The sequence below is a fragment of the Podarcis vaucheri genome (genome assembly GCF_965113315.1).
Source record: "Podarcis vaucheri genome assembly, chromosome: 1".
Taxonomy (NCBI): Eukaryota; Metazoa; Chordata; class Lepidosauria; order Squamata; family Lacertidae; genus Podarcis; species Podarcis vaucheri.
Genome location: NC_138759.1, coordinates 84,671,745 through 84,741,740, shown reverse-complemented (window position 1 = coordinate 84,741,740; position 69,996 = coordinate 84,671,745). Strand labels below are relative to the sequence as shown.

Genomic DNA, 69,996 nt, shown 5'->3' with positions numbered 1-69,996 from the left:
CTGTCTTGTGCATCTCATTCCCCTGGCTGCCTTGTCTTGCTCTCTTTTAGCTTATATGTTAGTTTCTTTCCTTTATAGCAGCCTTCACTGCTCCAGATGTTTTGGACTACAATTCCCATCAGCCCCAGCCAGCACCCCAATTCTGTGTAGGTCTATTGCACCTCTTTGTCTTTAAGGTTCCATGAGACCTTTTGCATTTCCATTAACACATTACTCCCAATAGTTAGCTAGTAGCTTTATATGCTGCCTTTAACCCCATATTGGAACTCAAGGTGGTGTCCATGGGATTTCTGGCTGGTCCCCCACCCCGGCAGTGGCCGGACACAAAAGCAAAGCAGGCCATGCAACTGCCAGGGGGCTGGACCAGCCGTCTGAGACAGAAAGAAAAACAGAAGACGAACGAGACTGATTTTAGGAGGAATTTATGCACATACAATTGTGTCAGCCACTCGTTTCTGTCTCCATGTGTAAGTGGCTCCTTTGCAAAGCTAAGGCACCAGGTTTCAAAATAGTTTCTGGGAAACACTGAGGATGCAGGAAGGAACATAGATATGCTCTGGGAATGGTAAACAAGGTGACAGGCAAATGTTTCACCCTACAATTCGTGGAGACTATCCACAGGGCTTGGCTTATTTATAAGGTTTTCGTTCTGTCTTATCGCATATGGCCCCAAGGCAGCTTACAATTGGTTGTTGGTGGTGCTGGGTGATACCTGGTTGTCAACATTGTAATATATCATCGACTAAACATCACAATATACCGATATATCGCAATGTCTGAAATAAGGATGGAACTATGCAGAAGCAAATGGGGTAATGTCCTGGCAACTGCTCCTGCTTAGGGGGGTGGGTGTCTAAAACTAATATATTTTTACTTACTGTTAACATATTGTTACAACTGTTATTTTATAGTACAGAACAACAGGGGCAACAGGAATCACGAGAGAAGTGACGATTGGCTTCTTGGTTTTCCCCACATCACAATATTTTTGTACATAGCGCACAGACACTGTGATTCACAGTTTATCGCCATGTCAAATATAATGAAATTATGTCAGATATTATGAAACCATTATCATGGTGTAGACTTCAAACCAATTGGGGATGATGTATTGATACATCACACAGCCCTAGATGTTGGACTCCACTCCAGATTAATGTAGGGTTTACTCCTTATCCCACAAGACAGTGGAGCTTACAATAACCGCACTGAAAATGTGTTTTGGCCTGTCCCTTCTCTCTTATTCATGTAGGGCCGAACTGGCAGCACTTCAGATGAGCCTCTCTCGCCAGAACCAGAGGAGGAAGAAGAATTCTGGCCAGAATTCTCTCCAAGTTCTCCTGAAGAGAGCCCACAAAGCCCCACAGAGTTCAAAAACGTGGAGACGGGTAAGGAAAATATGATTCAGCACACTGAAAATTTAAAGCAGAGGTGGGGCCAATCTTGCAGCCTATGGGCCAATCTTGACCTGCCTGGCTGTTTTCACCAGGTCAAGCCCACCCATTGGCTGACATAACCAGTTAAATCAGCCAATGGGCAGGAGGACAGGGTTTAATCCTGCCTAGGTTGTGCTGCCCTATTCCCAGCAGGATCACACAGTCTAGGGCTCTAGGCAGCAGGATTTAATATTCTCTCATGAGCTGATGAGCAGAGATTAAAACCCTTTCCCTCTTCTTTTAATTGGGCATGGGAGGTGAGCCACGGCTGCCACGCCCACTTATTCAAGGTCACAGTTCTCCACTGCTGCCATCCACCTGTTCGAAGCAGTGCTGTTTGAAGCAGCCTCTGTCTCCTTTAAAGGATCAAAAGATACTTTGCAAAGCCACGGAGCGGATTTTGACAGGTGGTCTCCCCTGCCTGCCTGTCAATTATATACTATCACAGTGACATCACAGGATTGACAGATGTGTGGCCCCCACTGAGTTCTCAGATTGGGCCTGCAAGGCTGATCCTGAGAAGAATCTGTCCCGTGGAGCCAGAAAAAAAGGTTCCCCATTTAATAGGAAGTACGAAATACACTTGAGATTAAAGCTCTAGGTGGCACTCTTGATTTATTGATTGAAAAGGTACCTTACATGGAATGTGGCAACAGACACAGAATCCTGAGAAACTCAATTTTATTTTATTTAAAGCATGTTTCTAGCCCTCATCATTCTGAAGGCATAACTGAAAGCAAGCTGTAGCTTCACTTCCTACATACGGGGATTTCCTGCATGACTGTATAGGATCCCTCACAGTCTTCAGTCACAGTTCACAAGTTGGGAATGGGTGCAAAAGCAATGCCGAGAACAGTGATGGAGAAGTGTTGGGTATCTGTGTGTTGTTTCCCCTCTCCTCATGCCATTTCTCACATCATTTCAACACAAGTGTGATTTTTTTAAAGGTATAACTTTCTGTAATTCCATCTAGGAAGCACTCCTTCAGGTCCAACTGCCCCTGAAGCTGCCACGGGGAACAGCACCAGGTGAGACAGAGTCTCTGAGAGCAACCCTGGCCTAGTAGGGCTGTGTTGTGTGACCCCTTGCTACCACGGGGCAACGTACACAGAAAGCACAGCTCAGCAATGATGGTGATGACAAAGATCCTGAACAATAACTGTTGCCTCATGGAGGAGTGCTGCTAGGTACTTAACGGGTTCCAGGCAGCACACAAATGTCCATGAAATGCATAGTGTGCCTCTGGGCATATTAAGATGCCAGGTTGCTGAGGTCTCACCAGCACTGCATTTTGCAGTGCACTCAGACAACTTGAAAGCAAAGATAGATATATGGTTGGGGAAAGGGGCAAGAGATTTGGGGTGTGAGGGGGGGGAGACCACCACCACAGCTCTGTGTCTTAGGCCTGGGCACTGGGACTTCAAACATTGTCTCGCAAAGAGCACCAGGTTGAGATTTTAAGGCAGCAAAAATTATACTGAGCAATGATGGGGAACTTGCAGACCTCCAGATGTTGGACTTCCATCAGCCCTGACCATTGGCCATGCTGGCTGGGGCTGATGGGGGTCCAACCACATATGGAGCACCCTAGGTCTCCCGTTCTTGCCATGGAGGACCACTACCATTATAATATTTCCCCCTTCCCTCAGAGTGGCACTCGTCAGGACTGATGGGGATGCTTTTCCATGAGTGGTGAGGGGAAGGGCCTTCTCCTGGCCGCCATCTTGGCCTCTCCTCCTCCTACTCTATTTTGAGAAGTTCTGGACTGAGAGGTGATCACAGGTCTACCTACTGCCATGCCCTCATCCAATACCACTCAGCCTTCTTGGGTTTGCTTGTTTGTTTACTTGCTTTTGGTTCTCAGCACTGAAGCAGTCCCAAAGGGGGATGAAAAGCAACTGCCAGCTGCTGAGGGAGCAGCCGCTGCCCAGGAGGAGAAGAAGAAGAGACCCACTTTTGACAGAAGAGAGATGACAAGGCCTCGTATGCCACCCAGAGCTCAGTCCCGCAAGGCCATCATGGATAAGTTTGGAGGGTAAGCCTGGGACTGTACCACTGGGTGCCTCCATTGCAATCCTTCACTGATTTTCTCTTTCTCTTTCTTCATTGCCCCACAGCCTTTGTACTTCCTGCGTAGTGCATGCATGCTTCCTTCTGCCACAACTCCTAGATAGTGCAATGCATTTTTGGAGCAGACACAAAGCCTAAACCCACAAATGTTGACTAGGTTCAAGGGAACTTGCTCTCAGTTAAGGTACACAGGGGGCCAGCTTCAGTTGTTTTACACTTTTCATCAAACAGTACCACATTTGTATGCAGTCAGATATTATTTTATAATCTCTCTGTTTTTAAATGTTCATTTACCACCTGTCACATAAACATTTCCAGGAGGAGCACAAGAATAAAAGCCGTGCAATAATTAAAATCAATAGCCAAAATATTTAAAATTGTTAACGGCAAGCTAAAAAAAGAGGCCCAAACTATAGCGTGTTCTTTATTCTGGTGCACGGATAGAGAAGGCAGCTTTAAAAGATAGCTTTGTAAGAGATTGCAAAATAGATTGTTCCATGTTAAAGAGAAAGAGCAGGGCCAACATCACCACCTGTCCTTCTCAGGTAACTACCAGGGTCCTCAGCATTCTGGCACTGCTGTATGCAGTCCTGAACCACCCTCAGTTTTTGATTCCTTGCCTCTGCCCCAACTGGCAGGATCTAGGCACCCTCTTCATTTCACACAGTGTCCCCACATCCAAGCATTGCTCTAGGGCATTGTAAGAAGACCTAGACGTGCAGCACTGCTTGGAGTGCTGCCACCACAACCAGCTAAGCCTGCCAAAGGCAAGCACACCAACTCCTAGGCGCCAAAGCCCTGTGTGTGTGTGTGTGTGTGTGTGTGATTTTTTATTAATTTTTCATTAAGAATACTCCAGTTGATACAATGCCAAATCTTGCCACATTATAATACAAATAATAAAGCCAATTATACATTCCAATTTATATATTTTTAAAAGACCTCCCATGTTCTGGCCAGTCAGAGAAAGTTTTTGTTTCTTGTTCCTGCTTTTTCAGGGGCCAAAGCAGTTTTGGGCCCCTCAATGTTTTGTTTTGTTTTGTTTTGTTTTGTTTTGTTTTGTTTTTGAGGTGGCTGATCCCCCTCAATGTTCAGAGGATGTTCAGCTGCATTACTGGCTCCTGGCACGTCATGTGGCATCGGGACGTCGCATTGGGCCCCCTCAGTCGTCTTGAAAAGATGGTGCCTCTGGCCAGGGGACACAGAGAGAGGAGGGGACCCAGCAAAAGACACGTTGCCCGGGTGGCCCTCAAACCTACAACTGGCCTGGATAGAGAGGTTTCTCTTGGGCAGATCAGTGCATAGATAAGAATCTAAGCAATCAACTAGAGAAAAGGCCGCAGACGAGGAACCTTATTATTGTGTGGACAACATTCCAGGTGCCACATTCCAGGGGTAAATGGAGCTGGAGGGAATAGTGGGTTGAGCAAAGGATGGGGCTCTTGTAGGCTACATTTCAACAGCAAAGAAGCCAACAGGTTCTGTACATGCATATCCCTCTCCAGCCAGGTAAACAAGAGGCATTATCAGAGTTCAAGGGCTCATTCCAGCCAGGCAAAAGCTCTCAAGGAAGGCGTGCAGCAGGGATGGTGAGGGGTATAGCCAGGGGGCAGCAGACAAAGGCCTGCATTCATTCATCTAGCCTGAGGTTACTCATCTCAAGTATAGGACTTCATCCTAAAGAGGCAGATCTGTGCCCCCAATGCTGTCTAGTAGAGAAGAATGAGGAAATGTAAATCAAATCAGTTAAATTCTATATAGTCGGTGGATTCCTGAGAAGCATGTCTTTATTCTGGCTCTAGTCACTCATTATCTTCTCTCTCTCTTGGTCATTTCCCTACTTCCCTCCCAAAGGGCTGCAACCGGTCCTGCCCCCAATATCAAGAAGACGGGAGGTGCCAACACAGTGAAGACTATGTTGCTGGAGTGGTGCCGGGCGAAGACCCGTGGCTATGAGGTAATGAGTCTGTATAAACTGTGAAACTCAATGCCTCCTTAAGTGGTCCTTCAGCTCATGACCCCACTGTTCCCCAGGGATGCAGCAGGCACCCTTATTTCCCTTATGAAGATGGTGTTGGTCATGCAACATGTGTGTGTGATCAGCTGTTCTATGACAATAAGATGATTTCTTGTGAAATATGAGTGTATCTTTTTCCTGGTACAGAGGAATGTTCCCTGTTCTTATTAGATAGCATCAGCATCAGTGTGTGATCAATACTGTGTGATCTCCACAGTCAGTCCCAACAGGTTGTCAAAGGTGGCTGTCGCTCTCATTTTGTGTTAGGCCATGCCCCCCCCCCATGCCAGTCATGGTGTAGTGGTTAAGAGCGGTAGTCACGTAATCTGGGGAACCGGGTTCGCGTCTCCGCTCCTCCACATGCAGCCGCTGGGTGACCTTGGGCCAGTCACACTTCTCTGAAGTCTCTCAGCCCCACTCACCTCACAGAGTGTTTGTTGTGGGGGAGGAAGGGAAAGGAGAATGTTAGCCGCTTTGAGACTCCTGAAGGGGAGTGAAAGGTGGGATATCAAATCCAAACTCCTCCTCCTCCTCCTCCTCCTCTTCTTCTTCTTCTTCTTCTTCTTCTTCTTCTTCTTCTTCTTCTTCATTTTATGACTAGCACCCACAGCACTCTCACAATTTGAAATGCGCCCATTGATCCAAAAGGCTGGTGATCCCTGCAATGCATGTTGGAATGCCTTGACATAAAATTACTGACCATAGAGGCTTGTCTGAAGTGTTGCTGAGAAACTGCAGATCCAGCCAAGTCATGTGGCGTTTTTAAAGACTAACAAATGTGTTATGGCATAAGCTTTTATGAACTGCTACATTGCTGCCCCGATAAATTCCTTAAAGATGCCCAAAGACTCTTTTTTGTGTTTGCTGCAACAGACTCACATGGCAACCTCACTGGAAATTGAGGAAATGTCCATGAAAAATGAAGCACTTGGAACGTTCTAGAAGGGCTATATAACTGCTTCCATTTCCCTACACTTCAGATGGTGGTGGGTTATAAATAGGCACAACGTAACCTCCGGTTTATGTTAATACTCTGTGCTTATCACCCTCAGATACATTTTGTAATTCCTCAAAATAGTAGCACTATTTGTCTCACTCTCTCTTTCACTAATACACACCCCAGAACAGTGCAATCTTGCCAAGAACAAACTGTTGGAGAAAATGTACCTATAAACCAAACCTGAGATTCTCCCTACACAGAGGTGCCAGCCACAATGACAAATTCGTGGGATTTCCACCCACAGGTTGTTGGGTTTTTTAAAAAAAAAAATCAAAGCAAATAGTAATGCATCTTTCAAGTTCCATTTGGTCACTTCTGAACTTCTGTTTCAAAGCAGTAATTGCAATATTCCCACAACTGATTATCAAGGAGCAAAAGCAGTCTGAGCTGCTGTTTGGATTTAAAAGGGCTTTGGTAGACGCTAACAATTGTGCGAGTCTTTTTCCTGACTTTAGACACTTGCTAAGCAGGCAAGTAATTTCGTTTATTACAGATTCAGCAGTCGTTCCTTCTACACATTTGTATTTTAACTGTGGTGAAAACCTGCCTTTCCCAACCATTTCAGTATTATACATGGTAATGCCATGACCACAGCTATACCAGACATCTTCAGCGCAAACAGATACGTATTCATGAGTCTCAAAGCAGAAAGAGGCAGTGTGGTTCAGTGCTAGAATGTTGGTTTGGATGTTTCCATTCCCACTCAGTCTCGATGCTCATTTGGTGCCTAACCTACATCACGGGGTTGTTATAAAGATTTTTTTAAAATAAGAACTCCATTCACATGACCCTGAAACGATTGGAAGTAAGGAGGGACATAAATGGGATGGATGAATAAGCAAACTACTGCAGATATGCTGCTAATCATAATTAACACCTCTTGCAGTTGCTGGGGTGCAGGGCGTAGAGATTGAGTGTAAACCCAAGGAGAGAAGACAGGGGGCCCTGTTTATGTTTCTCTTTCTCATCCCCAGCACGTGGACATCCAGAATTTCTCCTCCAGCTGGAGCAGTGGCATGGCCTTCTGCGCTCTCATGCACAAATTCTTCCCGGATGCTTTTGACTACGCTGCACTTGACCCAGCAAACCGCAAAGAGAACTTCACTCTGGCCTTCTCCACTGCAGAGTAAGCACCTTCCCAGACCCCAGGACCCCACAACCATAGGGCAGGTTGGGCTGGGTGGAAGAGCCAGGCCACACTTCCACATACCCACATCCTGGTGATTGTGGGTGCATTGCTGCTTGCTGCAGTGAACATGTAAACAAATTTATACTGTACCTGTTTCAAATTAATAATAATAATAATTCCCCCAGCCACTCTGAGCAGCTCCCAACAGAATAAAAAGGCGGTAAAATATCAAATATTAAAAATTTCCCTAAATATGGCTTAATTCAGATGTCTTCTAAAAGTCAGATAGTTGTTTATTTCCTTGACATCTGATGGGAGGGTGCTCCACAGGGCGGGTGCCACTACCAAGAAGGACCTCTGCCTGGTACATGTAACAACATTTAGGCCTTATCTACACTTAACTCCCCCCCCCTACTCTTTCCAGGCACAGGCCCACACTTTAAAGCTCTGTGTCCTTGCAAAAGCCCGCTCTTTAAAGCTGAAGCACAACAAACAGCAATTTGTGTTTTCCACAGATTGTTGTTTGCTTGGATTCAGATTTAAAGAACTGGCTTTCACTGGGAAAATGCCAAAGCAAAAAATGGGGGGGGGCACTCAGACTCAGACACGGAGCTTTAAAGAGTGGACTTGTCTCTGGAAACCGCAGAGCAAAAGTTATGTGTGCATAACAGCAATCCAAAGCACAGCTAAACCATTTCAAACAACTGAGCAACAAAAAACAGCAAAGCAATAGTTGTACATTTCAGCGCAGGTTAATATCAGAGTGCAACAACAACACTTGGGTATAAAGAAATACCAACACGGGGGCGGGACAGGGTGCTATACCCAAGGAAGCCATTTCTCTTGTCTCTTGACCTCTGTAAGCAGGGTGAGCTGGAGAAGGGCCTCGGAAGGCGATCTCTGCATGCAAATAGGCTTGTTTGGGAGTAGGACAGCTTTTCCCATGCCATGCCAGCCATAGGGAGCTGTAATCCAAAACCTCTGGTCTCTTTACACCTTCCACATGTGCCTGAGGAACATGGTGTAAACAAAGCCAGAGTCAAAAAGCACTAATAGGGATGTCTCGCCATCTGTACCCTAGCATGTAGTGTATTATATGGGCAATGGTTTCTTCATGAGTGGGGAACCTGCTGCCATCCAGGTGTTGCTGGGTTCCCAGTACCAGCAGCCCCAGCCAGCACAGCCAAGGATGTTGGGAGTTGGAATTCAGCACCCAAAGCACTGCACGTTCGTTACACACACACATGTGCACACTTTAGATCACAGTTCTCTTTGATCCCGTGCCAACTTTCCAAAGTCAAAGGGATGGGGCGGCTTCACTGTTTTTTGGTTTAAGAGTTATGTTCAAGAGATTCCCTGTAGCATCTGTGAAGGTGAAAAAGGTGCCAAGCTAAATCTGGATGCTCTTTGCCATCCTCTTCCCAGGGAGCTTGCTGACTGTCCCCAGCTTCTGGATGTGGCCGACATGGTGCGCATGAGTGTCCCTGACAACAAATGCATCTACACCTACGTCCAGGAGCTTTATCGCAGCCTAGTGCAGAAAGGGCTTGTGAAGACCAAGAAGAAATGAGAACGGGAGGCAGGCTTGCGTTTGAGGCTTACTGGAAGCTGGAGGGAAGGTTTGGCAGAACAGGTGAGAAGGGCTCCATGGAGGACCTCTTCACTAAGTGAGAGCGTAATATAATGGCCAGTAGGGGACACGGGTGGTGCTGGGGTCTAAACCACCGAGCCTCTTGGGCTTGCCGATCAGAAGGTCGGCAGTTCAAATCCCCTTGACAGGGTGAGCTCCCGTTGCTCTGTCCCAGCTCCTACCAACCAAGCAGTTCGAAAGCATGCCTGTGCAAGTAGATAAACAGGTACCACTGCAGCAGGAAGGTAAATGGCATTTCCGTGTGCTCTGGCTTCTGTCATGGTGTTCTGTTGCACCAGAAGCATTTTAGTCATGCTGCCCACATGACAAGGAAAGCTGTCTGTGGACAAACGCCGGCTCCCTCTGCCTGAAAGCGAGATGAGTGCTGCACCCCATAGTCGCCTTTGACTGGACTTAACCATCCAGGGTCCTTTACCTTTTTATATATATATAATGGCTAGTAGAAATGGGGGACAGGATACTGGCTCAGTCATTATCACATTTCTGGAAGGAAGCAACCTTATTTTAACATTAATAACATGCCTTACAGAGCGGTAAGTTATAAAAAGCTCAAGAAGGATGTCAAAGACAGAGCCATGGTTTAAATCAGGGCTGCCAAACAAAATTATCTTATTGAGTCCTGTGACTTCCCCAGTGAGGTCTTTGACCTCCCTACCTCATGCTACACAATTTGCTGAACCACCTCTAGAGTTTGGAAATGATGTGTATCGTAGAGCCAAAGGGATCACCCACCAATTGCATGTCTCAAATTAGCCCCACACCCCATTAGCAGGAAAGGTATCAAAGCATATGACATCTGCAGCCAAGGGTGTCATGCTGGTTGGTGGTATTTAGTCAGTAGAAAAGGATATTTGGATGACAGGGACATTAAAGGTGGCAGGACTGGGTGATGATGGATAGCTGTTTTGGCTGAGAGGGCTGGTGGCAGGTGTTTTGGCATCCAAGAAGCTTTTGGAGGTTTGGCAGTGGCTAGTGGGAAGAGGGGCTAAAGTGGGAGGTTATGAGCTGAAAGTGGGTGCCCAGCATAGGAGTGTGAAGTGGCAATTCCGGGCAGCACTGGTGACAGGATAGTGGCAGGCAACATGTGGAAGCAAGGGACATTGCTAACCATAATCCTACTACTGGTCTCCTCCTCCAACCCAACCAGGGCAAACAAACCAGTGGGGTTTTTGGTGCAGATTATGGGTGTGGTCCATCTGTATCTTATTTGCAGGTAAGATGCCCCCCCCCCAACCCTTTTGGATTCTCCTCCTCTGCACTGGAAATTACAGCTTCCCTTAGGCTAAAGTGGGCTCAGATTCAGGATTTTCTTCTTTTGCTTTTCAGAGAGAAGGCGACATGGGATGTCCCCTGGTCTCTATTCTGCCATTTCTTGTGCACTGCACTGGATCAAACCAAAGTGGCTTTTGCTCTAGCATTTAAGTCTGCTATACACAAACTTTCTGCCTGTGTGCTTTTGAGATGTGTGGGGAAAGGGATTGTTAACTCTGTCCTGTAGGTACTTCTAGTCACCTTCAGCAATCTGGCCTCCAAGGAACCAAAAGCCTCTGTCATAAACGGGCATGGTGTGGAACAAGGAAGTCTCTCCAGAAAATTACCACTGCCCATTTCACGTACTATTCTCTTGGCTGCAAATGATGGCAAGTCCTCTTCCAACCCGTGCTGTGCTTCTCTTTAACCTCACTCACTTCTCCTTACCGAGCATCATTAAAGCACAACTGTTTGAAGTCCAAGGCAACTAGGCAGTGTCTGTGATTCCCGCCCACCCCAAAGCAAACTACAGTTCAAGTCCCATCCATCAATGGTGAGGTTACCAAGGAGATAGTATGAACAGCTCTCCTTGAAGATATTAAGCACAAGGCACACTAGAGCTGCGCCGCGTACAGGGAAAACACAACCTCATCCGATGCCTGCTTACTAGGAAGGAAGCCCCACAGTATTCAGTTACTCCCAGACAGATGCTTCAGTCCTAAGCACAAAAGTCCCTGTGCAACTTGGAGTAGGCATGGCTAAGATCAGGCTGTTAGGATAACACACTAGGAAGAAGTATAGCAAACAAGCTGCCATGAGAGACTGTGGCCAGGGAGGAATATGGCCAGATAACCCCAACAGCAAGAGGTCCAGCAGAGTGAGAATGAGAAAGACCAGCTGCCACAACAGAAGGAGGAAGAACATTTTTTATTAGAAAATGCATTTACTCACATATATTTGTGCAAGGCATTCCCATTTCCTAGGGTGTAAGATTCCACTGAAGCAAGAACTTGCCTCTAAATATGTTCTGCTTAGAACAGAACAGTATAAGTGATTTAAAAATAAAATAAAATCTGACTTCAGATTTTTGGCAACATAGGCCAATTGTTTGCCAGCTCCACATGTCTGCCCTGCTCTACTCGGAAGAGCCTTCCAGCTCACTTATCACATCCTTACTTACCTACTGTATTTCAAAATCTCCAAGCTAAGTTAGGGTGCTTCAAGGCAGTGGAGTGTTGCCCATTAGGGAGAATGGGGCATTGCCCCACCAACTTCAGTCTGCCCTCAACCAGTCTCCCACCTGCCTACCTTCTTACAACCAGTCCAGGGAGTGCTCCTAGCAGCCAGCTTCCCCCTTCTTAGACTCAATGTTGCCCTTGTAGGACTCAGCAGGAAGGAGGATGTAGTCAAAACTAAAATGAGCTGCCTTCGCCTATCAAAGGCTCTGGCTCCACTTACTGCTTCCTCTGCCTTCTGTCCCAAGAGTTCCAGTGGCCAGTGGCCATCTCTGCTTCCAGTTCCAGACATGGACAATTAGCAGCACTCAGTCCTCACTGCTGTGTTTTAAGGTGGAAGTGGAGTAGCTGCTCAGAGAGTGTTAGAAATCTGGAAACAGAGGCAGTCCCCCCCCCACCTTTCCTCAACCCCAAATGTTTCAGGTGGGGGGAGATTTTCATTCCCTTTCCTCACAGACTCATGATTATGATGTTTTCTCCCCTCCCTCCAATTTGGGGTCAGAGAGAGACAAGAAATACCTGCAAGGCAGTTCAATTTGGAAAGGGAAGAATTAAAATGCCAAGTTGATTTTTGAGATCCAAACCATCAAGAAGGAAGTGGTTACAGCACAGACTGTACAGCCCATCACCAGCGTACAAATTGTAGAGCTGCTCCATTGGTTTTTTTAGCTTGGAGAAGGAGGCAGGGAAGGAAGATGAACAGGGGAAACATGGGAGGACGTTTTGATTACAAATGGCATGTACATGTCCTGTAAAAAATGGGTGACAAAGTGTTCTATGAGAGAGCTGCCTTGGACAAACTAAAGAAAGTCATTTGTGTCTCTCCCCAGGAATGTTTAGAGCAGGGGGCGGTGTTAAAGTGAAAAGCAAAACTGTAAGAAAGCAAGAAAGGTCATCCAAACCCCAGCGAATGCAAGGCGAAAGCACAACGTTTCACTTCTAAGAGCAGAGTCCAAACCAAAGTCTCTCCTCCCCAAGGCCGAAGTCTCCTCCCGCTAAGATGCAGAATTAGTGTCATGAGCCAGAGCAATGCAGGATCCCACCGCGTACATTCCTTTATTGAGAATGCAATGGTGGGGACAGCTTCCGTGGTCCCACTTGCATTTCATCCCACTGGGACTGTGCCTATGTGGAAGGTTCCCCAGCCAGCCAGCGAGGCAGGCAGTGGTTCAGGAGGGCAGCAGGTCACTCGCATGGCCGCTGCTCACTGAATTTGCTGGTCTGCTCTTCAGCTTTGGACAAAAAGCGCTCATGGTCCTGGATAAACTCGTCAGCCAAGTCAGCGCGCAATGGGTGGTCTGGGTCAGGTTTATTCACCAGCACTATCAGTTCCGCAATCACTGTGGGTCAGAAAAAGGTAGGAGGGTCAGAAAAGAGCATAATGTATGTAATAACTTCAAGGAGAGAGAGCGCAGCAGAATGGACAGGTGAGCCGTGGCCATCCAACAGCCAGTTGGCTCTCCCTGTGCACTGACACACACAGCTTTCTTGGTCCTACCTTGGTCTGCCTTGGTGGAAGGTCTCCAGTTCTCGTTGCTGACAATCGGCAAGCACACCTGGCCCTTCTCATCCACGTTGGGGTGGTAGATCGGAGTCTTGAAAGTGACCTTGGGAGGCTTGAGGGGGTACTCGCTTGGAAAGCTGATCTCAATCCGGAAGGCGCCTTTGTTGTATGGGGGCTCATCCTGAGCACAAGGACAGGAAAGGGCAGTAGTCACCTCACAGTGCGGCTAGCAAATGGTGCTTCCCTGTACAGTGGTGCCCCGCAAGACAAATGCCTCGCAAGACGAAAAACTCGCTAGACGAAAGTGTTTTTTGGTTTTGTGTTGCTTCGCTAGACGACTTTCCCTATGGGCTTGCTTTGCAAGACGAAAACGTCTTGTGCTTTTTTTTTTAAAGCCGCTTGAAGAGGCGCAGTTGCGACGGACCGTGCTTCGCAAGACGAAAAACATCGCAAGACGAAAAGACTCGCAGAATGAATTCTTTTCGTCTTGCGAGGCACCACTGTATGTGGGCTGTGGGGATCTAAAAAAATAAAAGCCCAGATTCAAACAGACCTTTTCTGCTACCTCAAGGCGAGTGAAAAATCTGGACCCTCCTCTGTAAAATAAAATGATATGGTGTTGCCTTTTAACGATGCCCATTTACATTGCCTGAGGCAGTCACTTCACCCTACCCCAAAGGCCAAGCTCTTCTCTCTATGAGCCATTGGTGTTGCCTTTGAGGCTATTCAGGCCCAGCCATTTGCTTGCCTTCCCTAAACTCACCGGCACTAGAAGTCCCTTCCACAGCAGGACATTGTTCACATCTACTTCAACATCCCGAAGGCAGCGGAACCCGGACGTTTTAATTCTGTTCAGCTCCTGAAAAAGCAAAAAGATGGTTCCAGGCCTAGTGGTGCCAATTGCCCAGCAAAGCATGGTCATCCTGTTGGACCAGGGGACCTCAAACTTTTCACCTCCAGCAAGGACCACTTGCCTGAAAATTACTGAGGCCCACCAGCCACAAAAGGGAGGCAGAGTTTAGCATAATCCACTGGCATTTACTGACATCATTTTCTACAGGTATATAATGCATCTTTGTAAATTAGTCCATTCCTTCCTCGTCTTTTCACGTATAGCAAGGAGCAGCAGAGCTCGGCTTTCCTCAAGCTAAGTACAGACATTTACCCAGAAGGTATTCTGACAGCCTCCCACTTCTAGGAAGAATTTGCACTAAGTGGAAATGACTTTTTCTTTTAGATTTTTCATATCCCATCCTCACGTGTCTCAAAGTATTTTTCCCATCTCCGATCCTCTGCCACCAATTTCTTTCATCTCTCCTTCCTGGGCAAACCATGCTGCCAATGTCTGCATAAAACTACTGAACACCTTCATTTCGGTCCACTAATATCAGTGGCGTAGCGTGGGGGGTGCAGGGGGGGCCGGCCGCACCGGGCGCAACATCTGGGGGTTAGGGTTAGGGGGCGCAAATCCACGGGTTAGGGGGCGCAAATCCATGGGTTAGGGGGCGCAAATCCATGGGTTAGGGGGCGCAAATTACTTGCCTTGCCCCGGGTGCTGACAACCCACGCTACGCCACTGACTAATATAGCCTTGCCATACCATGGAGGACTTGGCAGCAAGAACAAGTGAGACCCTCACCCTCCATTTCCACATTTCAGGTTTCCCAAATGCTTGACACAGGATCTGTGTTTGTGTCATTTGCTTCCTGTAAATCAGTTATATCTGCCACCTTTATTTTTGTCTCTCTTCCCCTCACTCAAACAAGTCACAAGCTGCCTTCAAAAAAGATAGCAAAATACTAATCTTGGGTATCAGTACGTTTCTAAAAGTGAGAAAGATCTTTCCTAACTTGGTCCCAGCTGTGCCTTGGCCTGCCCTCTCTTCCTTGCCTCTAAGTTTCAATTCATTGACAGAAACATCCTCAAGAAGTTGAGATCATAACAGCAGGCATACAGTATCTCCTTTCTCAAACTTTATGGCTTTTCTCATCCACAGGACAATTGACATGCTGCCAACAGCATTATAATTTGCGCAATTTCCTTGCTCTTTCCAAGCTTAACAGTAACAGAAACTGAAAGCTATTTTTCCACTGCAACTGAACTGGCAGCTACACAACCTCCCTCCTTCAGACATTTCCCCTTCAAACCAGTATTTCAGCTTCAGTCTGTTTGAAAATTGTAGTCAACATTCCCCCTGCTAAAATAATAATAATAATAATAATAATAATAATAATAATAATAATAATAATAGCAATACTAATACTAATACTAATCACCACCATCCTGGGAACAGCAGTTTAGTCTTCAGATACACAGTTCCCAGCACTTTCACTAATCTGTTCCACAATGAATTCAGAACTGCCCCTTAATAGCAAATGTTATCCAAGAAAGTTGCACTTAAGGGTTTGCTGTCTGTTGCCCACCTCACCAGTTATTTATTTTTTACAAGTCTCTCTAAACTTGGATTTTGATCGTTTTAAAAGTGAGAGATGGACAGGTTGCACCCCCCTCCCAAAAGCACGTTATTACATATGCATTTCTATATGTTCAGGTATGCATATCTCCACCTTCCCCACCCCGGCGAGGGCTTCCGTGCTCTGGGCAGCGGCGCGGCAGGCAGGCAGACATTCGAGCGCTATAGCCTTGGCTCAGCCTAGCGGTGCCGCTACGAGAAACGCTTCGCCCGTCACCTGGCCAGCTGTGGAGGGTCCATGAAACCTTTCCCGGCAGAAAAGAGGCGACCCGATCCTAAGACGGGAACCGTCGCTGGATCGAAGCGCCCCCCTTACAATAAAGAGGCGGCAAGACTAGGGCAAGTGTCCCTCCCTCCCCTCGAAGATCCCACCTTCACAAGCCCGCCTGGCCCGCCTCTCAGCCCTTCCTAAGCAGCAGATCTCCAGAGCAGCTGCGCGGGACCGAGAAGGTCGGGGATCTGCCGCGCCGCCCCCCGCGCCTACCTTCGCCACTCGGCGGGGCGCCGCCGCCATCTTCGCTTGAAGCGGCTTCCGAGTCTCCTGCTGCTGCTGCTTCTCGGTGCGCCGGGTGGTTGGCTGCAAGTTGCGCTATTGCTCCGCCTCGGAGAGAGAGCCGCGAGATGCGAGGAGAGGGTTTTCCTTTCGGAAGAGCGGGCAAAAGCTCTCTCCGGGTTGTTGTTTAGTCGTTTAGTCGTGTCCGACTCCTCGTGACCCCATGGACCAGAGCACGCCAGGCACCTCTGTCCTCCACTGCCTCCCGCAGTTTGATCAAACTCATGCTAGCAGCTTCAAGAACACCATCCAACCATCTCATTCTCTGTCGTCCCCTTCTCCTTGTGCCCTCCATCTTTCCCAACATCAGGGTCTTTTCCAGGGAGTCCTCTCTTCTCATGAGGTGGCCAAAGTATTGGAGCCTCAGCTTCACGATCTGTCCTTCCAGTGAGCACTCAGGGCTGATTTCCTTCAGAATGGAGAGGTTTGATCTTCTTGCAGTCCATGGGACTCTCAAGAGTCTCCTCCAGCACCATAATTCAAAAGCATCAATTCTTCGGCGATCAGCCTTCTTTATGGTCCAGCTCTCACTTCCATACATCACTACTGGGAAAACCATGGCTTTTACTATACGGACCTTTGTTGGCAAGGTGATGTCTCTGCTTTTTAAGATGTTGTCTAGGTTTGCCATCGCCTTTCTCCCAAGGAGCAGGCGTCTTTTAATTTCGTGACTGCTGTCACCATCTGCAGTGATCATGGAGCCCAAGAAAGTAAAATCTCTCACTGCCTCCATTTCTTCCCCATCTATTTGCCAGGAGGTGATGGGCCCAGTGGCCATGATCTTCGTTTTTTTGATGTTGAGCTTCAGACCATATTTTGCGCTCTCCTCTTTCACCCTCATTAAAAGGTTCTTTAATTCCTCTTCACTTTCTGCCATCAAGGTTGTGTCATCTGCATATCTGAGGTTGTTGATATTTCTTCCGGCAATCTTAATTCCTGCTTGGGATTCATCCAGCCCAGCCTTTCGCATGATGAATTCTGCATATAAGTTAAATAAGCAGGGAGACAATATACAGCCTTGCCGTACTCCTTTCCCAATTTGGAACCAATCAGTTGTTCCATATCCAGTTCTAACTGTAGCTTCTTGTCCCACATAGAGATTTCGCAGGAGACAGATGAGGTGATCAGGCACTCCCATTTCTTTAAGAACTTGCCATAGTTTGCTGTGGTCAACACAGTCAAAGGCTTTTGCATAGTCAATGAAGCAGAAGTAGATGTCTTTCTGGAACTCTCTGGCTTTCTCCATAATCCAGCGCATGTTTGCAATTTGGTCTCTGGTTCCTCTGCCTCTTCTAAATCCAGCTTGCACTTCTGGGAGTTCTCGGTCCACATACTGCTTGAGCCTTCCTTGTAGAATTTTAAGCATAACCTTGCTAGCATGTGAAATGAGTGAAATTGTGCGGTAGTTGGAGCATTCTTTGGCACTGCCTTACTTTGGGATTGGAATGTAGACTGATCTTCTCCAATCCTCTGGCCACTGCTGAGTTTTCCAAACTTGCTGGCATATTGAGTGTAGCACCTTAACAGCATCATCTTTTAAAATTTTAAACAGTTCAGCTGGAATACCATCACTTCCACTGGCCTTGTTATTTGCAGTGCTTTCTAAGGCCCATTTGACTTCACTCTCCAGGATGTCTGGCTCAAGGTCAGCAACCACACTACCTGGGGTGTACGAGACATCCATATCTTTCTGGTATAATTCCTCTGTGTATTCTTGCCACCTCCTCTTGATGTCTTCTGCTTCAGTTAGATCTTTACCACTTTTGTCCTTTATTATGGTAATCTTTGTACGAAATGTTCCTTTCATATTTCCGATTTTCTTGAACAGATCTCTGGTTCTTCCCATTCTGTTGCTTTCCTCTATTTCTTTGCATTGCTCGTTTAAGAAGGCCTTCTTGTCTCTCCTTGCTGTTCTTTGGAAATCTGCATTCAATTTCCTGTATCTTTCACTATCTCCCTCGCATTTTGCTTGCCTTCTCTCCTCTGCTATTTGTAAGGCCTCGTTGGACAGCCACTTTGCTTTCTTGCATTTCTTTTTCATTGGGATGGTTTTAGTTGCTGCCTCCTGTATAATGTTGCGAGCCTCCATCCATAGTTCTTCAGGCACTCTGTCCAGCAAATCTAAATCCTTAAACCTGTTCCTCACTTCCACTGTGTATTCATAAGGGATTTGGTTTAGATTGTATCTTACCTGTCCAGTGGTTTTTCCTACTTTCCTCAGTTTAAGCTTGAATTTTGCTATAAGGAGCTGATGATCTGAGCCACAGTCAGCTCCAGGTCTTGTTTTTGCTGACTGTATAGAGCTTCTCCATCTTTGGCTGCAGAGAATATAATCAATCTGATTTCGATGTTGCCCATCTGGGGATGTCCATGTGTAGAGTCGTCTCTTGTGTTGTTGGAAAAGCGTGTTTGTGATGACCAGCTTGTTCTCTTGACAGAACTCTATTAGCCTTTGCCCTGCTTCGTTTTGATCTCCAAGGCCAAACTTGCCAGTTGTTCCTTTTATCTCTTGATTCCCTACTTTAGCATTCCAATCCCCTATAATGAGCAGAACATCCTTCTTTGGTGTCACTTCGATAAGGTTTTGTAAGTCTTCATAGAACTGGTCAATTTCAGTTTCTTCAGCACCAGTAGTTGGTGCATAAACTTGGATTACTGTGATGTTAAAAGGTCTGCCTTGGATTCGTATCGAGATCATTCTATCATTTTTGAGACTGCATCCCAGTACAGCTTTTGCCACTATGAGGGCCACTCCATTTCTCTTACGGGTTTCTTGCCCACAGTAGTAGATATGGTAGTCATCCGAACTGAATTCGCCCATTCCCTTCCATTTTAGCTCACTGATGCCCAGGATGTCAATATTTATTCTTGCCATCTCATTTTTGACCACATCCAACTTACCCAGGTTCATGGTTCTTACATTCCAGGTTCCTATGCAATATTTTTCTTTACAGCATTGGACTTTCCTTTCGCTTCCATGCATATCCACAACTGAGCGTCCTTTCGGCTTTGGCCCAGCCGCTTCATCAGCTCTGGATCTACTTGTACTTGTCCTCCGCTCTTCCCCAGTAGCATGTTGGACACCTTCCGACCTGAGGGGCTCATCTTCCAGTGTCATAACTTTTATATGCCTGTTGTCTTTGTCCATGGAGTTTTCTTGGCAGGGATACTGGAGTGGCTTGCCGATTCCTACTCCAGGTGGATCACGTTTGGTCAAAACTCTCCACTATGACCTGTTCATCTTGTGTGCCCTGCTCGGCGTAGTTCATAGCTTCTCTGAGTTCTTCAAGCCCCTTCGCCACGGCAAGGCAGTGATCCATGAAGGGGCTCTCCGGGTTAGGATCTGGATTTCCCCGCCGCATGCATGAGCAGCACCAATTCCAAAATAAACTCCCGTCAGCTAATCGGAATCACTTCGTAAAGTGAACCATAGACATTATTTGCATCATGTGTGACATGCACACACTGGATGCAAGAAAACGCAACAACAAGCTGTTGCATAAAAGGTTGTTTTCTTTTTTATATTTCAGATGACCATCAGACTTGGGGCTTGCTACTTTCCAGGGGGAAAGAGTGGAACTGGAGCTTTCAAGGTGCCCCTCCGTTCTTAGATCCCCTCCTCCCAGATATTCAGCATTCTGTGTCACTGTCCTTAGTCCTCACTGGGTTGTTTTAGGGTTTTTCCCCTTTGGGTTTTTTTCTTTGTTTCTCTTAAAAATAGTTTTTACTTCTGCAAATCTTGGGGCTCTTCCAAGCCTGCTAGGACTTCCCTCTTGTGCATGGATGGTGATGTTGTGTGGCTGTCTATAATACAAGGGTGCTATCTCTCAGGGTTTTATCCCCAAATGGCTTGAGGCTTTAAAGAATAAAATAAAACCCCCAACCTGTAGAACATTCCCCCTTTCCTTATATACAGTGTGTGTGTTTCTAATTGAAATAAAAAAAAGGTCTGGTATATATAAATGTTCATAAATGTACCAAGCAAACACATACATAAATATATAAACCACATGTCTGAAGCAGCAGAGGAAAACAGCCCTGGAACCATTTTGACTCCCAAACTGACCAAATATTTTCTCTGCAAAGTCAGAGGAAAATGGAAAAGCCTCCCCATTGTCTTTTCCTTCACAAATCCTGTCTTAAGGGTATGTCTGTGTATGAATAGGGTGAGCCTGTGACCTGGCTCAGGAACTAAGTATTTATCATTACAAAAGAAGGCTCCCCAGGGTATCCAATCAAGTAAGCATTAACAGGTAACTTGCCAGACAGGAGGTAAACAACGACAGGAGGTAAACAACGCACTCAGATTTTTGCTGTAGACCGCCCTTTCTGTGATGTAGGTATGATGTATCTTGGGCTGCGGGTCTTGGACTCCAAGGTGGGCAATTTAAAATGTCTATATAAGGACAGACACACCTTTGTTCTGGGTCCTCCTCCTTTCCTGTGTGAGAGGGGAGCACCCTGTTGCAACAGATCAATAAAGATCAGGCTTACTAGCTGCTTTGCTGCTCAGTATTCTCTGGTTGGCCTCTGTTCTTTTGTCTGACCAATGGAGAACCTACAAAGGGCTCTGTAAGGGCTCTGGTGTCCCCCATAAAGGAACAAGGGCAGATTTTCGCTTATTACATAGTCCTTATGGCTGCAGAAACAAACCTTAAAGACATGGCTGTGAAGAAGTCACACACCGATTCAAAACTTAGCTTACCTGAATGTGAGGATCCCCACATGCTTCAAACAACATTTCCCCCTCTTCAACATATGTAATAAAGTCAGCATGGCAGCATGAGTGTAAAGGCAGTTACATTTGAGGCTGTGTACATGTTATATATTTAAAGCACTCTTGTTCCCTCAAAGACTTATGGGTGTTATTAAGAGTTGTTGCGAATTGTAACTCTGTTAGGGATGAACTACAGTACCCAGAATCCTCTGAGGTGAATAATGTGCCTTGAATGTGCTTTGGATGTATAGTGCGTACCCAATAAAAAGACAGGGCTGGCACAGTTGAAGCAGTCATCCTTAAAAGCAGCTGGATATCTGCCCCTCGCTGCCATCGCTTCATAGGATGCAGAGCCAACCTAGGGAGACTGAAATATGGCTGAAGTACCTCAGTTCACACAGCAATTTAACCAAAAATAACTAGTTAACCAGGAAAGGGGGGAATAGGCGAAGAAGGGTGGGAAAGTGTAGGGCAGGGGTGCTAAACATAACTCAGGCAGGCACCCTTCAGAACATTGTGGACCATCCTCTCTGCTTTCAAAACATTTTGGTGGTTGAAGCCTCTGCCTCCTGAGTCACTGTCTACCACATTCTACGGCCACCAAATTGGTCTTAGCTGAAATGAATGGGGCAGTGTCTGTTTCCAAGAAAGGGATGCCACGCCTCACAGAAGTGGGGTGGGGTGGCGGGACTCAGCCGTGTTGCTTTCACATATAGAAGCCTATTTGAGACCTATGGAAAAGTTCAAAATGGCTGTTGCCTAATCATGACAGGGTTTGAAAATAAATATTTATTTTCAAACTCTGTCATGATTAGGCAACAGCCATTTTGAACTTTTCCATAGGTCTCAAATAGGCTTCTATATGTGAAAGCAACTCTGTCACTATGAGGCAACAGCCATTTTGAACTTTTCCATAACTTGGCTGGCAGCGGCTGGGAAAGGACCCAGTTAGGCAGGTTTCAGACAGTTCAAGTGTTCCCAGGACTTAGAGACATCAGAGCAGGATGACCTGCTAATTTTCACAGGCTGCACAATCCCAGTCAAACAGCACCTGCTTGTATCTCTTGAAATACTTGCCAGCAGTTGCTTTTGTCACCCAGGTTCTGTGTATCATAGAATCATAGAGTTGTAAGGGACCTCAAGGGCATAAAATAGATAGGTGGGAGAGGGATGTGTAGCCTCTTTTGTTCTTTAAAGGTATATAATATTGTTTTGTAAATTTATGAGCAGGAATTGGTAAACCAACAGCTATTGGATAAAGGGAATTGAATATAAGGAAAGAATTATGAGTCAAAGATAAATATGTAACATCACGCAGCAGTGGGGGGAAACAGGGACACATCTAGGACCATCATCATCACCATTTTTAATTTGTATACCATCTTTCCATCTTGCAATGCTCAAGGGGGTTTACAAGCTGAAGAAACAAAAAATGTACACCTTATAACAATCTAATGCAATACAAAAATGTGATAATAAAACATAATTTTAAAATAAGCAACCTACATCAAAAAAAGAAACATTCAACAACCATTAGAATAGTATAAAATAATAATATCAGCATATAAAAGTTAAACAGAGATTAACTCTTAACAGTTACAATAAATAATTCCTAAACTACAATAAATAAAACAACGGCAAGCCACAGTACATCAAATAATACAATACAAACTGAGAAGGAGAGACTAGAGGGTGGAGGAAGGCCTTGCCTGATGAAGTCAACTTTTTGGAAATATTGTATTAAATTTGATGTCATTTGGCTCTGATTTGTTAATCTTTATTGTCCCCTCCCCAGTTATTTAATTGGCAAAAAAGGAATTCACCCCAAAAGTCATCTAGTCCAACTCAATGCAGGAACCTTTCACCCAACATGGGGCTCAAACCCACGACCCCAAACTTGACATGAGCCAACAGTGTGACGCGGCAGCTAAAAAAGCCAATGCAATTCTGGGCTGCATCAATAGGAGTATAGCATCTAGATCAAGGGAAGTAATAGTGCCACTGTATTCTGCTCTGGTCAGACCACACCTGGAGTACTGTGTCCAGTTCTGGGCACCACAATTCAAGAAGGACACTGACAAACTGGAACGTGTCCAGAGGAGGGCAACCAAAATGGTCAAAGGCCTGGAAACGATGCCTTATGAGGAACGGCTAAGGGAGCTGGGCATGTTTAGCCTGGAGAAGAGGAGGTTAAGGGGTGATATGATAGCCATGTTCAAATATATAAAAGGATGTCACATAGAGGAGGGAGAAAGGTTGTTTTCTGCTGCTCCGGAGAAGCGGACACGGAGCAATGGATCCAAACTACAAGAAAGAAGATTCCACCTAAACATTAGGAAGAACTTCCTGACAGTAAGAGCTGTTCGACAGTGGAATTTGCTGCCAAGGAGTGTGGTGGAGTCTCCTACTTTGGAGGTCTTTAAGCAGAGGCTTGACAACCATATGTCAGGAGTGCTCTGATGGTGTTTCCTGCTTGGCAGGGGGTTGGACTCGATGGCCCTTGTGGTCTCTTCCAACTCTATGATTCTATGATTCTATGATTCTATGACCCTGAGATTAAGAATCTCAAACCACTAGTAGCAGTAGGCTGCTGTGTACTGCAGCGATCCTTCGGTTGCAATGCTAAACACACTTACTAGGGACTTGCTTCTGTGTATGCACGCACTGTATAACTGTGGTCTGAAATTTTCAAAGTGCTTTTGATTATCCACAACAAAAAGAATGGAGAGAAATGGCTAGGCAACATTTCCCCCAAAGTGAATAGGGACAAATAAGGAGGGATGGGAGAATCTGTCAATTTGAGTTTCTCATTTTCCAGTCTTAATTTCAGTTCTTAATGTTCATGTGTAAAAGTTCTAATGAAAGTTACTCAGCATTTTAGTGTTAATTTCCCCCAGCATTCATACACATTTGTATGCAATGTCGCCTAACATACGCACGTTATTCTAAAGCAATGTTCCCATACGTTATGCATTTTTGTGTGTTGTTTTCATGAGTACACACATTTTTATGCACACTTTGCCCTGGGATATGCATTTTTGCACACGTTACTTGGCTGGAGAGTTGCCTTGCAAAATTTGGAAAGTGTGAACTTTGAAGGATAGCTGTGGAATTGCTTTGGAAAGTGCAGATTAGGGAGCTGAATCCAATTTTCCCCTACAAATAGCAAATTAATTTATTCTGCATTTTAGTGCAACTTTATCAAACACTCAAGGATAAAAGGAAAACATCACTAGGCCTGGGCATATTTCATGTCACAAAGATATTTCTTGAGACGTCACTGTTTAGAGCCAATCGGTCCTGAACAGCAATTCCTTCTTCACTGACAAATGCTGCAGTGACATGAGCAGTGGAGACAAGTATGGCAGCAGGGGCCACTATCCCACCCTGCAGCATAGACCACTGACAATATGTTTCCCACCTTGTTACTGTCACTGCCACTCCTGCCTAGGGCTCATCTAAACGTACGTTTTGCCCTGCACTTTCTAGGCGCAGGCCCTCATTTTCCTGGTTTGTGTCTGAGAACTTTCTTTTTTGCCCCACCACTTTCCCCAGGAAAACCCACCATTAAGTACTGAATCAGAACAAATGGCAATTTTGGTCCATGGATTGATGTTTGCTCCAACTCAGTGGTAAAGTGCAGTGCTTCACAGGGAAACAAACAAACAAACAAACAAATGCTCAGATATGAAACCTGGAAAGCCTGGACCCAGAAATGCAGAGCAAAGTTAAATAAGGACAGGGCAAGTAAGCTTATACTGTAGTTTATTTAATTGGGAATAGAGGGACTGCCTGATGATATCCCAGTTTCTTATAAGTCAAGGGCATGTTCTTTCTGCTCATTGACATTTTGTTCTAAAACAGGGACTAAAAAAATTGGTTTCATTCCCATCCTTGTAGCTGACCTGATCAATTACCTCATGTCAAAAGCTCTCCCCTTTTTGTGCTTCCATTTCCTCCTTTACTGGTGTGTCTGTCTGCCCCTATCCCTGTTTCCCACCAGATGCTTTTGTGCAAGGACAATCACAGCGGAGACACCTCCACCTGTCCCCAACCGTGACCTTAGTCATGGGACTTCTCTGGTGTTCCTTCTACAGATAAGTCATGGGACTTCTCTGGTGTTCCTTCTAAAGATACTGTCTCTTGGTTGTGTAAGTCATTCCAATTTGCCCTAAGGATAAGTCAGATGTTTCTGTTAGAGAGGCAAGTAGCCATACGTCATCCTCAGCCACAGACGCACATGCCCTTGTCGCCTCAGGTGACAAAACACATACAGATATGTACACACAAGGGAGTTCACTGAGTGTAGAGTAAACAGGAGTGTGTATACAGCCTTTATGTCCACCGAATGGTGGGCAGTGGGGCCCCTCACATAGAATCCTATTACTTTATGGCAGAAAACTCAGGCAGCACAGCCTTCTGGATGGAAAAAATATACAGGGCAACAGGTCCACTGGCTTGGCCCTGGGGCCCTGTGTTCCCGGGGGTTCTCCCACTGCACACACAGAGGCATTTGCTCTCAGCCTGCCTGCCAGCTTGCCTGATGTCAGCATGCACACCTCATGTGCTCATGCATGCGCTGGCACAAAAATTTGTGCGTGTCTGGCCCCTTCATGGGGAATGTTGTGGGGGCTGGAACACCTAAGGCCCCAGGCCCCCGGTGCCTATGCAAGGCAACCTAGAACAAGGGGCTTGCAGAGAATACCACAACCTTGGTGCTAAATATGTACAGCCACATTGACAATGGCTTCTGTCTTCATATTTGAATTAGTATGGTGACGCCGAATTAAATGCTTGCTTTTGATAACAATTCTTTGCAACGCAAGTGTCCTGTTCTGCATCCCACACATTCTGTGAAAATTTTGAAAACTGGAGAAATTGCCCACCAGTCCAGCTTAATCACCTGCTGTGATGGGCTCCAAACTAACCTAATAGTTGAAATGTCACAATGGGGAACCCAATGCTAAGAATTTGTCAAGAATGTATAACTTGTTGCTGAAATGGAATACACAAGACGAAACAGTTAAATCAGCTATGATTAAGTGGGCACAGGATATTGTTCATAACATTATGTTTGCTGACTGGGAATGGTTGTGGAACACCGGTATAAAATTTACGGCATGTAATGCCTTAAAGGAAAATATTATGAAAATGATCTATAGGTGGTACATGACCCCAGTCAAGCTAGCAAAAATCTATCATTTACCTGACAATAAGTGTTGGAAGTGTAAAGAAGCTGAAGGTACTTTCTATCACCTTTGGTGGACGTGCCCGAAGATTAAGGCTTTCTGGGAAATGATATATAATGAAATGAAAAAGGTACTTAAATGTACTTTTCCTAAGAAACCAGAGGCCTTTCTCTTGGGCATTGTCAGCCAATTGGTGTCGAAGAAAGACAGAACTTTTTTTATGTATGCTACAACAGCAGCAAGAATACTCATCGCAAAGCATTGGAAGACTCAAGATCTACCCACTCTGGAAGAATGGCAGATGAAGGTGATAGACTATATGACATTGGCTGAAATGACCGGCAGAATCCGTGAGCAGGGGAAAGAGACAGCGGATGAAGATTGGAAGAAATTTAAAATTTATCTCAAGAAATATTACAAAATTGATGAATGCTAAAATGTTGAGGTTTTTAGAAAGAAAGGGAGATTACAGTGACAAAAGATTAAGTAAAAGAAAAGAACAAACAAGGGACAAATCTGATAAAATTAAGTTTAGGATTTGCTGAAATAATTTTGGAAATTGGGATGTAGAAAGGGGAGGTTTGGGGGAGTCGGAGAAGTGAGGTTTATGAAAAAAGGAGATGAAATTATACATGTTTGTTTGTTTCTTTATTTGTTTGTATTGTCTATAAAAAATTTTGTAAAACCAATAAAAATATTTTTAAAAAAATAAAAAAAGAAATGGCACAATGGCACCCATCATTGGCCACAGGAAGTTCTTTGCAGCAGGTGTGCTTGCTTCTTTAGGGCACACCTGGACAAAGGGTGGGTTGCATTTTTGAGATGTTTCTGAGAGAGCGACAAGATGAGTCAGAGAGGCCCTGCTTGCAGAATATTTTGCATGGAAACCTTTGCTGTTTAGTGTGTGTTTCTCACCCCTCCACCCACCCACACCCCCAACACACCCCACCCACACTCCAGAGAAGCAGTTTTTTTCCTGCCGTGGAGCTGACACAATATTAACAGAAAGAGCCTGACCTGTTGATATTTTGCCAAACCTATACCTGTATAAGGCAAAGGAGCTTGGCCTGAGAAGTAATGGCACTCCTACATTCAGTGTCTCAGGTACTTGTAGTCCACACTGAGCCCACCTCAGTCACTGCCCCTTTTGCATGGCCCATGGAAATAGCTTGCCTTATGTGTGTGCATTGGGTTGCCTGCATAGCTCAAGATGCAATGTTGGCAACTGGGTGAGCCCATAGCATCATCATTACTTATTCGGAAGGTGGTCTCCTTTTTAGCATTAGTGCTGAAACAGCTCCTTCTTGGCTGGGGGGGGGGGTGTACAAACAAGGGGAGAAAGTCAGTTGGAAACCCAGATACAAATCCAGAGTTCAGGCCAGATCAGGGGACCCATGGCTGCTTTTCCTTCAAAATAAAAGTGGTGGTGTTAAGCATGCTTTTTAAAAAAGAGTGCTCAATATTAATACTATATTAAGCACACATTTAAGAAGCATCCGTGATACTACCATTTTTATTTTGAAGGTGAAGTGGTTAATCTCCAGAAAATCTTGCAGCAGCTGAAATCTGGAATTCTTGAATTTATTAGCTCTGTTTCCTCTAAACTGTGATGTGTGAGAAGTGTCTGTGGTTCTGGCAAGGGAAATGTGTCACTGAAAAGGAGATGCCATGTCTCAGCTCTGCTGACTCCTCCTGGCCCACATCTGGCGACCAAGCTGCCCAACCAACAGCAGATGACATATTTCATTAAAACTAAGGGATATATTAGGGTGTCACTTGTAGTTCACTACACAGATTCTGCTGTGGGAAGAGACTTGACTTTAAGCAATGTTGCTTTCTCTGATTCATTCGCAACACTCACTTCTCAAAGCAGGGCCAAAATAGATACTTAATTTCAGGGCATGCACACGGAGTACCAGACAAATAGGACTTCACATTAACAATGTAGCCCCTGAGGACACAGTGAAATGACAAAAAGCTGTAGAAATATTTTGGAGGAGCAGGATCTCTCTCTTGGGATCTGAAGTAGGGTAGTTTCCACTGCACATTCCAATTGCCCAGTGGCATAGCGTGGGGGGTGCCAGGGGTGCCAGCCGCACCGGGCGCAACATCTGGGGGGGGCGCGAGTCCAGAGGGAGGGGACAAGTTCCTTCCTCCGCCGGGCTCCCCGGCGCCACCGCCAGCCTTGCACCCTAGCGCGCGCGCCCCCCGCTGTCGCTGTGGCTGCGCTCCGCTCACTGCTCGCAGGAGGAGCAGCCGCTGCAGCAGCGCCAACGCCGCCACCGACGCCTGGCCGGGCACGGGCAGCCTCTGCACCCTGCCGCCGCCGCCATCCCCTCGGCCCAGCCACAGGCGGCGGCTGCTTCTGCCTCCATCCTCCTCCGGGCAAGCAGCGTTGTTTGCGCGGCAGCGCCAGCGGCAACTCGCAGGTTAGGGGTTGGGGGGCGCAAGTTACTTGCCTTGCCCCGGGTTAGGGGGCGCAAATTACTTGCGTTGCCCCGGGTGCTGACAACTCACGCTACGCCGCTGCAATTGCCTTCATGTATTCTTCATCTTGATTATTTGTAGGTAAAGCAAATATTGCAGAAATGGCACCAGTTTCCAGTGCTCTCTCCCCTCCCAAGGAAATCAAACTTGGGCCATGCTGCCATCTCACTGCGAAGAGGAGTGAGCAACAACTGTTTCTTTGACCACCCCAAATTATACCTCTGTGCCAAATGCGGGGAGAAAAACAGATGAGATCACATATTGTGAAAGAGCTAAAAGCTTGATTTGGAGTCTGTCTGGTGTTGCTGGTATGTTGATGATACCCAGCTCTTTTTCTCCTTTTCGGCACGTTCAGAGGAGGATGTGGAAGGGCTGAATTGGTGCCTAGGTTCAGTTAGGGCCTCGATGAGGGCTAGTAAACTCATGTTCAATCCAGAAAAGATGGAGGTGTTGTCAGTGAATGATTTGTCTGATGGGGGATGTGGTGTTTCTGAACAGAGTTGCTCTCCCCTTGGTGGGCCAGACTTGCTGTTAGATCCAGTTTCTACCATAAAAGGCCCCAATGGCACCTGTAATATGAAGTACTATTCAGCAGCTGAGGCTGGTATTCCAGTTGTTGCCATCCCTGGGCAGAAATATCCTGTTGCTAATGGCAGCAGGTGTTGCTCTTTTTGGAACCCATGGGGCGGGGACATACTCTATTGCTCCTGAGGGACTTCAGGGGCTAGGATCTCAGTCCGTTTTCTCAAAATACTTACCAAAGAGAGCGGGGTCCAACATGAAGCATAAACAAGGCAAAGTGAGTAGCACAGAGTGCAGGCAGGGGAATCAGGAGCTAAAGACCTACGTTATTTCCAGCAACCAGGAGACTGGACTTTATACAATGCACGAATATGTACTTTCAGTTTCAACACACCTTCTGCTTGGTTTCTGCTAGTAAAGCCAAAGAAGCAGACCAAATGTGCACGTGTTTAAGGAGCAGAGGAGCATGTGAAGCAGATGCTCTCCCACTGAACTACAGCTGTTCCCCATCACCAAAGAGGTGAGGTAGCTCATATTTGTATAGCGCTGTGCATGGAAGCCCAGTGACAAAGGTAGGAACAGAAAGAGCTCAGGGAAAGCAAAAGTTTGTTTTGCATACAGAGAGCTATACAGTGGTACCTTGGGTTACATACACTTCAGGTTACATACGCTTCAGGTTACAGACTCCGCTAACCCAGAAATAGTGCTTCAGGTTAAGAACTTTGCTTCAGGATGAGAACAGAAATCGTGCTCTGGCGGTGCGGCAGCAGCAGGAAGCCCCATTAACTAAAGTGGTGCTTCAGGTAAAGAACAGTTTCAGGTTAAGTACAGACCTCCAGAATGAATTGAGTACTTATCTTGAGGTACCACTGTAATTCTATTATTCTATCCACAAAACATACACTTATTACAAACATTGCAAATAAATCTTTATTCTAGCAAAGTCTTCTCATGAGTAAAAGAACAAGGGAGTCTGCACTGCCCTAACTTTCCTCAACTACTCTTGGGCATAAAGATGGGGTATGTGGCTTGCAGTAGGTATGTGACTTGCAGAGCTCAAATATACTCGTATAGCAAGCTTTTCTAACCTGGTGCTCTCCTGACATTTTGGGGACTACAGCTGCTATGAGATCCAGACACACAAAATGTCAGGACGGCACCAGTTGTTTTTATTATTATTATTATTATTATTATTATTATTATTATTATTATTATTATTATTTTGTATACTGCCCTACATCTGAAGGCTGTAGGGTAGTTCCCAACATAGAAATGCAAAATTGAAACACAAAATACATAACAAAACAAAAACAAACCAATAACCTTCCTTCCTCATATAATTAGCATATATAAATCTGAAACAAATATTATCCTTTTACTTGGGGGGTGAAGTTCCTATTTTTGGGAGCTGTTTCAAGTAGCTACCCTGTTTATACCAGTTTGAGGAAGGCTACACTACAGGAGTCAAGTCTTGCTGACTACAACCCAGACCACCATCTTGGGGAAGCTGGTTGATCATATATACTGTATTTTTTGCACCATAACACCCACTTTTTTCCTCCTAAAAAGTAAGGGGAAATGTCTGTGCGTGTTATGGAGGGAATGCCTACGGGTGGCATGTCTACGGATTTTCCTCCTCTAAAAACTACGTGCGTGTTATGGTCGGGTGCGTGTTATAGAGCGAAAAATACGGTACCTAAAATCAACTCCCTTCCCTGAAATTCCTAATATCTTCTTAATATGTTATTTAACCAACTTTGAACCATCTAATACTTCTATACTTCTATCATTACAGCCAACTTTATTTATACCTAATTGCTCCTGAAATTTCCTTATCAAATTGATTTCATTAGATTTATGATTATCTTTCCATTTTCTGGCATATAGCATCCTAACCATTATTAAATACACAGACACTGGGTCTGATGAATAGATTTTGTTTTTCCAATAATTGAACAGAAACAAGAGGCAATCTAAAAAGACTCCTGTCCTAAAACATTTCTCTAATAATATTGGCAGGCGGCAGCCACGACCGATTGTTCCTTCATCTTAGTTCACTCCCACCACAAATGAATAAAATCCTCTTAGTCCTCAGGCTGGCCTGCTCCCATTCCTGCCTCATGATTTACAGGAATTCTCATTTTTTGGAGAATTAATCCTTAATTTTTAACTAACTACTGCCTGCAGCCAACCAATGAGATATAAATAAACCCCTTTTTCCCTCCCCCCGATCCACTCAGAAAGTAGATAAGGTATGTCACAACACTTGGGCCATATCGCTTGAAGAATTCCCCACAGAGAAGGTACCGGTAATTTCTTGAACTCTTTCTTTTCTACTTGAGAAGTACTTCTGTCCTCGGCCTTCCCCTCCTTTGACAGTTTTCTTATTTCACCACATCTTCTAATGATTTCCTCTCAAGCCAGGGAAACTAGGGAACTGGAATTCCCCTGAAGTCCGTGAATCTAATGTTTTCTTTAGGCACGTGATCCGAGATTGCGAAAAATGGGAGAGAGGAGCCTGCAAGCAGCCAGAGAAGGGGGGCAAGGAGAGGAAGCAGCTGACTGGAGCAGATATTCTTCAGAAATTTCTCCAGTGAGGAACTGTGTTAGTCCCATGCAGGGAGCAAGTGCATTCACCTTCTTTGGGGATTAAATTCAAGTGTCTTTCTTTGGCAGGATTTTTGCCACCATGAAGATCTGGTTGATCCTCCTAGGCCTGGCCACAACTCTGATACCAAGCTTCTCACAGGTGAGTAGCAGAGGTGTAAGCAACACAGAAAGGGATTGGACTAGATGACATCTTAGGTTACCTTCCAGTCAGGGCCAGCCCTGCTCCCTAATATTAGGCAGAGTGGTTTGGAGTGCCATGAAAAGCAGGAGAGGGCTTATTTATTTAACAACTTATTAGTGCATTTTTGCTGCCAGGAGAGGGAGGGCTCCTTGTGGGATGTTCTGCCTCGGGTGTCAAAACAACTTGCCCAGTCTTGGATAGTTACTTATGCAGCTTGACTTGGGGAGGAGAGGAGGCAACATTCGTTGTTCGGTTTCAAGCAGCCAAATATCTTCAGCTGGCCTTGTTTCCACCTCTGCTGTTCTGTTATTACATACCCCGCCCCAGCTTCAGAAAGATCCCTACAAAAGACAACAGCAAGCCAGGAAGAGAAAATGGCTGTGTTATTTGTTTTAATTTATTTATTGAATTTACATACCACCCTATTCCCGGAGGTCTCAGGGCGGTTCACAGAACAAAATCAGAATGTAAAACGACAAAATATATAATCAAAATAAAAACAGCAGCCCAATAACCCCCCCCAAAAACACCCCATGTTTTAAAATGGTATAGAATGCCCACTTTGGGCTCTGACCCTGCCCACTGTCAGCTTCAGTCCCACCCACCACTGACATGTAGAAACCCCAGACAGTTTACTCTCTGAGGAAATGTGGCCCTTGACAAAATATTCCCCACCCCTGTCCTAAATGATCCACAGCATGCTTATTTGAAAGTTTATTCCCCTCAAAGTGCAGAGGACTTGCTTTAGGGAAAATATGTTCAGGAAGAGGAGGGTAATGGGAAGTTAGTTAGTTAGTTCTCCTTTAGAAATCTAATGTGCAGGACAAAGCTGCACCTTTAAAATGCATTCTACCTGGCCCTTGCCTCCCCCACCTGCCTGGCCTCCACTACTTTGTTTTGGTTATAGTCCTTCTACTGGTTGCAGAGGGCTTCTGACCTGGACACATATCAGTCTCAAGGAGCGCTGGAGTCATGCCAAGATGCAGACTGGGAGATTCCTGGTTCACACCTTACCTAACATTACCACTGTTACTTCCTGGTTTTCAAGTTGCATTTTGAACAACAAACTCTCAAAACCTATAGCCTGTTGTGGGAATCTGTCGCTGCTACAGGTGTGTCCAGCAGGACCCCAGGACAGTTTAGGATCCACATTCAGACTGCAGTGCTGAACCATCTGCCAGCAGGCTCCTCCTTGTCCTGCTTATTTTAACACATGGGATGCTGAAGCCAATGAGAGCAGCAAAGCTATGGGAGTCTTTCAGTGGCTTCTGGAGAATCAGTGGTGCTCCCTGTTCCCAGAGTTTATGGCACCTTTATGCCTCTTGAAAAGGCCCTCCAAACTCTATGAAAATCAACATGCACATGCTCAGGTTTGGGGTTATTTTTAAAGCCATATTATTTTAAGGCTCCATTGACAACCTCAGTGCTGCAATGAGGAGGAACATATGTGAAGGAAATACAAGGCTGGTGGAACACTAAGTAGACAGCACCTGCCTTCCCAAGATCCTTCTCCCATCCAAGTTTCTCCTTTTAAGTAGGAGGCAAGGAGAACTGGGCTCTGTTGCCTGGGCAGGAAAATAAGCCCAAGATTCATATTTTGCTTTCTTTTGAGGCAATGGGGAATGGAGGGCATTGAGGGTTAATTAGAGAGGGGCAGAATTGGGGTCAGACATTAATTGTAAATTAATCAACTGAAGGGTCATCAGGGTGGGTAATTGATGGTAAGTAAATTCACTGAAGGGGCATTGATTTGAATGGGAAGTTAGCTGACCTGCCTTCAGTGGTGTGGGTGTTATGCTGAGGCGGGAAAATGTGTGGTCAGATGAGTGTGTGGGTGCTCAGATCTCAATTTTTTTGCATTGTAGTCTCTCGGGAAGGTTACTTGTCTCCAAGCACCATCAGTGCTTCTGTGACCTGGGTGTCCCATTGCTGCAGAAAAATGTAGGATTCAAGAGTGGTTTGGTGTTTTGGGGTCTCTGACCCAACCTCTGCTTTGCACTCAGGTTCTTAGGCAGGCTACTTGTTTCTAAGCACCATCAGTTTGCCTTCTTTGAAATGGGTGCTTTTGGGTTGCAGTATCAGGGTCAAACATGTGGTTTGGTATTTAGGACTCAGATCTAACCTCTGCCTTGTATTTGCTTTGTGGTCTTGGACACTTGTCTCAATCTAGTCCAATGTTCTGTGTGGGTGTGGACAGCCGAAGCTGTATGGGAACCTTAAAAGTAGGACATGAGGACAGCAGTACTACTTCCTTGTTAATTCTCCTGCATTTAGTATTGAAAGAGAGAGAGAAAGATTGGGAGGGGGCGTGTTATGATGTGGTATGAGCCTCATCTGTGTACATGAGAAAGAGAGGGAGGCTGTGTATGCTGTCATCTCCTGGGCTTACCCCATCTCAGATAGCTGCATGCTTTCAATGACATCTTCTATACGTTTAATTCCTTCATCATATTTGTCGGGGTAGATAACAAGATAAGGTCCAGTGGGCCTGCCTACCTGTCCATCACCTGACATCACAAACTCCACTGCATCCAGGTCTTTTGCGTGGGGTTAACAGGTGACAATCCCCTTTTGGCCCAGCCATGTCTTTACCTGCCCCGCATCCAACATCATATATGATACCACATGTTTGGACTACTAGTCCAAATAAACACATTTGAATTTTAGCTGCCAATCTCTGTTAAATTCAGTTGTGGGCAGCAGAATGGGATGGCGGCACTCACATGAGCTCCAGTCTCCCACATCACTGCTCCATGCCAGAAGGGATCGTGGAAGGGGGCAGGTGGCGGCGAGGCTGGTATGGCACAGATGCAGTCCAGTGCTCCTAAGTGTGAGCTGAGGCGTCGATCCAACAAGCTCACTGTCTCCTCCTTCTTCCTTTTGAAGACTGGGGAAGGCCCAAACATCAGCACAGACAACGACAGGCCTTTATGCTCTGGGCAAACAAGCAAGAACTTCTGTGAGTGGGCTGGGCTTGTGATATTTGTTCATGTTGGCGCCAGCACCTCTATGTCCTTGGTGCAGGAGTGCAGTTTCAGTATCTGACGTACTCTCAGGCATCTCCCCTGAGGAGTGTCTTTACAGACAGGAATGACGGGAAAAGCTGGCGGCAGCAGCTCTCTAGGAGGTGCCTGACTAGACGTATCCAATATCTCAGGGGGAGGACACCACTCCAACAACCACTTGAAACTTACCCAGGATCCAGCTCCTGACTCTCTTGATCACTGTCCCCCGTCTGTCAGCTGTGCCACCACTTGAGGCTCCAGTTTCACCTCCCTCACCCTACCTGAGCCCTTCCTCAAGTCACCCAGTTTCTCCCACCTTTTCAGTGCAATTATTTGTCCACCTGCTCTAGAACCCAACACAGTTTCTGATTAAAAGAATGAAGCACATTTGTTGGTCATGATAAACCAGAGAACAAAGACTTTCCTAATGGGGATTTATTTCTTCGTGACTTCTTGGAACAAGGAGGTGCCAGAAGACAGCATAAGAGAAGCTGAGAATGACAGACCTGAGCTGACTCAGCCCACAAACAATGGCGGATGGAATTGGCCCTGGAATATCTTCAGACAGAGACAGGTGTGCTTGTTAATCTGGATTAGAATGGGAATTAGGTCCTTTATCCTTAACCCCTTGTTCCCAAGAGAACAAAGACTTTCCTAATGGGGATTTATTTCTCTGTGACTTCTTGCAACAAGGAGGTGCCAAAAAAGAGCATAAGAGAAGCTGAGAATGACGGACCTGAGCTGACTCAGACCACAAACAATGGCGGATGGAATTGGCCCTGGAATATCTTCAGACAGAGACAGGTGTGCTTGTTAATCTGGATTAGAATGGGAATTAGGTCCTTTATCCTTAGCCCCGTGTCCCCAAAGCAGCAAATATTGATTTATTCATTTAGAAAGAGAAGCTATTGATAGCTGAACAGTTTCTGGTTGAAGAAAGAAGTGTTTTAATTGGTTATGATAATCAGGAGAACAACAATTTCTCTAATGGAGATTGGTTTCTCCATGACATTTTAAAAACACAAGGAAGTTGTATTCCAAAGAATCTGGAGGGTGCCATGTTGTGTGTGGGGTGTTGGCCACAGAGGTTGCAGATGCAGGAATAAATGATTCTGAGATCCCTCTTCCCTTCCAGGATTATGAAAATGAAGAATGAGAGCTGCAAAGTACTATAGGGGCTTATGCACTTACAACTGAGGACAAAATACAGGAGCAGAAGGTGTGGCTAATAATACGGACTAGAATGGAAATTACTTTATCCTACTACTAGTCCAAGTAGACATATTTGAATTTTAGCTGCCAACCCCTTTTAAATTATGTTGTGGGCAATAGAATGAGGGCGCGCCAGTCATGTTTCTGGATAACAGGACAGAGAGGAGAAGGGATGAGACATTGGTGAGGTCAGTGTGGTGCAAATGCACCAGTGCAATCCAGTGTTCCCACCAGGATGTTTGATTGTGCTAACCTTGCCACTGCTTCACCTCTCTTTACCCCAGTTTGCAGCAGGGATCTAGAACCCAACACAGTTTCTGATTAAGAGAAAGAAGCACATTTATTGGTCATGATAAACCAGAGAATGAAGACTTTCCTAATGGGGATTTATTTCTCTGTGACTTCTTGCAACAAGGAGGTGCCAAAAAAGAGCATAAGAGAAGCTGAGAATGACGGACCTGAGCTGACTCAGACCACAAACAATGGCGGATGGAATTGGCCCTGGAATATCTTCGGACAGGTGTGCTTGTTAATCTGGATTAGAATGGAAATTAGGTCCATTTTCTTTAACCCCTTGTCAGGGGTGTTGGACTGGGTATATGCTCTACCTCTCATTTAATATGCTCTACCTCTCATTTAAATCGGAACCAGTGATGGCAGTGAATGCCCTCTGTGAATGTCTGGAAGCAGATGGAGGACAGATGGAGATCAATGCATTGAGGATGAATCCCAACAGGACAGAAGTATTATTTTGGGGGGACATGGGGCAGGTGTGGGGGACTCCCTGGTCCTGAATGGGGTAACTGTACCCCTGAAGGACGAGGTGTGCAGCCTTGGTGTGCAGTCATTTTGGAATCACAGTTGTTCATGGAAGTGGAGGTTAATTCTGTGTCCAAGGTGCCTGTTTACCAGCTCCGTTTGTTACACTAGCTGAGACCTGCCTGCGCACTGTCTTGCCAAAGTGGTACATGCTCTGGTTATCTCCCACTTTGACTACTGCAACGTGCTCTACCTTTGAAGGTGACACAGAAACTACAGCAATCCAGAATGCAGCTGCCAGGACAGTATAACATCGGTTCTGAAAAACCTGCATTGGTTCCCAGTATGTTTCCAAGCACAATTCAAATTGTTGGTGCTGACCATTAATACCCTAAACAGCCCTGTCCTGTATACCTGAAGGGGCATCTCTGCCCCCATCATTTAGCCTGAACCAGTTTGAGGTCCAGCTCCAAGGGCCCTCTGGTGGTTCCCTCACTGCAAGAAGTGAAGTTACAGGGAACCAGGCAGAGGGCCTTCTCTGTGGAATGCCCCCCACCATCAGATGTCAAAGAATTAAACAACTACACAACTTTCTTGAAGATATTTGAAGGTAGCCCTGTATCAAGGAGTTTTAATGTCCGATGTTTCACTGTGTTTTTATACAGTGGTACCTTGGGTTAAGAACTTAATTCGTTCCGGAGGTCCGCTCTGAACCTGAAACTGTTCTGAACCCGAGGTACCACTTTAGCTCATGAGGCCTCCCACTGCCACCGCGCCGCCGTCGTGCGATTTCTGTTCTCATCCTGAAGCAAAGTTCTTAACCCGAGGTACTATTTCTGGGTTAGCAGAGTCTGTAACCTGAAGCGTCTGTAACCCGAGGTACCACTGTAGTCTGTTGGAAGCTGGTCTGAGTGGATGGGGCATCCCAGTCAGATAGGCAAGGTATAAGTAATATTCAAACTGGTGGCCATCACTGGCTCCTGGGTGTCATGAGCCCTTTGGAGATGTCATGGAAGGGATGGTCAGATCCAGAGGAGAGAGTGAGAGGTTGATGGCTCAGAGGAGGATCCTAGCAGGTTGGGGGAGGTGAAATTGGGCCTCCAAAAAATGTCTGAGCCAGAGGATGGGGCCAGTGATCAATGGAGTGAGGAGCTGGATACTGGGAAGAGTCCAAGCAGGTTGACAGAGAGGTGTTACACCCCTGTATTATCAGACACCTCTAGTCATGAACTCCCTAAAGTGTAGCCGCTGCCACCTTCTCCTGTCAATTAGAAAACTCTTCCTTCTGGGGAGGTCCTTACAGTAAGTTGGATACTGAGCCAGCACTGACTCCACCTCCATCTCCCAGCACATGGAGACACCAGTGCCAGCATGAACAAACCTCACAGGTCCAACTCACTTGGAGGAATTCCCATTTGCTTGCCTAGTCCTGAGATGTGTGTTGCTTTCCGCCCTAAGGGCTATGCTTCTCTTGTTTTCAAAAAGAAGATGAGTGTGTGTGTGTCTCTTCTTGGATAATCTCAGCTCATTCTTAGCCATGTAATTCATTTGCTGTGTTTTTTTAAACTTTGCCTTCCTTCCACTCAGTTTTATGCATTCTGAGTCCAAGTTCAAGTTCATCATCCAGCAGTGAGGTCCAGGACACTGTAGGAGCAAATTCCGTAATGAAAAAGTACTTTCTTTTATCTGCCCTGAATCTGCCAACATTCAGCTTGACTATATGTCTACGAGTTCTAGTGTTACCAGAGAGAGAAAGAAATATTTCTCCATACCATGCATAATAATCTTATAAACTTCTATCATGCTAACTCTTACTCGCCTTTTCTCCAAACTAAAAAGTCCTGGAAGCTGCAATGTTTCTTCAGACTGGAGTCACTCCATCTCCTTGATCATTTTAGTTGCCCTTTTCTGAACCTTTTCCAAGTCAACAGTATCCTTTTCGAGGAGAGGGGACCAGAACTGTACACGGTATTCCAAATGAAGTCACACCACAGATTTCTATAATGGCATTGTGCTATAAACATTTTTATTTTCATTTCATTTCCTAATGATCCCCAGCATGGAATTTCCCCCTTTTTCACAGCTGCCGAACTTTCGGCATACATCTTCATCAAGTGATCCACTGCAACCTCAAGCACATTGTCCTTCCTTTCAGGGTTCTGAGGTTAGGGAAGAGCCAACCCGGGCCACGAGAAGCAGCAACAACAAGGAAACCGGAACATGGCGCCCCCTCGGCAAGATCCTTAACCTTCAGGACTCTCAGGTGTGACTATTAATCCTAGAAATATTTGGAAGTGGCCTTTTGCTGGGAATTACTTCTTTCACCTTTGCTTCCTGTTTAGTTTAGATTTTAGTTGTTGTCTGAGAATGCTAATCGGGATTTATTTTAAATTTTTTGCTTTGCATTAGAGATTTGTACCTTAGTTATTGAATTTTAACACTCAGCTTTCTAGTCTCTCTCAGCTGTACTCTTACATATCTTTTCAGTAATTAATCTAAATGCCATGAGCATGATTAAGGTACCTCTGGGGTAGCTCTGATATACAACTCCACCACCACAATCTCCAACAAAAGACAAGAGTGCTCTGGCTGCTAGAGCTGATCCAGACTCTATTTCTATTTGAATAAGAAGCACATTTATTAGTTGCAACACCCAAAAGAACATTGATTTATGGTCTAAGTAATGTTGTGAGTTGGTGTGTGTGTGTGTGTGTGTGTGTGTGAGAGAGAGAGAGAGAGAGAGAGAGAGAGAGAGAGAGAGAGAGAGAGTCTGTATGATGCCTTTAGTCCCTTCCAACTCCTGGGGTCCTGTATCCATTAAGGGTTAGATCTGATATTATTATTATTATTATTATTATTTATTTATTTATACATACATACATACATACCCGCCCATCTGGCTGAGCTTCCCCAGCCACTCTGGGCGGCTTCCAACCTAATATTAAAATACAGTAATACATCAAACATTAAAAGCTTCCCTAAACAGGGCTGCCTTCAGATGTCTTCTAAAAGTTTGGTAGTTGTTTTTCTCTTTGACATCTGGTGGGAGGGCGTACCACTACCGAGAAGGACTTCTGCCTGGTTCCCTGTAACTTGGCTTCTCGCAGTGAGGGAACCGCCAGAAGGCCCTCAGCACTGGACCTCAGTGTCCGGGATGAATGATGGGGATGGAGACGCTCCTTCAGGTATACAGGACCAAGGCCGTTTAGGGCTTTAAAGGTCAGCACCAACACTCTGAATTGTGCTCAGAAACGTTCTGGGAGCCAATGCAGATCTCTCAGGACTGGTGTTATGTGGTCTCTGCAGCCACTCCCAGTCCCCAGTCTAGCTGCCACATTCTGGACTAATTGCAGTTTCTGGGTCACCTTCAAAGGTAGCCCCATGTAGAGCGCAAGCTGTTCTGTTCTAACTAGCCAACTGTAAGATAATGGCCTTAGCTTAAGTACACTCATTAGTATTACCAAAGAAGCTGCTCACTGCCTAGGGCAAATGGATGGGCCTTTCCCTTTCCCACCTGGCTGGTGGTTAGAAGAAGAATGGAAGAGTAGTTGTGTGTGAGCTGAGCAAGAAGGTGGAGAGACAGAGACATGTTTCAGATACATGTTTGCTTGGTGCTGGGCTCTGGGGCTCACCTGGGAACCTAATGAGGAAGCAAGATCAGTTAGGGAGTTAATGCTGTGAGCCCCTCCCCCTGCCCCATCTTACGCTCTGCTGGCCTTCATTCCAAGGAAACCAAAACCTGGGCAAGCACCCACCCTGGAATGCCTAGAATTGCCCTCCACTTGGAGATTGAGATAGCAGTACAATAGTGATTTCGAACACGTTTTGTATAGAGTTGAACCAAGCTACACAGCTGTGGGCAGGATGTGGCAGCTCCATCAACCCTACTGCCTGCCAGTAAAAGCAACCTTAGAGGGTGGAACTAGGGGGATGCCAGCAGGTTCCAAGAACCCTCTTTTTGGGGAGATTTTGAGGGTGATTTGTGAGATTGTTTGGGCCCTGGGTGAGAGTGAGTTTGGATGGGTGGAGTCCTGGGTAAGAGTCAGGAAGCTGAGAGGTGTTGGGTGGGGAGCTGTGTCAAAAGAAGGGAAGAAAAGATTTATTAGTAATTTGTATTAATATTGCATTGTGTATTTTTATCACATTTGTTGTTGTTTTAGCTTCCTGCATACCTCTTAGATATATTTTTTCTATATCAAGCAGTATTTGAAATGGCATTTTTAATCATCATCTATTATGGTATATTGCTAACACTATTTGACAGGGGATTCCAGTTGAGAATGAAGATAATGCTACAGTGAAGCTGGAAGAAGGAGGCGAGAGAGAAAACGAAGGGAGCCATGAGCAAAAGGAAGCTACTCATTTGGAAGTTGCATCTAACAAAAGAGATGGGGAAGCAGAAGGCAATGAATGTAAACAGTCAAGAGTCTCTGAGGTTGGTGTCAGGGAATGTCTGGATGACCCAGAGATGCCTGCTAGGACCACAAACACAACAGAGCCAGCCACAAGAATACCAACAACAGCAGAGGCAACGGCAAGTACCCCTTGCACATCCAAACAGTGCCAGCCACGCATTAATCCATGGGCCACGTGCACTCGTGCCACTACAGAGGATGAAAAGAAGTTGTCTGAGGCTCTAACTGAGTTTTCTGTGGAGTTCTATAAAGCAGCAATCCTACATGAGAAGCCTGGCTCTAACTTGATCTTTTCACCCTTCAGTGTCGCAGTGATGCTCTCCAACCTATTGCTGGGTAAGGCCATACCTACCTTCAGGTGTGCACATCATCACTTCAGGCTTAAGACCTCTGCATCTGATAATTTTTTCCCCTGCATGGAAATAATCTCTGTGTAGAAAAACGGGCATATATCAAGATGTATAAAGAACATCATGATTGCTCCTCTGGCAATGAGCAACTGCAGCACATGCCAGCCACGTGATTTAATGTTATTATTACGTGTTTCCCTAAATGGTGTTCCCAGAGCTTCAGCATGTCCTTTCCTTCTCAGCTTCACCTGGTGGACCTCCAGGCCCTCATATATTATGATTTATTCAATTTATCTTCCCCGCTTTCCTCCTTACCTGCTCCATCACTCAAACCAAAAGTGCCAAAGTGTATTACAAAAAGCAACAATGAATGCCTCAGCTCAGCACAGCTTGGCAAACACTTCCTCGGGTCAGTGACAGGTCAGGGCTAGAGGGGACATAACCAATGGTCAGCACCCCACTTTCTCTTGAGTCACCCAGCTCTCTTCCTGGTCCTGTTGGTGTTGTGGGGCGGGTTGTCACTCCCTCCTTAACAAATTCCTCACTAAATTAAGGGAAGCCATGGCCTATGCACTGACAGATACCTGCTCCTCACAACCCTGTCTTTGCCATCCAGGCACCTGCAATCAAACCAAGGACCGTCTTGAGAGGCTGCTCTTTTATCCTGAAGGATTCACATGTGTCCATAGAGCACTAGAGAGTCTCCAGAAATCAGAGGCCTTGACCTCCGCCAATGCAATGTTTTTCCAACCAGGTGAGTAAACTACCAGGTTCAAGATTCCTATACACCATCTTTTCCCACGCACTATCTTCTCTCAGGTAAGATCTTATTCACACTGACACTGTGTGTTTCAAAACAGAAAACATCTGTGGAAATTGGTTTTATAGTTGTGGAACATAGCTGAAATGTTCTCCATATTCTCTGTTTATGGATTATAGCTGAATTAAAGGGACGTGGGTGGCGCTGTGGTCTAAACCACTGAGCCTCTTTGACTTGCTGATCAGAAGGTTGGTGATTTGAATCCACTTGACAGTGGTGAGCTCCCGTTGCTCTGTCCCAGCTTCTGCCAACCTAGCAATTCAAAAGCACACCAGTGCAAATAGATAAATAGGTACCGCTGCAGCAGGAAGGTAAATGGCGTTTCCATGGGCTCTGGCACTTGTCACTGTGTCCTGTTGTGTCCTGTTGGGACGTGGGTGGCGCTGTGGGTAAAACCTCAGTGCCTAGAACTTGCTGATCGCAAGGTCGGCGATTCAAATCCCCGCGGCGGGGTGAGCTCCCTTCGTTCTGTCCCAGCTCCTGCCCACCTAGCAGTTCGAAAGCACCCCTAAGTGCAAGTAGATAAATAGGTACCGCTTTATAGCGGGAAGGTAAACGGCGTTTCCGTGTGCTGCGCTGGTGCTGGCTCGTCACGCTGGCCACGTGACCCAGAAGTGTCTCCGGACAGCGCTGGCTCCCGGCCTTTTGAGCGAGATGAGCGTGCAACCCTAGAGTCGGACATGACTGGCCCATACGGGCAGGGGTACCTTTACCTTTACCTAAGGAGGCCTCTCAAGATAACCCACAAGAGCAAGAAGTATGTCTCAAGGGAGTATTTTTCTATCTCTGGTTTTTTCTTCATGAGCAGCTCTCCCCTTGGAAAATGATTTCCGCAACCTGACAAGGATGTTCTATAAAACCAAACTGGCTCACCTTACTAATAACAGCAACCAGGATGTGGCGGACATCAACAGTTGGGTGAGCCAAAGTACTAACAAGAAGATCAAGAAGATTGTGAATGAGCTGGATTCTGATGCCAAGATGATACTCCTTAATGCTGTCTACTTCTACTGTAAGTAGGAAGGTTCTAGGGCCTTCTGTCCCCCAACGTCTGATCCAGAGAGACTGCTCACCCAAAGGCAGTTTGGCTTCCCTACCCTTTGGCACTCAATTCCTGAAACACTGGTCCCCAGGCAGATTCCAGTTAGCCCCCCTTTCCCCACACCATAGCATGTCTCGAGGTTCCACCATTATTGAGCTTTTATATCACTTTAAATTTCAAGAGACCTCCCATCGGTTGACTTGTCTCAACAAAAATCGATATATATGATATAGAAATACAAAGCCCACACCCAATACAAGTGTGACTGATGGGAAAGATGATGGGCTACATATAGCCCCATCTTCTAGGATTCTTAACTGCACAGGGAGCCTACACTGGTAGAGAGGTCTCCCCACAAGTGGAAGGCAATGAAGCCAGCAACAGGAATATGATGGTTGATGCAGGGCAAATGACTTATCCGCCCTTATCCCACACAATGCTTGGCCTTCCACAAAGGATGTAGACATGCTGGGCTCTTGACACTCCTGCAGCCAGAATCCTCACTGTATGCATACCCAAACAAAAATACTAGCTGGAGAGGTGAATACTCTTTTTTATATATATTGGGGGGGGGGAGTAATGTAGATCCTCCCTGCTCCATAACAGTTAGTAACAATGGTGCTTGGAGAGCACAAATCCATTCTAGAAGCAGCCAGTATTTGACTGGGACAGGCAAGCTGTGACTCTAGTAGGGACAGAACTGTGCTTCATCAATGCCAGGTTGTGAAACGTATAAAGAGGAGTGAGTAGGAAAGTTCAGGGACTTTCTTTAGCATTACCCTTACAGGTGCAAGTTTAGATTGTGGGTTAATTAAATATGAGGTATGGTGTCTTTTTCTTTCAGTCTTCAAAAATGCATAACTTACTCTGCAACCTGACGATAGGGTGGATTCTCATGATACTAGACATGTGGTCATCCAACAAAACTTCTTAGCAGGAGACTCGGGAAAGACAAAAGGATGTATTTCTTCATACAGCACATAGTTAAACTGTGGAACTCACTGCCACAAGACATGGGGATGGAATATTTGTGTTTTTGTAGTTTTAACTGTAAACCTCAGTATGGGAAAAAGCAGCATATAAATGGTGCTGCTGGTGGTGTTTATGCCTTAATAAGCTGATCCAAGCTCTTCATCTTTTCAGCCAAGTGGAAGGAAATGTTTCTAGTGAAAGACACAAAGAAGGCAAAATTCTACCGCCCAGGCTTAGCTCCCATCAATGTTCAAATGATGATGAGTAAGAAATACCCAATGGCCTCCTTCATTGACCACAACCTGCAGGCTAAGGTAATGCCTTTGGGGATTGGGAGAGGCTTACATTTTCAATTTCTAAGACCTGGTTCAGACACTCTAGTAAGGATGGCTTGCAACAAAGAAAGCAATATATTAAAAAATTAATTATTAATGCAATGAACATACCTATAGAAGTAAAAACTAGTATCAGCTTGGTTTAATGTTTAGCACTCCCATCCAAGAACCTTGGGAACTGCAGATCTAAGGTGGTAAGAATTGGTTTTGTTCCTAGCAAAAATACAGTTTCCGGGTTTCTTAAACTGGTTTCACACTTGTTGAAATTTGCAGTGCAGGGATGATCTTATACCCTCAGCTCCTAAGGCATTCCTGTTCTTTGGTGGTCCCACCAGCTTGGCTATCTTGTCCCTGTCTTGGGTTTCTCCTTGAACAGTTGCTCCTGCTGTTGAACTGGGTCACATCTGTAAAGACTTAGGCTAGTTTGGTTTGTCAATTGCTTCTCACAGCTGGTGGAGGTCCCATAGCAATTTGTAGAACAGAAAATAAAACACAAAACTACAGTTCAATCAAATAACAATTAAAACAATACAGAACAAATATATTGCAGTCATCCAAAAAGCCACCACAACACAAAACATGCACTCCATATCCAACAGGAGAATCAACACCAAACAGGCTTAGTGTTCCTTATATAAATAACCATTTTATGATGTTTGTGTGTGTGTGTTAACTTTACTCTGTTGAACCCACACGAAACCCTTTCTTCTTTTCCAAATATAAAAGGAGGGGAGGATGAAAAATGGAAAGCAGCAAATTAGAGCTATACCATATTGATCTGAATATAAGCCACAGGTTCTCCCCAATTCTGGTTTGTATAAAACCTAAGTGTGGGATAGCCAGTCTAATATAAGCAACATGCTTAAGTCAATGCATGAAGGGTTTAATGCCATGGTGGATGCAGTCCTACCAGGTTTCTTCTAGGTCATTTCCCCTTGCCTTGGGAGGAAATAGCTAAGCAAGTCTATTGTCTCTGCCACATGTGAAGAGGTTTGATCTGGTTGCTCCAGCTCAGTTGCATGGCTCTCACCAGCCAAGCCACTCTCGAGTTTCTATATCAATAATTTAGGAACTTTCACCACTTTGTAACTAAGCTAAGCTTTACTGCCTGTGTGACTTTTCTGAAGCTCATGAATCTGACCTTTGGAGAGTTTGTAAGTAAAGAATTTTTCTTACCTTGCCAAACGTGGTATTTTCCTCTGCTGGGGGAAAAGGGGAACTTTGGGAAGAAACTTTTAAGCGTACATTTTGGAACTCATTTTTAGGGGCATATTTTAAAGGTCCAGCAACCTATATCCCCATGCTTTATTTTGCTTAATATTTTGTGATTTTAAATATCTGTGGGGGAGTTGCCCCAAACCTGGATCTTGGGTCCATGGGGTCACGAAGAGCCGGACATGACTTAATGACTAAACAACAACAACAACAACTATATACCATATACATATGTATATGGAAACCACACAGATGGCTTACTCTCCAGGTGGTGCAATGGGTCAGAGCATCTGGCCATTTTTGTAAAAGGGTCTCACACCCTTCTCAACAAGTGGTCTGGTTGGCCAGTGAGTTGTTCATTGTGAGACGAGTTCAGAAGCTGCATCAGGTTTTGTGTGGGGTTTTTTAGATTGTAAAAAGCACTGGACCATACCAGATACTTACAGTACGTAGATATAGTTTCAAAGAGATCTCGTTTTAACAGTGTGGGGAATCTTGTGTTTCGACCAATACAGCATTGGGAAAATGGGGTGCTCCTCTATAGCAGGGTGCATGAGAATATGGGAGAAAGGCAGGAGACTGATGGTGTTTAATTTGCTAGGTTGGCCGACTGCAGCTGTCTAACAACATGAGCCTGGTCATCATCATGCCCCGCTCCATAACTCAAAATCTCACCGAGGTGGAGGAGCGCCTCAGTGCAGTTGTCTTCAAGTCAGTGATGACCAAGCTGGAAAGCACCCATTTCAAGCCTACCGTGGTCTACCTACCCAGATTCAAGGCGGACACTTCCCAGAACCTCATGAACATACTTGGGGAGATGGGTAAGAAAAATAAAGCTGGAGAGAGGAGAAATGAGCTAAAGGCAAAGAAGCATTGCTCCTTTTCAGCATGAAGGATAGGTTGTGTCAGTGATAGAAAGAAACGCTAACCCCCACACTCCACCACCCTGTCACCAGTATATTTAATTCACTCAAGCCCACGAAGAAGCCTATTTCACAGCATTGTTCACAGAGGAGGACTGGCTGCATGGGCCTTCTCCCCAAACTAGATTTCTTGGGATAAGAAAAACAGATGGAAGCAGCACTGGGAAAACATGGGTGGTGATTTACAGGACAATAACCATGTCATATGAGCCCTCCATTAAACATGAGTTCACAGGGCATAGTTGTTGCACAATAAATGCCTCAGCTGGAAGCCACCAACCTCAATGTATTCCAGTATTAACAGTATTGTCCTTCTGTCCTTTCTTCTCCCCACAGGCCTGATTTACTACCATTTATTTGCTGTAAAAGAATTGCCGTGCCAACCTATCCGGTGTGGCTAAGCAAAGCACGATGCCTTTTAAAGATTCTTGTGTCTGCTTCTAGATTAGCCAACGTCTTTTCCTCTTGGGGTGTTCTGTGTTTGTGTGTGTGAAATAGTGATGTGGTGCTAATAAAGAAATAAGAGGGGAAAGTAATAACTGAAGGAAACCAATTGTCTCTCACGTGCGCACATGCACACACAAACAGAATCTGGCAAATTCAGGAGACATACATCACTAATTCCCTACCCATGCTAAAACAAGAAGAAATAAATTGGGCTAAACCTGCAAAAGGGAAGCTTTAAATTAATGTTGCTGGGGACTTTTGCTGACTGGAAAATACTTCTAAGTCAACATTATAAGAAGATCTTTTCCTTGGGGAAGGGCACTGCTGGTTAATATAACACTATTGAATGCTATATGGCACCTCCATTTTAATTCTACCTCTAGCTAATGGTGGGAAAGCCTTGCCTTGGAAGCACTACAGTGTTTGCAGGCATGTACAGGGATCTCTTCCCTCGTAGCTCTGCTTTGAAACCTATTTCCAGCCAAAGGAGAAGAGAGTTTAGGTTTCATCCGATATTATCTTTATGCATTTAATCCAACCTTCTCTTTCAGACTTTGGCTTTTTCTATGATGCCGATCTGTGTGAGATCTCCACGGATAAAGAATTGGCTGTGTCCAGTGCTCACCACAGGGCTGTGCTGGAAATCAACGAGGAAGGAGTGGAAGCGGCGGCTGCCACAGTTGTCTCCCTGGCACGCACAGCCAATATCTTTGAAGTGTCTCAGCCCTTCCTTGTTGCAGTGATGAGGGATAATGGGTTCCCAGTCTTCATGGGGCGCATCAACAACCCACAGGCAGCATAACGTTCTCCTCCTTGCTCCTGTCAGCTTCTGCCAGACACCCACAGGATTGCCCCTAGTTCACCCTTCACTGTTTACACATGAAGCCTCATGCAAGTGGCTGCAACATGTTCCTTTGGTATTTCCTCCCATTTTATTCTTTTGTGTTATAATTTTATCCTCCCATTCCTATGCCTTTTTCTTTTTTTAAAAAAAAGGTGGTTTCCCTCCCCCTTGTCATTTTTCTGTGATTTTTTTTTTTTTTTTTTTTTTTTTGTCCTTCCTTTGCATCACTGAACAATCCACCTGTTCCCATTTATGTAGCAGGCTGGAAAAGAGGTCTCCTCTGTCAAGAGGTCCTCTTTCTCCTTCTCCTCCTTTTCCCCATGTAAGCACTGCAACAAACCATTCAGCCTCTTCCATTTTGCCTTCATAAGGAATAAAGCGAAACTATATTGGCTCACGGGACTGTGTTACTGCCATGTCTGAGGCAGAAGTGTGCCTGTGTTGTGTTGCTTTAGGCTGCAAGTGGAGGCCCAGCCAATTAGATGATTCTCCAGACCAAGGAAGGGAACCTACCACCACTAGCTACATGCCCTCAGTGGATTGTGTCATGGCCTGCATGCCCATAATGGGCAGAGTTGGGGCAAAAAAGGACAACCAGAGCCAAAAATGGGGGGGGGGGCTTACGCTTTTCCTTGCTTCAGGAGACAAGGATGTCAGGAGTCAGAGCAAACCTACGGGATGGACCAGAGACTAAGGTTCAAGGTCCACAGTCTAAGGTCAAGAGCACTGCCAGGTCTTGTACCCTCATGTGCCTGTGGTCCTTCAGGCTTGGAAGTGGCTCAGCTATCAGTCTTTCAGATATGGTGGCAGCTGGAATGCTGTAAGGCTTGCCTGGCGTGGTTTGGCCTTGCTGCTACCTAACTCCACCTCTTGCTCCATATAGTTCCCTTCTGCGAGTGCTATTTCCTCCTCTGATGAAGACTCCTGGAGTGGAGAGCATGACTAGTGAGCCACTTGCTCTAGAAAGAGTTGTGAAAATGCAGGGAGGCTTCTTTAGCCTATCTTTCCTAGGCCATCCCTTGTTAATGATGCTAATTTAGAAAGCTTCCCGCATCCCCCCAATTCCTCTCAGAATTAGATGAGTTGTCGTTGGCATCTGTCTATCTCAAGAGAAAATGGAGTGCGCCTCCAATGGCGAAGTCAAACTGCAGTGTTAGCAGCACCAAAGTGACCTCCACAAAGAGCAAACCTGGGCAGTGTATATGGGGGGCCTTGGCTGCCCAGACAACAAGCCCTTGGCCTTACTGATGTGATCCAAAGGAAAGCAGAGCAATACGTTTGGCACCAGTTTGGCTGCAGGAGTTGCTGGAAATAAGTGTACAAAGCACCATCCAACCATCTTAGGGACTCTGCCCCTGATTTGTGTAGGCTTTACTCCTTAGCCTTTTCTTCTCCTGAAGATATCGCACAAGGCAGCTGAGGTTGAGGATCAGAGTTCTCCTAGATGGGCTGGCTACCTAACCTGACCTGACCCTCACTTCAAAAAACCTGCCTTCTTGACTGTTGAACCTGCTGTTGGTCTCATCCGCTCAATCTGCCTGGAGCTTTCTTTGCAGGCAGGGGAAGTCCCTAACTCACCAAGGGTTTGAAACCCATCAACTACCTTCATCTGGTTTAGCCGGCCACTCAAAGGCATTCCCAGTGTGTGGACAGTGTCACATGGTGACAGCTTCTAGGAGCCACAGGTGAGAGCTGAGTGCAGGGTGGAGACCAAAGGTGGACAAATGACCCCAGAATGAAGGGAGCACATATCATTTTCTAATTGAAAAAGTGTTATATTCCTGGAGTCAGACCCATAGAAAATCATCTGAGTTTATTAAAAAATTTCAGACTCCGACATCACAACTATCTCTTTAAACATACTTCAGTTGATTTATTTATTTATTTAAAAAACACTGATATTACACAATGTTCAACTTCATATTATACAAGATATTACAATAAAAATATAATACATTATTAATATTATTATTAATTTATTTTCATCATACATAAATAGGTTAACCAGTTAGTAGCCAATAGGGCCATGCACCGGATTCATGAGGGTAACATAGCCAATTGCAGCATACTGTGGCCTTAATTAACCAATCATTTGTTGACACATACCAAACGTATAACGTGCTCATTGTCTATTGGCAGTAGAAGTTGGTGGCTGAAGATCATTACATGAAATCTGTTAAGCAAATCTGTGGCTTGAAATCGGTTACTTCAAATCCATTGCTTGAAATCCACCGCTTTTAACATTTAACATCTCAGCTTTATGACTAAGAAATTCTACTTTATTTTATTTATAAAAATAACTATAACTCATAAATATACATATATATATCTATAATAGTGGTGTGCAATATAATTATATGCCACCAGCTCATTAAAAAATCATAGTAGTATACAATCAAATCATTAAAGCATCATTAAATTGTAAGCTAAGAATATTAACAACAAATGACCAACAGTGAATCTAATTAACCCTCTGAAAATACTTAGCAAAACAGGCACCGCAGCAGAGATGATGATATCTCCTGGGGTGCTATTTGCCAGTCCTCCACATTCCAAATAAATAAGTTTTTCTCAAGGAGAAACCCACCAAATAAGCAAAGGAAGAGGTGGATTGCAAGACGAATATGCATGGATAAGGCTTTAATTGCAACCTAAAAATATACATATTTCCATAGTTGTTTTGCTATTGCCAATCAAAATGTCACAAAATTGTGAGCCAGTGTTTGATTCCACAATGAAACAGGAGGAGGGGGGAATGAGGAAAAAGCTGGCTTTGTATTGAAGCTTTAACATCTGGTCAAAAATTCATGTTTGTTCTTTAGGGAGTTCTATGGGGAGTGACCATGAAGACTGACTGTGCTTCAGAAGGTACCACTAAACTACTGTTGGGTACTGATGACCTTTGGGCATGTGCGAATGTGGACTCTCCTTGCAGGCTATAGATTTTGGGGCTGCAATGATGAGTTTCTGCACTTCAAGATGCATGACTGCACCGCTGCCTCCCGTACACAGACACGCACTTTGAGACCCAGTTTTGTATACCGTAGTGCTTGTACATAGAACGCCTCCTGCACACACACATAGGCACTGTCCCTCTTCTTGCAAAGAGCCTCACGGCATCTCTACATCCCACCTTCCGAACGAAGGTCAAATCACACATATGGAGGCTGAGGCAATCATGATGTACCTACTCAGTCCATGGTTCGGAGTAGGCACATGAATGTGCACTTGTCATCTCAGCTGCAGGAAAATTTGAGGTGCTCCAAATACTCCAGCAGCTCCTGGGCGAGGCGGGTGCCTTTAGTGAGCTCGTCCCATTGATCAGTGAAAGTCCAGGAGATTCTGCAGGAATCAGCAGAACATGGGGCTGTGGGCAGCAGCTGGAAATAAAAGGCACGAAGAACCTGAGTCAAATGTCAAAGCACAACCATACAAATGCAGCATGTTCATGCAATGGCACATGCAACTGACGTAGGAGAGCATTCCACATCAGGAATGCCAGCTTAAATAAATGGGGGGTCCATGTAAGCCCCACCCAGCTTAATTGATCACAAGACATGGTGTGCCATTTGAATGGTAATGTTCATTAACTTTTTGGGAGAAACCCCTCAAATATTTTATTTGGGGGAACGAAGGGACCTCGGCCGCTAGGAGTTGGCACCTATGCTCCACATATGGGACTGTTCGCCGAAGAATTGATGCTTTTGAATTATGGTGCTGGAGACTCTTGAGAGTCCCATGGACTGCAAGAAGATCAAACCGATCCATTCTGAAGGAAATCAGCTCTGAGTGGTCACTGGAAGGACAGATCCTGAAGCTGAGGCTCCAATACTTTGGCCACCTCATGAGAAGAGAAGACTCCCTGGAAAAGACCCTGATGTTGGGAAAGATGGAGGGCACAAGGAGAAGGGGACGACAGAGGACGAGATGGTTGGACAGTGTTCTCGAAGCTACCAGCATGAAGTTTGACCAAACTGCGGGAGGCAGTGGAAGACAGGAGTGCCTGGCGTGCTCTGGTCCATGGGGTCATGAAGAGTCGGACACAACTAAATGACTAAATAACAACAACATGGGACTGTTGGGTCTCGCAATCAGATTAATGGTCTCATAAACTAGGAAATCTATTTGATATTCTTCCCACATGATTCTTTAAAAAAAATAAATCTGAATATTGAAGATTTCCATTAACATTTACAAGTTTAAAGGATCAGTTAGGACCTAAAAGTAGGTTTCTCTTTTCAGGATGATGGTAATGGGCAAATGGGGGTGTCCATCATTTTTCAGGCATAACTCTAGTCCAATTAACAGCTAAAAGGCAGAAATTCAGTAGGCATTTCCTCCATTTCTTTGTATTCTTGCTGGGGAAAGATACTCCTGTCACGTTTGCCAGGAAAAGGGGGGGGGGAGTTGCAATACAACAGGGTGGCATTCCCAGTTCCACAGAGAAACTTAGGAAGCCTGCCCAACTCTTGATCCTCCGCATCTATCTGTGGAAGAAACACCCTGGAATGGGATGTTTAATGCAGCTACAGGTTGTTATCCTGAGAGCATCATATAACAACTGTGGAATGCTTGTTTTACAAGCAAGCCCCGAAGGAGCGGCTCTTTTACCTTCATTTTCTTGACAGTGTTTTCCAGCTGGTTGAGGTACTTTTGGCAATATTCAGTTTGCCTATAGATGTTGGGTCTCAGTCTGCCGCCAATTGGTCTGATGATGCCTGCATAATGCTGGAAGCACTTTGTGTACTGACACAGTCTCGTGTCAATGGTGCCCTGTCACACAAGAAAGATAAACACCTTTACTGAGTAGTCTATTTAAGCTGCTCTGTGTAAAACGTGCAAAGATGGCCAGATTGCATTTTGGAAATGTTAAGTGCAGTGTTCATGGTTTGTTAGAACTCTCAGATTCAGGACAGGGCTGAGGTACCGGGCTGTTAACAGAGGCGTAGAAGACAGAGTTTTGGAAAGTTGAGTCGTACCTTGGAGGTTGAAGGCAATCTGTTCCGGAAGTCCGTTCGACTTCCAAAATGTTCGGAAACCAAAGCACCGCTTTCGATTGGCTGCAGGAAGCTCCTGCAACCAATCAGAAGCCATGGAAGCCCCATCAGACATTTGGGTTCCAAAGAACATTCACAAACCAGAACAGTCACTTCTGGGTTTGCGGTGTTCAGGAGCCAAAACGTCTGAGTACCAAGGCGTTCGGGATCCAAGGTATGACTGTATGTTTTTTGCCTTCACAACAGGACAAAACATGCAACACCCATTCAGATACTCTTTTGTATGAAACTACCAAATTCCTACCTCCTGTTGAAACTGGCATCCCTAGACTTTGTCCTGAGCCCATCTAGTCCAGCACCCTGCTCTCACAGTGGCCAACTAGATGCCCGTGGGAAACGTACAAGCAGGCTCTGAGCGCAAGAGCATTTCCCCTGGTATTCAGAAGCATCGCTACCGCCAACTGAGGAGGCAGAGCAGAGCCATCATGGTTAGTAGCCATTGATAGCCTTAACCTCCATGAATCTGCCTTATCCTCTCTTAAAACCATCCAGATTGGGGGGCCATCAATGCCTCCTGGGTGAGGAAGTTCCAAAATTTAACTATATGCTGTATGAAGAATTACTTTCTTTTATCTGTCCTAAATCTTCCAACATTCAGCTTATTTGGATGTCAGTGCATTCTAGTGCTATGAGAGAGGGAGGAAAACTTTCTCCACCTGCTTTGAAATATATACAGTGGTACCTCAGGTTAAGTACTTAATTCGTTCCGGAGGTCCGTTCTTAACCTGAAACTGTTCTTAACCTGAATAACCCCTTTAGCTAATGGGGCCTCCTGCTGCTGCTGTGCCGCCGGAGCACGATTTCTGTTCTCATCCTGAAGCAAAGTTCTTAACCCAAGGTACTATTTCTGGGTTAGTGGAGTCTGTAACCTGAAGCGTATGCAACCTGAAGCATATGTAACCTGAGGTACCACTGTACTGCTTTGCAAAAAAAAAAGTATATTAGGCAAAGTTGTTTAAAAAGAAATTTCAAATTGATGTGGAAATGTGGAGAACTGAACATAGTACTGAAATAATATAATGAAAAAGTAGGAGAAACCAAAATTGACAAATTTGCCCATTCCTGCCCTACACACAGATACTGGGCTTGCTCTTCCTCTTGCCAAATGGCTCCTTACCAGGTCGGTGGGCTGGGCCACAATGCCATTGTTTCTCAGGATGCACACAGGTCCTCTGAGCTCTCTGCCTCCATAACCATCATCCTGCAAAAAACAAAACAAAACTTGGATTCCGGAACTGGCACGAACCAATTTTAATTGTGAAAAATAAGTTATATATTATTTGTCTTTGAAGCATTCGAAACTATTTCTACTTTTATGAAATTTGGTGTGCTTCTCCTCCTCTGCTGAAACAGGTGAAAGATTTTATTACAACTTAGTATTCCCATTTCTCCCCCCCCCCCACAAACTTTAGTAAAATGTTGAGAGCCAGTGCAGTCCTGTCAGCAGAGTTGCCTGTGGTCTGGACTCACCAATTCACCTGTAGACTCAATAAGGGTGTTAAAGGAGTCACCATCCCACAAATGCAATAAGGGTGAAGGGACTTTACTTATATTTAGGATCTGATTCATCATCTCTAGTGGAGTCAAGAAGGAATGTTCACTAGGGTAGCAGAACTGCCATCCTTTGCAGCTTGTGGTTTGTGTTTTTCTTTTGAATCATCTGAAGTGGAGCTATTTATTCTCCAAAATAACTCACTGTAGATTCTACAGATTGATAGGCTGGAGGTGGAAACAGATGGGAGTTGTGAAAGAGGACTGAACCCAATAACCTCTTGTTTCCTTCCAAGGCTATGAATTGTAAGAGTGGGGAAATAATGGCCCGTCACACAAGAATGTAGCGGGAAGGTAGAGGTACGAAGCTTAAAGCCTGTCAGTCCAATCCTGAACACATTCACTTGGAAGCAAGTCCCACATGCTTCAGATCATGCCTGACCTTCCATTGCTAATGTCCTAATGACTGCAGAATGTGGAAATAAGCAGGACTTTGTTTACTGGAAATCAGGGACAAGGAAAACCTACAACAAAATGTTGCTGTGTGACATGCTTCTATTCAAGGTTCCAACCACTCCAAGCCATTCCTATTCCAACTAAGTATTTTGTACCCCCCCCCAACTCAATAGCCAGGATTCCATACTAACTGAGCATGTTCAGTCCTCACTTAGCCATTTGGAGGAAGGTTAAACCCCTTTAATTTACTCCCCGAAATATTATTATTATTACTTCTGCAAAACATGGGGCTGTTGATACCTCCCTCTTGTGCGTGGATGTTTTGGCTACTTATGCATGATGACTAAAAAACCTGAGATCATTCTTAGTATCTAGATGCTGCTGCTGCTGCTGAAATGTAGGACAAATTGGTACTGATCCTGCCCTGGAAGTCATGTGCACCACACAGGATACTGCCTGCTGCTCGAAAACACAGGCGCGCATGGCCAGCAGCATTAAGCCAACTAAATGTTAGATTGTACGTAATTCTAGTCAGCGATTCCAGTCAAACCAAAATATTTGGATCTATTTCAGCTGACACCCTAGCCCTCAACATTTGCCAACAATGCCAGTAACTCATGGCTGAGCTGGTCCAGTTTACCAAAGCACATTTCTTTGCGGGCCCCACAATTTTCAACATCTGGAATGGCTCTACTAAATTCTACTCTTAGCCGAGTGGAAGGAAAGGTCCTTTGGAGAGAGAAAGGAAGGAAGTGACACAGAAATCAGGTGATTCATTCTTGTACATACCACTAAGGTCTTGTAAAGATCCCTCAGGCATTTCTTCAAGCGACTGATAATGGAGATGGCATTGGGCAGTTCCTCTGCACATGTCGGTCCGGCCTCAGTGGGGCATCCCTGACTCAAACTGCAAAGCACAGTCATCAGTGACACCACTGATACAAATGTGTGCCGTCCTGTAATAAACATAAGGATTGCGTCATCAGACATTGAGACAAATTGTGCAGTGAAATGCTATTTCACACTTCTTCAAAAGGAAGTCACATGGCATTCATCGGAGTTTACTCTCAAAAGCATATCCGTAGGATGGGTGCTTTAATGACCTTAATCTCCACACAAGAAGGCCAACATGGAAATAGTAAAGGTAGAATCCAAGGCAGGGGCGAACGAAGGAATCGTGACACCCGGGGCGGGGCGTCGCTACATAGGGTGCATGTGCGGCATTGCTACTTATGATGCATGAACTGTACGTAGTGAGGCTGCACATGCACTGTACATAGCGCTTTGCCAGCAGCACCATACAGACAGATTATCAAAACATTTTTTTAAAGGGGGGGGCTGTTTTGAATGAGAGAAGAATGCAGCTGTGAGAAGAAAAATTGATAAATATGTTGCCAGGCTGCACTTATGGGTTATTTCCTGCCATTTTCCCTCCATTCACCCAACAGACACTCCCCTCACATGAGAAACCAAAGAGACAGATTCCTGGTAGCAACAGGTAAGGGTGGGTGTCACACACACGTCCTAGGAATGTAAGTCAGGTAATGTGACTGCAACCTGCCATGCATCAAATGGGACCAGGCAGAGTAACAGAGTGACAACATTTCCCCTCCTGAGGGGTAGCTGTCACAAGACATGTGAAGCTACTTTGCTTATTTGTGCCCAGAAGCAGAGACAGTCAAGAGGGACTTTCCCCCTCTGCCAGGCAAGAAGGAACAGTGGAATTCCAGCACCAACTTTTACTATGAGCAAATAAGGCTGAATACCTTGGTGAGGTCAGAGCTGTGGTGAAGTTCAAGTCAAGGCTGCCTACCTTGTCACATGCAGTGTCACATGAAGTTTCCTGGCCAAATTCTCTGAATACCGTATTTTTCGCTCTATAACACGCACCCGACCATAACACGCATGTAGTTTTTAGAGGAGGAAAATCCGTAGGCATGCCACCCGTAGGTATTCCCTCCATAACACGCACAGACATTTCCCCTTACTTTTTAGGAGGAAAAAAGTGAGTGTTATGGTGCAAAAAATACGATACTTCACCAATTGAGCTGCCCCTCATACCAGCTCATGCCCCTTCGGCTCCCCTCAGTGTGGAGGAGGCTGAGTGTAGCACAGCTTTGGTGGCTGGCTCCTCCAGAGCACTCGGCCTCCTCCAGATGATGTGATGTCACACATGCATTGCGTGCGGGATGTCACATGCATGCAAAGTGTGACACATGTGACATCACACACGCGTGTTGCACATGTGATGTCATGTGCACATGGCATGCGCCGGGCCCCCTTAATCTTGGGCATCTCTGGGGCTGATCCAAGACATTTTGCTACCTGAGGCAAAGGACAAGATGGTGCACACAGAGACATACACTTCATGTACAGTAGCCAAATGGGCAGTCCGGTCCATGGGATGGTGTCCTCCACCTTAGGGAGCGCAGGACAGGCTGAGTGGCACACACAGCTTCAATCTCCAACACTTCACCACTGCCCCTTGACCCTCAGCACCTGCTGCCTGCGGTGGCCGCCTCATTCCGCCTCATGATAGGGCTGGCCTGTATTTCCTTGGTATTCTAGGCAAACTATCGCCATGTACAAAAGGCTATGCACACACCATACATTTAAAGCACATTTATAGCATATTCTTCCCTCGCCCAAGATTCCTGAAAACTGTAGTTTCCCCCTGAGAGTTACACTTCTCAGCACCATTAACAAATTACATCTTGAGGGGAGGGGTGAGCCACGTGCTTTAAAGATACGTTGTGTAAGCGACCATAAAACCCCCACAGCTCTCATCATTCTAGGGAGATGTGAGTGGGTCAGATCATCAGCTTACAAAACCACAAATGCAAGAAATGGGGTGGGGGGGTGCAGACCTGGGTTTCAAAACAGTAATGCACTTCATGTTTGGGTGGGGGACCCAAAACCGTAACGACACCCTAAATTACAAACCAGATTCCAACACCAAAATTCCCTAGAGCTGCTTAGTCCTGTTCCAAGTCCAGAACTCCTGCTAGCAAAAAAAAATTGTAGAAGCATGGGAGTCTTGCCAGGAGGAAAACAAAATCCTCACTTCCATTCCCCACCCCCACCCCCATGGCAGAGTTCCTCTGCTTTTACATTTCCACACCAAGGGAGCACCACCTGTTTAATTGCTGCTCGTCAGACAGTCACACAAGCCCTGCAACCATGCACATTTAATGCACATTTAAAGCTCATGGCTACCAAGCTACAATTCCCAGCACCCAAGCTACAGTTCCCAGGACTCCTTGGGGGGGTGAGAGGAATGTGCTTTAAATGCTCAGCCTTCTGTTGTTGGAAGCCAGGGCTCCCCTGCTATAAGCATGCACAGCCTTGTTGACATCCTAGCAGGCCCTCAGGCATTCTCAACCTTTTTTTGTTTTTGTTTTTTGTTTAACTCATCACAGTGGGCAAAGCATGATAAACACCCTTGCCCCTTGTTTATACACAGGTCGACTATGCCCCAAAGGTTCAAAGAAAAATCTTGCATAGCAACAGAAGAATCCAGGAATCCAGCAATGACATCTCACCTTGGCTAGATTTTTTTAAAAAATAAAAACATCTCTGCTTCTACTCAAGCACACAAACGAGAATCCACATCGCCAGTGCTGCCCAGTATGACAAATCACAGATGTGTTGGCAACTCTGCTCCTACCACTGAGAGAACTCAGCCCTGGAAGAGTCACAATCCACTGTACAACTTTCCCTTGTTGGCTTTTCTCCAGGAAACATCCAGAACCAGCCGTACGTCCCATCTCCCCAAACACTTGCCTCAACATTTTGTCCCACTCATAACACACACACACACCACAGACCAGCTTATTGAAGAAGACTTTCCCTCCACTAGCTCAGCCCAGATAAACTTCTCAGCCAATCAGCCCTTCTCTCCACACTGTCTTCCAAGGAAATATACATGCAACAGAGTGCCCTCTAGCAGCCTCTACTACTTACGCTGCCTCATCCTGCTTCAAGTTAGATGCCTTTCCACTCCTTAATTGTCCCTCTACCTACTGCTTCCCCGGGTCCTTATATCTCACCTGTTTACTGCTGATCACACCCCTAGTCTGACATCACTTCTAGAGAAAAGCAGGCTGTGAAATTCTGTGAATGAACAGGATGTGGGTAATGTAATTCAGCTGTGTAGAATGAACTCATTGGACACTTCTGAGCAGGGCAGGGCAGGGCAATCTATGGAGGTGTCCTGCGTGAGAAGCTGGGTCTGGTGGCAAGGATCATAGAGTCTGGAATCATAGAATTGTAGGGTTGGAAGGGACCCTGTGTGTCATCTAGTGCAACCCCCTGCAATGCAGGAATCCCAACGAAAGCATCCATGACAGGTGGCCAGCAAACTTCTGCTTAAAAACCTCAAAGGAAGGAGACTCTACCACCTCTGATGGGAGTCTGTTCCACTGTCAAGCAGCACTTACTGTCATAAAGTTCTTCCTGATGTTTAGTTGGAATCTCCTTTCTTGTAGCTTGAATTGGTTCAGGTCCTAGCCTCCAGAGCAGGAGAAAATATGCTTGTTCCATCTTCCATGCAATAGCCCTTTAGATATTTGAAGACGGTTATCACATTTCCCCTCAGTCTCCTCTTCTCCAGGCTAACCATACCCAACTCCCTCAACCATTCTTTACAAGGCTTGGTTTCCAGACCCTTGATCATCTTGGTCTCCCTTCTCTGCTCATGTTCTGGCTTGTCAACATCCTTCTTAAATTGTGGTGCCCAGAAATGGACACAGTATTGCAGGTGTGGTCTAACAAAGGCAGAATAGAGTGGTACTATTACTTCCGTTGATCAGAACATTATACTTCCCCAAAGGAGAAAGTGTGAGAGCCCCTAGCCTAGATCTGTTTCTGTTCAGTGAAAAAGAAGAAAACCTCAATTGTCAAGTTTCAAAAAGTTAGGAGGGAACTCCTTGCTGCAACTGAATCCTACTTTGGTGTGTTGTTTTCTTCAGGCAGTTTTTAATCTCTCAACAGCTTTTTATGCAGAGGTGCTCAATTCTATTTCTGCTGAATCAGATCATCCAACCCCCCCTTTTCTCTTCTTTCTGGATATGTTTCTTTCTCTTCTGCCAATGCTTCTTAGAAGATCAATGTCATGATCACATTGATCCTAGAAGTCTTTTTTTTTTTTGTCAGTGATCTTGAATAATAATCTTCCAGCATCTTCAGATGACCCCCTATAACAGGTAGCAGCCATAATTTCAAGTGAAGGTATAACAAACTCACACTGTCAGGAAACAATGTATGATATTAGAACTATATAACAGAATACTCATGTCCTGAGGAACCTTCACAGTGCTATCCTCTGCATGTCTACTCAGAGGCAACTGCTGAGTTCAGTGGGCTTACTCAGAAAAGTAGGTACCTGTATAAGATTACAGCCTCAGATATCCTTCTGGAAAAATGCACATTCAAAATGGCATGATTTCCCTCAAAGAATTGCGGTTTAGCCCTCGCGGAGTTACAATGTCCAGCAGCCTATAACAAACTACGTTGCCCAAAATTCTTTGAGGGGGGAAATGTGCTTTAAAGGCATAGTGCATATACAGCCTGGGTGAACGGATGGTGTAAATTAAATAGCAGCTTTTCTCTGCCTGAGCCTATTCCATCAATTCCTGGACAATGGTCAAGGATGATGGAAGTTGTAAGAGGGGCACAAATTCCATGGCCCTGAACTAGATTAGTGTTTCTCAGCTGGGGGCCAGATGGCCTTCTGGGGACCCCCAGGATATTCCAAGGGGGCCACAGTTGGAAATCACATAAATGGGGGAGGGGGCATGGCATGAGACTAAGGGGCCACAGAGGGAAGTGAGAAGAGAAAGAAAACAGAGAAGTGACTGAGAAAAGAAAACAGAAAAGATAACAGAGCAGTGCAGAAAATGGAAAACAGAGAAGTGGAGTGAAAAGAGAAGTGACCGTGATTCCCAGTGGATGGATCACCATGCACACTCTGCAACAACGTTGCTTCCGCTTCCTTCTCCCTCCCACTTCTGCACTCCACCACTGTGCGCACCAAGCTGTCGGCAAGCTGTCTGGTAGGACGGGGGGGGCAGAGGAAGGAAGCAAGTTCGGAAGGGGGGCACAGTCGGAAAAAGGGTGGGAAACACTGATCTAGACAGCTGCGGCTTCCCTCTCAGGTTGAGAAGAGCAAAGGAAAAGGAGCAAGTGAGACAGATCAGTTAGGGACACCCTGATCAATTTGAAACCACCTATCAAGCCTCTAGTATGATAAATGCCTTTATTGATCTTAGACTTGGCTCAACTCTGCCCTAGTTGCAACCCCCATCCCCTTGGCCTGGACTGATATTGACTTTTTTTGCCTGGAGCAAAAAACCAAACTTGATATGGGGTGTGGGTGTTTCCTAAGAGAAGCTAACTGGGCTGCACCTGCTTTACTTTCTCCTCTCCTCTCATGGTTGGCCAAAGAGAAAAGTTCAAACTGTGTTACTAAGTGTGTAAGGGCTTCTCGTGCAATTGATCTTTCACACACACTCATGCACCCCTTCCGCACATTTGTCCTCCTGCACTGCTAAGAATTTTGGGACAAAGGCTGATGACAAGGGCTTGTAGTTCAAAAAAATAAGGCAGAAGAGGCTGCGTGTGACCCACATGTAGTGTGACCACAACAATTTGCACTGGGGCAATCTGAAATTCTCTGCAAAAGCTGAAATTCGCAACCTGCTGCTTAGATCCTGCAACCTGAAGGACTAGAAAAATGTTGTTTTTCAAAGAAAAATGTAAGAAATACTGATAAAAAACCATACTGAGTTATATTTAGTGCTAGTCATACTCAGAGAAGACCCATTTCAATTAATAGACTTGGCTGATTTAGGTTCGTTAACTTTAATGGGTCTACTCTTAGTAGAGGTAAATTGGAGACAAGCCACTGATTTTGTAATTGTGGAATATGCCTAGTCTTGAATGCCTCTCTTCTTCTCTTTCAGAGATGAAGGATAGGAATGCAAGTGTCAATCTTCACAACAAAAAGGGGTTTTCCAAGCCAAGGAAATTGCTCACACCAAGCTGGGAAATTTACAGAATGAACTGCTGAGATCCTGTATCCAGTTCTGACGTTTCCATTTTGAAAAGGATGTTGAGAAACTGGAGAGGATGCATGAAAGTGTGGCAGATATTGTCTGGAAAACATAAAGCCAAAAAAGTTAATATAAACACATGTTCATATGCTAATATATATGGAATGTTGCTGGGTACTTTAAGGAAACAGGCACACAAGAAACAGAAATTTGCATAAATCGGCTTTCCCCAGGATGTTTTAGATTGCAACTTCCATCCTTCTTGACCTTGGGCCATTCTGGCTGGGGCTGGTGCATTCCAGGTGTTGAACAGGTTGGCAGCTGCCAAGGGGCAGGCCCAGAGGGTGAAAAAACAATGCCTCTCCACTCTGGCCCGGGGTGGCTAGAAGCCCATCTGCCCATCCATCCACGTACCCCCTGGGGCCACTTCTCCCCTGCTCTGGGAGTCCAGACAAAGGGACAGTGGGCACTGATACAAGGTCACAAAGGCCAAGGGCACAAAGGAGCCTAGGTATGCCTCTGATGCAGCCCATCATATGTGGAGAGCACCAGGTTGGGAAAAGCTAGCATCAGGGTACAGAATTTAAACTGTTCTGTGATCCTCAGATGAAGGGCTGTATAGAAATTTAATAAATAATAAAAATAGTATGTCTCTGGGTGCAATGGAGAGGGTGAGTGACTAGGGCCTCATCATCACTGCACAAAGGGCAAGGTAGCACACTCCCACCTCAAACCAGGAACAAATGTGAGCCAGATTGCCGGATGAATCTTACTTCTGCACTGAGGACAGCATCTGGTTTGGAAAACCAGTAGCTGAAATGACCTTGAAGGCAATGTGGAAATAGACCCCATTCCAAACCATGCTTCTTTCTTCATTTATATGTATATGAATTATATAATATACATATCAAAGTGGTTTACAACATAAAACCATACAGTGAAAAACATATTAAATAGTTAAGAACCATATTAAAAAGTTAAAAACAGACCATTGTGGAAAGATGTATTCTTAATTGCCTGCATAAGCCGGGTAGAACATAAAGTTTTCAGCAGGTGTTTAGAAGTTGGAACAGAAGGTGCCTGCAGTCAGGGAAGATGTTCTTAAAGTAACCCACTGCTGGTAACTTATGCTGCTTAAATTAAGCTATTTGAGCCCTACCATGTCTGCTGGGACACAGGTGGTGCTGTGGGTGAAACCACAGAGCCTAGGACTTACCGATCAGAAGGTCGGCGGTTTGAATCCCCACAACGGGGTGAGCTCCTGTTGCTCGGTCCCTGCTCCTGCCAACCTAGCAGTTCGAAAGCATGTCAAAGTGCAAGTAGATAAATAGGTACCGCTCCAGAGGGAAGGTAAACGGCGTTTCCGTGCGCTGCTCTGGTTTTGCCAGAAACAGCTTAGTCATGCTGCCACATGACCCGGAAACTGTACTCCAGCTCCCTCGGCCAGTAAAGCGACCCCAGAGTCGGCCACAACTGGACCTAATGGTCAGGGGCCCCTTTACCTTACCATGTCTGCTAAGTGCTGGAGAAAATGTGTGCAGCACAGTACCTACATGCATATGTGGTGGCACTGCCTCCACAGAGTACGCTTCTTGGACCAGCTTTTTGACCACTTGCCCCTGGGAACAAAATGAAGTGTATCAATATCTCCTCCAGCTCTCGTATTCTTATTCCCTGCTCTTGAGCTTTTCTGCAAGGCACTCGTCATCTCACTACTCGTGGCTGCTTGCATGATAGTGGCGGGTTGGGGGATGGAAAACATTCTTGCACATCACTTTTACTGGTTAGTACAGGCAAATTTAGTACATAGGCTTGTCTGAGAAACTGACACACAACACCAGATTGAGTAAGGGCCAATCCAAGACGGATACATTTGAGGAAGTCCAGTTTCTGCACGTTGCAAGTATTGTTGAATTGGTGGAAGGAGTTGAGGCTTCTGGCCTTGCTTGTTTAGCCTTAGGAGAGACTCGACATGATCGCCAACCCACCCTGAGGTTGTGCATTGCTCCTGAAACCCCTTCCTAGTTTCTTCTTTATTCACAAGTGTACGCAGCAGAAACAAATTATATCAAAAGTTTACTCTTGCTTGCCTTTGATTTGCACATGGTAATACATGTCTATTACATTGTATTGTTCAAAATAATGAATAAAAGGGTATTTAAAAAAAAACAGCAACAACTGGTGGCAGAGCTGCACTGTAGCCACAAGTAGCAAGCTAGTTTAAGGGGAACAAGACAGGCTATGTAGCATAAACACTCAGTCAAATGAGTGGGGTACAGATACTACTACTACTGCTGCTGCTACTACTAATAATAATAATAAAGCTCTGTCCTCCAACACCTTCCTACTGCTCCTCACTTCCGCCACCTCACTGACAAGACCACCTGTGGCACCCCGCTACCCCGTAAGACAGGGGTAGACAGCATGACTGCACTGCAGCTCTCATAATCCTTAAGCACTGGCCACGCTGCTTGGGTCAGATGGTAGTTGTAGTCCAAGGACACCTGGGGGCACCATGTAGGAATGGAGGCAAGGGGCAGGAGATCTGGGCCCCGACACAAAGAACCCGGGGCTCACAGCCTCCCTGCTTTAACAGATAAACCAATGTAATCTGGACTAAGTGACACTGAACTAGGAAAAAGTTGTAATGGTTGTGGTAGACAGCTCAACAAAAATGTCAGCTCTGTAGGCAGTATGTAGTAGTTAGTGAGAGGGAAGGGCAAAGTCCATGTTAGTGGGTATTAGGAAAGAGATTTTGATACAAATTGGCCGGTATTGTAATGCCTTACTAGAAATCCATGGTGTGGCCACAATTGGAATGTTGTGCACATTTCTGGTTGACCTATTTAAAGATGGAGTATCATAGATTTGGAGGACATGTATAAAAAGACAAGAAAAACGATCAAGGGGTTGAAGGACGTTCCCCTCTGAGGGAACGTGAGCATCTGAGGCTCTTTTGCGGGAAAATGACTAAGCAGAGACATGACAAGAGTTTTATCAAATTATGCATGGCATGAAGGAAGTGGACAGAGAAATGTCCCAATAACCTATCTTGGACTCATCTATTGAAATATGCTACATGTGAGGCTTCCCTTCAAGAGCCAAAGGACTAGAGGGCACAGGCACACGACAGGACAAATCAGTAATAGGATTTATTGTATACTGTAGTTGTATTTCTTGCTTGAAGTCTTGTTTTAGCACTGCTTTTCTTGCTGTTTCTAATGTGATAGGCCCCCTGCAGACTGAAAGATGCTTTTTGCATTGTTGTTATTATTACTGTATTATTAATTGAATTTATAGACTCCCCCAGTGCTTTTCTTCCTTTAAAAAATGTTTAGGGGTACTCTCATTTTCCTACTCATATTGAAATACTGCCCCTCAATGAGGCCAAACTTAGATTCACAAAACATGTAGGGGTATGCGTACCCCTGCCTACCCCCAGAAAAAAAGCACTAGACTGCCCTATACCCTGAGGTATAGGTCTTATATAGTGCACTAATGGTGGATTTACACTGGACTGTTGACATGTCATTCTGCTTTGTTAGCTGCTCTTCAATACTTCCCCAATGTTAACCTCATTATTGTCACCCAGAGGGGCACTTTTGCGCTATATATGAGAACATATACAAAAGTGGGACAAACACACGCATCTGCTGGAAACATCTGTGGCATGGAAAATTACAGGATTGTCACAGGAAGCTACTGGACTTATACTAGTTGGAAAGGAAACAGTATGTATGCCCCAAAGTGCTTGCAGGTGCAAACAGTATTGGAAGCGGCACTGTGTACAACCGGCCCATTAACATCATGAGCATGCATAAGCATGAATGCACAATAAAAAGAGACATCTGGAGGGTCCCCAGTTGCAAACTATCATAGGATCTTGTTGGAAGAAGGGTTGTGTAAAAATACAATCAATCAATATGTAAAAAAACCTTTCAGAAACTTCAGCTAACTCATAATTCAGCAACTAGACTGCTGACTGACAGAGGCTATATGGAACACATCCCACCAGTTCTGAAACAACCTCACTGGGTTCCTGTGCATTTTCTTTAAAAAAACAACAATTTTATTTCAATAAATCAGTAAATCATCTTATTTGTATGCCACCTTTCCGAAGTTATGGTTTTAAGGTGGCTTACAACATTTACAAAAGTAGCCATAAACAATATGCAAAACATCAAAAGGTACACAACCAAACGGAACAATTTCCACATAAATTGTAAGATCCAAAATAAAGATACTGTACAAAGAATTAGCATCAACGACACCCATAAGGGCCCCCCCAACAAAAGCCCCTAAACAATACCCCAGTCCAAGATTCTGTTCTGCAGTCTCAGTTTCTGTTGCTGGAGTCAACCAGGGCCCTACCCTCCCAGGCCAGGTGGGAAAAGGCCTGCAAGGCAGCGAGCAGGTTTTCCAGGACTCAAAGCCAAGAAGTTACCAAATCAGTAACAGCAACCCAAATAAGAACAGTTAAATCTCATTGTCAAGCTCCCCAAAACACAATGGCAGTAACTCTTCCTTGAAAGTAAGGAAGAGATCTTTGTTCAGGCTAATAGTAATAGGGACAGACTCAACAGCAAGCAGAAGGTGCAGAAGTCCAGATTTCAAGGTACACGAGCAAGACTTTGGAAGGAGATAATTAGACAGATTCATGGGGAATAAAGCTATTGGTGGTGCTGTTCTTGATGGATGTGTGTTACCTTCAGTATCATAGGTGGTATTCCTCTGAATATCAGTCACAGGGCACACAGGTGAGCAGGATGCTGTTGATATTCTGCTTTTGGGCTTCCCACAAGCACCTGGATGATCACTCTGAGAAGAGGATGCTGAACTAGATGGGACTTGGGTCAAATCTAGCAGGCCTCTTCTATTGCACCCTTGATGCTGGTCTGGCTCTTACATTCATATGAAAGTTGTAAGTAAGCTAGTCTAGTTAGTTTATTATAAAACTTAACACACAGCAACCATGCACACAAAAGCTTTCACTTTTCAGACAATTGTGAAAACTTAACTGCTGGCCAAAGGTAAATAAACAGTAAACACTAAAGCACAAGTGAAAAAGTTACTTGTGGAAAGGTCTAGGCACGGGGGGGGACCTGTATAAAGGAAGGACTCTCTTAGGAGGAAGAGATTTCTTAAAATTTCAAAATGCAAATGAGATCTTCTAAGATGTGCAACAGCGGTGGGCATGATGTCGTGAGCCAGACGTCTGCGGAGATGTTGTATAAGAGATGACAGGCAGGGTGAATAAGCTAAAAAATCTGAGAGATGTCCCCAGGAGGCAGAGGAAATTGTGGATTCATAAATCGAAAGTTACAGATGTGGAAACGTAAAATGACGACTGTAAGTTATTGGTGCTCCAGTAACTTTATGTCACTTTATGGGATGGAGCAATACTGGGAAATCCAAAAGAAGCACTGAATTCCTGTAGGAAGTTCTCAAAGAAAGGGTGTGACTGACTAGCATCCAATTACTGAGAGTAATTGATGGCACCACATTTCTTCCAGGATAAAACATCCTTTGGGCATTTATTCCAAAGTCTCCAAGTTATTTCAAAATGTTCACATTTGTGTGAACAGCTAAAGTCTCCTGTGCACAATTGCAACATTCTGAAGCTCTTGCAAAGGTGTGCTGAAGAGGACTAGAGCATGCATCATCAAACACTTGCTGGATCCAGGGATTAGAAGTGTATCAGCATACAGCCTAATACCCCAAACTCATTCACCTTCATATTCATATTTATATATATGCTTAGTGCTAAAGGCTGATTTAAAAATAGGGTGATTAAATGGAACCCACCCCAAAGGTTACAGTAAATGGTTGCCGAGTTGTGATAGGTCCAATAGCTGCTGCCCACATGAAAAGCCCACCTTTTATACAGATGGAGAAGTAATGAGTGTTAAGAGCATCTACACCTGTGGAGACTAGATTGAACTTCCTGTGGCCTGAGGGCTGCTCCAGATGACGTATTTATTCAAACTTTTCTCATGATTTGCAGATGTTAGATTATATCCAGTCTTTATTAAGCATTTGTTTTCTTTGCAGAGAAATTATACAACCACAAACATTCATCCCGATTTGCTTGTGGGGCATATATACAGTATGTATTCCTTGTTAGTCATTCATTTCACATTTTCCAGTGTATTTCCAAACCACAAAAGTCTGTTTCTTATGAAATCTGAATTTGTTGCACTTGAGCTTAATCCAATTTAATTGCGCAAATCTAAATTTCCAGGTATATGCTTAAATCCTTCCCTCAAAATAGGAGAAAGACAGAAAAATCACGGGGGGAAATGCAGCATGACAACGACTGGATGATAGCTTCATCTGTGTGGATGCCCCATAAAAAAACGAGTGAATGGAGTGGTGGCAATTCCACACAAAACACATTGGAGGCTTCTAGCAGGTGTTTATTGTGGGGCCAATGCTCTTCCTGCATGCAGCATCCATACAATGTTTTCGGTACCAAACTGCCTGCCTGTATTCCATATCCCCACAACCCATTTAATAAAAATTTACTATTTCTAGGAGAATTCCAGTAAGTTTAAGCAAAACAAAAACCTGTTGTCAATTATCCATTTGCAATATTTCATTGATCCATTTCCAAATAAAGCTCCTGTCTGGAAACACCCCTAATGTTGGAACAGTCGACCCTTTATCTCAGCCCCTATCTAAACAAAGAAAGTGAATTCTTACAGGGAAGTCTCAGTTTCCCATCTCTCCTTCCATCAGTTACCTTCTACTTTGTTGTATGTTTGTATTTGTACAACAGTGGGATAGGATTGTTCCTATACTGACAACCTACAAAGGATACACTTCACAATCCTTGCCTATCACTGGGAGGCCATGAAGGGACAGGGGGAGCTGGTCAATGGCAATCTTCAGACTTCTGTGTCAGTTAACTGTGAACAACAGGCAAGACTGGCACAAGCACAAAATGTTTGGCAACATTGTCTAAACTGCCCGCCCCATGTTTCAGACAAATCTGAGGAATTTACTGCCCTGAGACCTCTGGGTATAGGGCGGTATATAAATTCAAATAATAATAATCTGTAGCTTTTAAAGTATTGAATGTCTTCTCTGATCTTGATGCTGATTTCAAGTATCTCAACCTGTCTTGAAAAGTTCCTAACTTTTTTAAAATTCAGTTTTTATTGCTGTTCTTTATGCAACACACCCTGCTCACTTTTCTTTATTTCTACCTGAGGACCTTTCCTATGCAAGCCGTGTGTGATGATAGCCTCCAGTACAAATAACTGTGTTAAAAGTCCCATAATCTCCTGCTATTTCATGGTTCTGTGAGGAGCCTTCCCTGAATCCCAGTGGAAGCTTTCCTGTGTTTCCTTCTCTAACGGGAAATGATGTAAAAAGCATTGCTTGGGGCTGCTCTCACCGTAATCAAACAGGATTGTGCGTGAGAAATTCTGCTTGTACGTATTTGCCTGTGGGAGGTATTTGTGGGAAATCTAATGTTTGGTTTTCCCAGCATCTGCAAGCAGGAAATTATTTTCCCTCAAAGCACTATAGTGATATTCTGAGGGTGTCCAAAGCCTCTTCTATACCCTTGTGA

The 69,996-nt window shown here is 45.1% G+C and overlaps 4 protein-coding genes across 7 annotated transcripts in view; 2 read left to right on the top strand and 2 right to left on the bottom strand.

Moving 5' to 3' along the window:
• SMTNL1 (smoothelin like 1) overlaps positions 1-11,036 on the top strand; it is a 17,911-nt gene extending 6,875 nt beyond the window's left edge. Inside the window, exons 3-9 of the mRNA XM_082231287.1 lie at positions 1,253-1,388; positions 2,410-2,464; positions 3,301-3,471; positions 5,361-5,463; positions 7,498-7,649; positions 9,078-9,285; positions 10,630-11,036. Of these exons, the coding sequence (XP_082087413.1) occupies positions 1,253-1,388; positions 2,410-2,464; positions 3,301-3,471; positions 5,361-5,463; positions 7,498-7,649; positions 9,078-9,222 (762 nt within the window). The 3' untranslated portion in view covers positions 9,223-9,285; positions 10,630-11,036. The remainder of the gene's footprint in view (positions 1-1,252; positions 1,389-2,409; positions 2,465-3,300; positions 3,472-5,360; positions 5,464-7,497; positions 7,650-9,077; positions 9,286-10,629) is intronic.
• Positions 11,037-11,462: 426 nt separating this feature from the next.
• UBE2L6 (ubiquitin conjugating enzyme E2 L6) lies at positions 11,463-16,435 on the bottom strand. Its single transcript, XM_082231298.1, has 4 exons — positions 16,251-16,435; positions 14,057-14,152; positions 13,288-13,474; positions 11,463-13,129 (listed from the first exon to the last, which is right to left on the bottom strand). The coding sequence occupies exons 1-4, from the start codon at positions 16,278-16,280 to the stop codon at positions 12,975-12,977; spliced, it is 468 nt and encodes a 155-aa protein (XP_082087424.1). The 5' UTR covers positions 16,281-16,435; the 3' UTR covers positions 11,463-12,974.
• Positions 16,436-31,757: 15,322 nt separating this feature from the next.
• SERPING1 (serpin family G member 1) lies at positions 31,758-48,761 on the top strand. 3 transcript variants are annotated; one of them, XM_082211657.1, is made up of 10 exons: positions 31,758-31,983; positions 35,724-35,828; positions 36,658-36,762; positions 39,157-39,264; positions 41,266-41,752; positions 42,383-42,520; positions 43,395-43,598; positions 44,772-44,914; positions 46,752-46,971; positions 48,072-48,761. In XM_082211657.1, the coding sequence occupies exons 1-10, from the start codon at positions 31,924-31,926 to the stop codon at positions 48,320-48,322; spliced, it is 1,821 nt and encodes a 606-aa protein (XP_082067783.1). In that variant the 5' UTR covers positions 31,758-31,923; the 3' UTR covers positions 48,323-48,761. The 3 variants fall into 3 exon arrangements, with proteins under 3 accessions (XP_082067783.1, XP_082067784.1, XP_082067785.1); XM_082211658.1 differs by lacking the exons at positions 35,724-35,828; positions 36,658-36,762 and having other exon boundaries at positions 31,761-31,983; XM_082211659.1 differs by lacking the exons at positions 35,724-35,828; positions 36,658-36,762; positions 39,157-39,264 and having other exon boundaries at positions 31,761-31,983.
• Positions 48,762-48,899: 138 nt separating this feature from the next.
• On the bottom strand, positions 48,900-59,381 carry LOC309526664 (uncharacterized protein). Of its 2 annotated transcripts, XM_082212958.1 has the most exons (5): positions 59,332-59,381; positions 56,158-56,324; positions 54,539-54,622; positions 52,976-53,137; positions 48,900-51,744 (listed from the first exon to the last, which is right to left on the bottom strand). In XM_082212958.1, the coding sequence occupies exons 1-5, from the start codon at positions 59,339-59,341 to the stop codon at positions 51,601-51,603; spliced, it is 567 nt and encodes a 188-aa protein (XP_082069084.1). In that variant the 5' UTR covers positions 59,342-59,381; the 3' UTR covers positions 48,900-51,600. The 2 variants fall into 2 exon arrangements, with proteins under 2 accessions (XP_082069084.1, XP_082069083.1); XM_082212957.1 differs by lacking the exon at positions 59,332-59,381 and having other exon boundaries at positions 56,158-56,397.
• Between the last annotated feature and the right edge of the window lie 10,615 nt (positions 59,382-69,996).

Excerpts from the sequence above, each read along its gene's own strand:
- UBE2L6 (XM_082231298.1), bottom strand. The coding sequence starts at position 16,280 with ATGGCGGCGGCGCCCCGCCGAGTGGCGAAG. Across the intron at positions 13,475-14,056 it reads GGAAGGGACTTCTAGTGCCG|GATGAGCCCCCATACAACAA; the intron begins GTGAGTTTAGGG and ends CCTTGTGCTCAG. Across the intron at positions 13,130-13,287 it reads TTCCACCAAGGCAGACCAAG|TGATTGCGGAACTGATAGTG; the intron begins GTAGGACCAAGA and ends TCTGACCCACAG.
- SERPING1 (XM_082211657.1), top strand. The coding sequence starts at position 31,924 with ATGAAGATCTGGTTGATCCTCCTAGGCCTGGCCACAACTCTGATACCA. Across the intron at positions 39,265-41,265 it reads TTAACCTTCAGGACTCTCAG|GGGATTCCAGTTGAGAATGA; the intron begins GTGTGACTATTA and ends ACTATTTGACAG. Across the intron at positions 41,753-42,382 it reads GCTCTCCAACCTATTGCTGG|GCACCTGCAATCAAACCAAG; the intron begins GTAAGGCCATAC and ends TTTGCCATCCAG.
- LOC309526664 (XM_082212957.1), bottom strand. The coding sequence starts at position 56,358 with ATGTCTGATGACGCAATCCTTATGTTTATTACAGGACGGCACACATTT. Across the intron at positions 54,623-56,157 it reads ATCTTTACAAGACCTTAGTG|GATGATGGTTATGGAGGCAG; the intron begins GTATGTACAAGA and ends TGTTTTTTGCAG. Across the intron at positions 53,138-54,538 it reads TGGCCCAGCCCACCGACCTG|GGCACCATTGACACGAGACT; the intron begins GTAAGGAGCCAT and ends CTTGTGTGACAG.